Raw genomic sequence first — 72,089 nt, 5'->3', positions numbered from 1 at the left:
CGTTTTGAAAGAGAGGGGTGAACTGTGGACTGAACCGTGGGTTGCAATTCACTACACACATCCAACCACTAGATGCCACTAAAAATTTACACGGTGGACCTTTAAAGACATCAGACTCATTTGGCATACACACCAAATGCAACGATTTGCACGAGTAGATTACATACAAAGTCAATGCAAAGACACGATCAGACGCTTCCTCATGCAGGGCGATGCAAATGACACAAATTGGGCGGCGCAATTGCCGCGAAAACACGCGCTATTCACCTCAAACGCGCCTTCGAATTCGCGCAAGTTGAAAATATTCAACTCAAGTGAAAAATTCACATGACACAAAGTTAAATCCCGCGAGTAATCTAGAGCAAGCAACGCGATGCTACCCGTTTGGTGTGTACGTAGCATAAAGCATTTTTAATTGTATAAATTATATACATAAATTGTATTTATTTTATTAATGAAAATTGCTTACATGTGTTTCTTTGCTGAATATATTTGACCTCAATTGTTTCATTGTTTTCTTCAGCAGTAGCTTTTAATTTTTCTTATTTAATTAGTAAACATAAATTGAGAGTTTATTGCTGAATTTATGAAATCAAGTATGAACAACCAACAAGTGTAGCAGTTGTGTCATAACAGCCCAGCAGTAATAAATAATGGTGTTACCAATAGTATGGTAAAATTTCCAGTTAGGTGCTGTGTTGATTACACATTAAACTTCATTACCTACCTAAATCTTATTTTTAATCTCCTAGAATGGTTCGCCACAGTTTTGGGGTTAATTCTTTTGAGACATGTGTTAGATTAAAAGTTTTCAAAGAAAATATCCAGTTAAACAAAGCTTGTTTTTCATAGATTTTCGTTTTACAGTACATTAGCAGGATTAAGTTAGTAGGACTTAATTTCATTCAAAAACATCACATTAGACTTTTTTAACTAAAGGAAACCAAAAATTGTGCTTTTAGAAAACACACACAGAGGTTGCACTACTGTATGTAATCTGCAAAATAGTACAACTTCCAAGAGAGATGAATTTCAGACTCCTGACCAGACTAAGTAAACAAAGCTTTCATTGGGAACATTAGCTGAATATAATATTGAATACTGAGCTCTTGGCAAAGTGAAATGTGCTGGAGTGAGTCAAGAAGAGAGGCGGGCCGGGTCGAGGTGAACCCTGTATTTATGGGACGGAGCCAAAACGTTTCTACACAGAGGGATGTTATAAAGCACAGTGCTGTGTAGGAGAGAAAGAAATACTGATCATGTCATGCTTTTATCTCACCGAACAGAAATGCTGCACAGTTTGGACAAAATTTATTCAATTTATGGACAAAATGCTTCGCCAGTTTTGCATAGAAAACTCTTGAATACGGCTTGGTGATGTAGATAAATTATATTTCAATGTTTGTTCAGCCTTTTTCTGATATCAGTATACAGTATGTTGGTATTTGTTCTGAACTTGAAAATATAAGTATTTTATTAAAAAACAATCAAGGTGTTAAAGTTAGCAGAATATATACATGTAGGGGAGACCCTACGCTTTTTGGCTTTATCATTTAAAAAATATTTAAGTTAGATGATTCATTTTTCTACACAATCAGCACACACATCTCTGCTAGAAATAAACACTTAAAGTTTGTTTATGGGACCTACCGTTATGGTACAATTACAATACACCCAAAGTGACAGTAGTGCAAATGTGACAACTTACCCCATAGGTGAGGTTCATTGTAACAAACAGAGGGTTTGTTGTAACACCTGCTAGAAAATTTCTTTAAACACAAATAATTCAATAAAATTCTGTCTATATACTAAAGGTGGATATTGTTAATATATCTGCCTATAACAGATAGATATCCACACATTCATCCATCTATGATCTTTCATCTAACCATCCTTGTATTATGCATCAATGCATATAAATAGAGCTGCACAATTAAGACAAAAAAATATAGTTGTGAGTTATATCCCCTGATATTCTGTTAACAGTTATCATTTTGATGAATAGTATTTACATTGTTTTCATTTTATTATCCTTTTATACTTGAGGCTTAATTGCAACACTGTGTGACAACTAACCCTGCTGTGTAAAAATGTTTTCAATCCCAGCTATCAGTTACTAGAAGCTGCTGACATGTTTCAAAATGCTATAAGGTCAGACAGTGATTAAAATAATAAAAGGTTGGATTTGGTGACTTGCACACCCTTCTCAGAAATTAATAAAAAACATAAGATGAAGAAATTTACTCCCATGCCTTCAAAACACTCTGGGCTCTATTTTAACGATCTGAAACGCAAGTGCGAAGCGCAATGCGCAAGTGACTTTGTGGGTGGATCTTGGGCGCTGTTGCTATTTTCCCGGCGGGAGAAATAACTCTTGCGCCAGGCGCAAATCAATAAGAGGTTGGTCTGAAGTAGGTTCATTATTCATAGGTGTGGTTTGGGCGTAACGTCAAATAAACCAATCAGAACGCTATCCAACATTCCCTTTAAACGCAAGTGCGCAAGTTCCATGGCGGGTTGCTATTATTATGACGGATTTACCAGGCGCACGCCAGGAGCTGTTCACAGCCGAGGAGACCGACGTTCTTGTAAGAGCAGTCAAAGACAGAGAAGTTGTTTTGTATGGGGATAGGAGAAACCCACCCAAATCAGCGTAGGTTAAACAGGCGTGAGAGGAAAGAGCCACAATTGTCTCATCAGCTGGCATCCCCAGGACGTTGCGCCGCAAGCGCTACAATGATGTCAGGAGACGGGGGAATCCCAAGCTTGCCAGCATAAATCGGCCACGCGATGTAACGGGAGGTGGATTTGCCTCTATACAGGACCTGACCGCTGAAAGCCAAGAAATGCAAGTAGTCCAACCACAAAGTACTCTTACAAACAAGTTCATATGTATTAAGGTTTCTTATGAAAACATTTTAATTATTATTTACATAAAATAAACGTAATACAGTCACACAACAAACTTATGAAAATATTTTAATCGTTATTTGCATGATTATTTTTTAAAGCAGCCACACACAATAAATAAAAACTATCACCACAATGCTCACCACTATGATTCCCCTTATCATGTGTTAATATTTTTTATTGTAACAATTTATGATTTGCAAAAATAACTGTTGCATCTGTGTAGATTAGATAATCAAAGTGTGTGCGCGTTGTGCACGCTATACATTATGGTCAATCATGAGCCCTTAAAATAGCATAATGAACAACGCACAGTACCCCACTGACTTTAGACTAGTTTTTTCTGGTCAGTGGCGCAATTGTTTTTTGAAACTGCAAAATAGCATCAGGGATGGTTTGCGCCGGAACACGCCTCCTTTTTTGCGCTGAACCGCCCAGGGAGCGCAAGTTCATTCCCTAGTTTGCCGACGTGCGTCTGTGGAGGGAAAAACCCGCAGTGCGCCGATGCAAAATACGAATGATACATGCGTCACTGACAAAGTCAATTGCGCTGGGTGCAAGATAGGGCCCTCTTTGTTCAATATCTTAACCAAAACAAATCAAAACTTTAACAAATTGACATGAGATCTTCTGACAGTAAGAGAAAAAGACACAAAGCACAGATTACTCGGCCCTGTATAAATATGTAAAGTAGCTGTGTTACAAATAACCCTGTGTTAGTTTGTTTCCTGCTCACCCATACTGTATGAACCAATATACTGTAAGTCATTGTGTAATGACATAAATAAAAACTACATTTCACGTAGTATTTTAATTGACAAGGTCATAAAAACATCTTGAATATGAATTATAAAACAATAAGCAACTTGTTTGTAGAAAGTTTAACTTTTTCCACTCTTCAGATGTCAAATCTGTACATCATATGCTAAATCTGTGTTCCTCGTTTGCAGTTCCTCCTCCATCTTCCAGTTTCTTTTAGCATTTTCAATCCATCTATTCTTTTCTGCGGTTCATTATGTCACCGCTGTTCCCCCCCATCGTTTGTCCCACCACATTTCCCGCTCTGTTGTGTTCGGTTACCATCAGACACTTCATTCCTCACACTGTGATCCCCAGTGAGTGATTCCTGCTCTTTCTTTTCCTCCAGCATCACTTTTTCTTTCTTTTCTCCCTTATTCTTTTTATCTTAATCTCTCAGTTTTTGTTAACAAGTCATTGTCAGCAGTGTATTCATCTTCACTCGTCTGACGTTTTGGCCTTTTCTGATAGAGGACATATCGTAAGAATCTGACTTTTTCCAAGTTTAAGTGCTATAATTGGGTCGCCAGTGCTTGTATCAACCTAGAAAATATGAAAAACATCAACCCAGTAACTTAGTTTTGGTAAATCATTCTTTGCAAGCATGTGAAAAATAGGTCATTGAAATTTGGCTCCCCTTGTGATGTCAGAAGGGGATCTTATTATAATAATACTGCCCCATAATCTGCACTATTCAACCTTGGCACTGCAATTTAGTGCAGAGAGAAAAAGAAAAAAATAATTGACTGCACAATTCAGATTCAATTTCAACAAACCACCGTGATGGCGATCAAATTTGCTCAAACCTACAATGTGGCAATTTTAACATGCTATAATAAATTATCTGTGGGGTATTTTGAGAAAAAAAACTTCCATTCAATGCCATACCATACCCGTTATGACAATTACAGATATCGCTATTTTCCTTTACAATCAAATAGATTAAATTGAAGCAAAACATAAACAAATAATATCATATTAAACATGAATTTAAAACAAAAATACATCATACAAAAATAAAGTCCCAATAGAATACAATAGAACAATAGAATAAATATTATGACGTTTATTTCAATAACTTGACGACATATAGTTAAGTATAGTTGGTATAGGGCTTTTATGTCGAAATATACTTCACTTTTGTTATGATGCGCACACAGATATAAGAATTATATATATTGACTTTTATAAAGGATGTTTCACTCTTTCCCCACCATTGACGAATTATCTTGACAATGACGATTTTTTACTGTCATCTATTATTCCGCTACTATTCCTAGGTGGCACTCCTACCCAATTTATAAAAAAATGAAAAAATGCTGTCAGGCACCTTTTAAAAAAACTCATTACCGGATAAATGAAGACTCTCTCACCCACTCCTACCGTCTGTAGGAAGAATACCCCACTTGCAAGTTCGCTGTATCCGACCCGGTGTCCTTCAGTCTCGCAAAGTCTCAGATATCGCGAGAAGCAGGATCACTTTACGGCAAACAACACAGAGGCAGGCGAGCTAAACACGGCTAGCGATTGTTGCAAATGGCATCGAAAACCCTTGACGGAAGGGAAACATATCTGGATTGGAAATAAGCTGATAAACTTGGTTCCGAGGAGGGAGGGACAACAGTTCGCTTTTACGACAGTGTGTTTGAAAGCATTTACTTTCAGACACTAGGGGGAGCTCGTAGAGAAATATTACGCAGACTTGCCTGGTTTCCCTTTAATGCAAATTTTAAAGTTTATTAAATCTGACTGTAAATCTTTGCACAGTACTGTATATACCTATAAAATAACTATGTTGATCTTCTCAATGTATTTAGTTACTTTTTGTTATAGTTTAATATCTGCTTTTTCAAAACTGTATACCACCACCTCGGTTTGCTGTTTAAAATCTCTTGAATCAGTTTCTGTCTGCTTCTCTTTCATCTCTTGCAGTGCCTGGGGCAGTGTACGGCGGAGCGTCATCTCTTAACACCCGTTTATCAGGAGCCGGCCTTTGGTTCTGCCTATCCATTTCTGTTCTGATGAAGGTCTAAAACTGTCCTGCCTTTGGAAGGAGTCTTTAAAAACGAACCCATCACTGTGAACAAAAAGAAATTATGCATTGATCCAGGAGCCATCGCTACAGTACATCTCTCCCGTCATTCCTTCCTCTTTCCACCCCGCCGCATATCACCGCTTCATTCCCGTTTCCGGCGACGGTCACCTTTTAATGTCCAAACCCGATATGTGATGCAAGTTATGAAAAGTTCAACGGTTCGGTGTCTCTTGACGTGCGTGCTGGACATGCTGTTTGTACTCCGTGGGTTGTGAATCTGTGAAGGTAACGGTGCTGACAATAATATGGTTACGTTGCTAAAGATCAGGTGACCCACTAGAAGTGTTTGTGGTGGATCACCAGCGACCGGTGACTCTCAGATCCGAGCGCAGAGGTCTGAGCCGATTGGCGGGGCGTTCTTACACGCGTAGCTACTATGAATGATGTCAAAGCCCATCTTTTCTTTCTAGCGAGGTGCGTACGTTTCATCTCGAGCCCTTTAGAGGTCTCGACCCAAGGCGAACATCAGCACCTTCACTTCAGTTTATCCGAGAGTCCATCGAACGGTCCGTCACCCTCGGTGTAAATATATATGCAGTAGATGCACCCCATTTCCCATCGGGCTCTCTGTTTCAGCATTTAAGCTTGGAGGATATCGCTGCCTTCAAGTCACGTTGGAACGATCATATTTATGACACACACCTCAATGTCGTTGGCTGATCGTAACAAGTTGTGAATGTTGACTGTACAGTATGTTTTCTCGCAATTCATGTACTGTTGATGATGATGATCAGGCTTGCCGGAAATACTAAACATTTTGTCGATTTAAGAGGCGACCAATCTACGTATGTGGCTGCTCATCCGTTTTCTCTATAAACGCTTCCGGTGACCGTCATAATTTTGATTTCGGACCTCATGAGTGTGATCTTCCCATAAAGACTTGAAGGCAGCTGAAGTTTCTGGCGTCTCTTAAGCAGTTCATCGACTTCCTTGTTGCTTGTGGATAGCATGTACCGGTTAGAAATGTCCCTCTTGTGACCTCACTTCCTGCACCGACCCCCGTTTTAACCCCTGCACTGTGTACATTTTAATCTGCAAGGTTAACTGCTATTACTTTTCGGTGTTAATAATGATGACAATAATGATGATGATGATGATGTTAATAAGTATTTGAATAAATATGATAGTAATTCCATGTGAGAAAAAAAAATGACAGAGCTGATCGCAAGCCATGTGTGTGAAAATATTTTGTACTAAAAATCCCATTCACTGAACGGCCAAAAAAAAAATCGTTTTGTGCTCTGTTTTAACATGATAAACCTTTTTGAAATGGAAATAATTTGACAACGTCCATAAAGAAAGCAATCACGGAAATGTAAGGGCACTTACACGCTAGAGAAAGACGGACACGTTTGATGGATAGGAATCCAGAAGATTTTTTGAGGTCATCCAACAGAAATTGATCTCAAGTTCATCGTAATATTCACAAATGCTGCGTTTATCCTCTGGATTCGTCCACATTAGGGGTGGGCCATAAATCGTTAGCTATGATAACCAGTAGAAATTTGTCACCCTGTAGCGATTTCGAGGTTACGCACCCACATCATGTTACTAGGCGCATGGTCACGAAAACGTACAGTTTGTAGACGGATTTAAGCACCAGAGTTGTAAGATAACTGATGTTAAGCCATTGAAACACAAACAACAGAGCTAAATGCGCGCACTGTTTTTGTGTGAGAGGAGCGCGCAAGCTGTGCATCTGTTGCTCATTAACTCTTTCCCCACCATTGACGAGTTAACTCATCAATTCCCTGCCAATGACTAGTATTTCCAGCTTTCCACAATACCGCTATTATCCACCAGATGACCTCTTTTACAACTTATACAACACAGAAGTATCGCCCTAGGGCAAACAGCTGTATGTCCGTGTAAGTTTTGAGGATCATTCTGCATCTGATCTCTATCAAAAGTCCTTCACAAAAAATTAAATGAAACTTTTGTGAAAATCATGAAAAATGGTGGCACTGGCTGGTAACAAAAAAAAAAAAACTGGCAGGAAAAGAGTAAAGCTTGTGAGCATTTTTGCTGCTTGTTTGGCCTTACATAAACATATGCGTCAAAATTCCCATCTTTGCAAGTATCCTGATAAACACGACAATATACTGTAGGTCTTAAGAAAACGTAAAAAGCTGGACTTTGGTCTTAAAGGGGAAGTTACCTAATTTTTCTCCTGTTTGTCACTTATGTTACTCATCACTTAGGGGGCGTGCACACCAAGGCGTTTATGCCGGTGTATGTTTTTTATTGCTTTCCAAAAATGCCAGCAGCTAAGCGCCTAGAGTTGAAAATTGTTTAACTTCGGGTGAAAAAAAGCTTACCTGGACAATGTCACTTTTCACTCAACTGTCCAATCACAACGTAGGAGGGGCGGGACAAATATCAAAATACTGTAACAAACTGGCACATTGTTTAACTCATTTCGCGCCTTCCTTTTTTAAAATGTTACCCGTCGGCATTTTTTGTGATTTTTGAAAATTTTCTTCTAAAAATATATAAACATACAAATATATCAAATGAAAGAACAGACCTTCTGCTTACAAACAAACAATAAACAAAAAAAATGGGGAAAAAGTTTCATCCATTTTTTCTCTGCTTATAAACTTTTTCTTCAAAATTATTTGCTAAATATTTTTCTAGCAAAAAGCTGAAATAATTGCATTTTTTTGTGAAGGAATTTTGTTAGAAATCAGATTCAGAATGATTATCAAAACATACACAAATTGTAAAATTTATAAAAAAAAAATTGCTTCATCTAGTGGATAATCACGGTATTACAGATAACCATAAAAAACTCATCAGGAACACGTTTTTTTTTTCATGCAAATGTTTTCTCTTAATTGACAACATAACTCATCAATGGCAGGGAAAGAGTTACTGACTGATGGCAACCTGAGAAAAAGCCAGCAAGAGCATTCTTTTGGTGTCCGCCTGGCTTTTTTTAACCGCATTTTAACGCTTTGGTGTACACGCCCCCCTTACTGCTCTTTACTAAATCACTTTTCTACCTTTAAAAACTTTAAATATAACTTTGTCGAACTGAGCTTTTCACATAATGTCATATTTCACTCGACCATCCAATCATAATGGTGGAAGGGTGGGACAAATATCAAAATAACAAATATCAAATATCAAAATTGTTTTTCTTGTATAAGTTTTTTGTGAGAATGATGAAAATTCGATGGCATTAAAGATTTTAGTAACAAAAAACCTCATTAAAAGAAAAATAAACTCTACCGTGATACATATGGTTATCATGATATAAAATGAATACTATCGTGGTTATATCGCCCACCCCCAGTCCGCATTATCTAGTATGTAGGTGCCCAAATATCATTTCAAATGTGTATGTGTACTGAATCCATGCTGTTGATGACTGTAATGTATGATAATAATCTGTTCTGCTGTAATAATGTAACATTCTGGCTCAATGACATAACCAAAACTACGTTGTCCTGCAGTTTCATGCAACATGTTGATGTTACAGATGCGCAATATTTCTTAAAGATGATGACATATGGAGAAACAAAATGGTGACCGATAGGCCCTCCAGGTGTCAACAAACCGTTTTCAAATTGGAGATGTGATTTCAAGAGGCTGCGTTAGATTCTGTCATTCGCCTTTAGACTTTTTCTTTCAAAAGAGAATCAGATTAGCGGAGATAAAGATGTAATTAGCCATCGACTGTGAGTCGCTAAGCAAGCGGACTGTCATCTTCTCGCTGTCCGCCATCTGGTGAGAGGCAGGACTCATAAATCAAACTCAGTCCAGGCTCTGACAGAATCCTCTTCAAGGACAGCTGTGTCTTTGACTCGCCGAGCCTAAGCCCGATGTGAAGTCCGATCTCCTACAGTCTAATTACTCGCCACTTAAGAGCACACGGCGAAGAGACTTTGACGTAACGCAGCAGTGAGCATCGTGACACGCGGCGGATGCAGTGATACTTTATGTTATAACTGTTCGGTGACCCGGCACAACGGTGTTTCTGACCGTTCCGTTCGCAATCCTGTATATATACACACTATAATATAATAATGTTGCGTCTACCCCGCTAAGTGTCCCTTTATTTCATTTCAGCCAGCAATAACTTGGAAATAAAATTAAGCCCAATTTACACCGTCTGATGGGTACCATGCCTTTATTATTAGGCTAACAAATTTCATGCCCAGATGGAAGGAGATATTGCATAAATAAAAAAAATCCGAACATATCCTTTTAGATTGTAAATGAGAAAACTCATTCACTGCACCTGTGCAATTGTACAAAATTCGCATACTGGGCTTTTCGGTTTTATTTTTGGAGGTGTGCGTCCTGCGGTGTTTAGCTTCGGTTCTTTCAGATACACCTGAACCAGCTCATCAAGATCTTCACGATTACTTGAAAATTACAAGCAGGTGTTGAGCTCAAATCTGTGGGATGTGACCCTTCAAAAACCAAACTGAATGGCTCTGACTATATATAGCATGTTCAGGATATATTGGCCCAAAGAAAATGTACTGTATTAGTGTCTGTACATTACATATAATATCTAACCAAGTGGCATTTATTGTCAAGATAAATATAAATATTAGTGCTGTCAAACGATTAATCGTGATTAATCGTATACAAAATACAAGTTTGTGTTTGCATAATATATGTCTGTGTCCTGTGTGTAACTATTATGTATATATAAAACCACAAACATGCATGTATAAATTTAAGAAAAATGTTTTTATACATCATTTTTTTATTAGATAGATAGATAGATAGATAGATAGATAGATAGATAGATAGATAGATAGATAGATAGATAGATAGATAGATAGATAGATAGATAGATAGATAGATAGATAGTAGGGCTGAACGATGTGAGGAAAAGTTGCGATGTGCGATGACATTGTTTAATGTTGCGATGACGATGTGAGTTGCGATAAATATATATAGTTTTTTTTCATGTTTTAGGGGCCATTCACATGTCGCGCCTAAAACACGTGGAAAACACTAGACACGTAGGTTATTGTCACATGAACTGCACGCTGCGCTTGTGTCATTCTGAAAAGTTAAAATGTTTTTGAAATACCTGGAAAAACGAGCGTGTCGCGACCGCGGCGCTCCAAGAGCACACATACATTTGAAATAATGAACTTGAGCGCGCAATAAACGCAATATGAGAATCACCGCTTCCACAGTACCTGTGTTTGCGGCGTCATCTCTCCTAAATCCAAAATAATTCCATGATATAGCTGAAGTGCTGTTCATTTTCACCACAAGGTCTTCGTCTGACAACACATTTTCCTCACTCTTCTCTCCTTCCTCTGCCATAGTTTTTGCTAACAGGCACAGCGTCGCAACTGACACCTCACAAATCAATCTGAGCGTAGCTGACTTGGGGGTTCCCCTGATTGGCCTCATAGCATGAACGCGCAAACCATCGCTGCGTCCGAAACCGCCTACTTCCATAATATATAGTAGGCAAAGTAGTGCTTTTTGCATACTATATAGTATGGTAGTAGGCGATTTCGGACGCAGCACATGTCTTCAGGACTAAACGTGATAGGTCAAACGTTTATTACATGCGCTTACTGTTTTCCCTTCATTCATCGCGTCAAGGCTGTCTGTTGCGATGTGTTCATCGCGTGAGTTCATATCGCGATGACGATGAAAATTCGATGTATCGTTCAGCCCTAATAGATAGATAGATAGATAGATAGATAGATAGATAGATAGATAGATAGATAGATAGATAGATAGATAGATAGATAGATAGATAGATAGATAGATAGATAGATAGATAGATAGATAGATAGATAGATAGATAGATGTAAATGTTTCTTTAAAACATACATGACTATGTGTGTATTTATATATACAAAATAATTACACACAGGACACAGGCATATATTATGCAAACATAAACTTTTATTTTGTATGCGATTAATCGCGATTAATCGGTTGACAGCCCTGATAAATGTGAATTAAAATAATATATAATGATATAATAGATAGTATGATAAATAATGTCTTGACACTTTCACATTATCCATGGATAGTAAAAGCATAAAAAATTATCTAGACATTTGTTTGCAGATGCTTCTTGGTTGGATATTTTATTTAATGTAACAGCTTAAGTATATTCAAAGTATCCAAATACTTTTTGGGGCAACATAGGTTTCAATTTGAAGCACAAAGGCAGGGCATGGGGGCAGCAGTAATATTTTTTTGTTTTTTGTTTGCTTCTGTCATATTCATGTTGGCATCTCAAGGTCAACCAAATCAAATTGTGTACATGTGATCTCAAATATACGTAAAACAGAAAATGAGAGTGTACGATAAATTGTTGCAATTCTCAATGTGGGTATAAAGCATGTAAATGTTTGTTTCGGGTGAAGTTTGTTAGTTTTTTTGGTTTGGTGTGAATATTGTGATGGAGCGCTGCTGATGTATATTTCGGGATGGCATTTTAGTATTGGGCTGAGCTCGAGGTCCGGTGCGGAGGATGGACGGGTGTCTGGGATATTTGGACATACGTGGGTTGCAAAGGTCTGACGTAATGATCACAGAGAGACCTCAGCTCAGGGGAGATGGGATGAATGTCATTGGCCCTTCGCTAAGCTCCGCCCCTTTTGTTTACTGATTTATTCAGGTTGTGTTACCTGAGAATTAATCCCAGGATTGTAGCATTGCTATATACATGCAGAACAAACATCATTGTAGTGGTAGATGTGTTTAACCTAGTATTGCAGTTAATCTACTTCAGTTACTGGGCCACTAGAGGGCAGTGCCAAATCATGCTTTCTTTATATGTACAGTATACATATCTAATAGTTTAGTCACAAAAGAAATGATGTACAGTATTTATTCACAGCCCTTAAGCCGTGATAGTATTATTTATTTATGTTTGCACACAAAACATGCTCAAATTTTATCCAGGAGTTTATTTTCCTCGTTGAAGAGGATTAGCTGGTTAGATTTCCCCCCAACCACCAAAACCAGTTTGACCGCCTGACCAACTTTTGAACTGGTTTAGTTGTTTAAAGCAGGGTTTAGTAATGTCTGATCAGCTGATTATTACGTGTGCATGCTATTAGATTTCACATAGTTTTACATAAATGACTGATATATGTACAAAGCAACTTTTCGAAACGTTGTGCTTATTGATACCGTGTATCTTGTGATAAATGCAATATAACCTAGAAATATAAAATAAATGTTAAATCAAGCAAGTGAAAATCAAATCCAGTTTATGAGCAGAATATGAATTATAATATGTAACAGATCATTGGTATCGGTACTGTGTATCAGTTTAATAATAAGGGGAGGGGCAGCACATTAAAATGCAGAAAACATTCAAGGGGCTTTTGGCTTAAGTAATATTTGACAGTATACAGACATACACGGCCAGCAGATTATAAGTACATGGTCTGTTTTTCTCTACTGTAAAAAACCTCAGCACTCAAGAGGGCGACAGAGTTCCTTTTACAGTTTTTCTCAGTCGCTTTCTAAGATCAGAAATTAATTTTGCTAAACACTTTGCTCAATTGTGCAAATTCTCATTGTTTTGGAAAAATTGAAAATACTTTGATACAGTTGCAGATTATTATGATTAAGATTGCATTTTCAGTTTCAGTTTCATCAAAATACATTATACTGGTTTCTGTTGAATGGAATTACACCTCAAAACATTTAGGAGTTAGTTCATCGTACAAGGCATGTCATGCAAAATGTTGACCTTTGTGTCATAATCTCTTTTTTTTCTTTGAACTCATAAATTGCCTTGAAGTGAATCTTAAAATTTTGAGTTACAGAAAATTTGGCATTTCTTACAATGTGCAGTACTGAGCCCCTAAGGTGACATTGGAGTAAAAAAAAATCTAAAGTTTAGTTTCATGTGCTCACGTGAAACTTTTGCGTGCTCACGTGAAACTTTTGCGTGCTCATGTGAAAATTTTGTGTGCTCGCGTGAAACATTCATGTGCTCGCGTGAAACCTTCGATTTGGAGATTTAAAAAAAAAAAGTTTAGTTTCGCGTGCACGCTAGAAACTATCACGCGCACGTGAAACTTTCGTGTGCGCATTTGAAACTTTTGCGTGCGCACATGAATCTTTCGCTTTCACGTGCGCATACGAAACTAAATGCTTAAAAAAACTAAACTTTATTTAATTTTTCTCCATGTAACTACAACATTTAGGAGTTAGTTCATCGACCTTTGTGTCATAATCTCTTTATTTTGTCTTTTGTTAATGTGAACTGAACAGTGTGCAGTACCGAACCGCTAAAGTGATATTGGAGTAAAAAAATCTAAAGTTTAGTTTCATGTGCTCACATGAAACTTTTGCATGCTCACGTGAAACTTTTGCGTGCTCACATGAAACATTCATGTGCTCACGCGAAACCTTAGATGTGCAGAATTTTTTAAAAAGTTTAGTTTCTTGTGCGCATGTGAAACTTTCGCGTGCGCACATGAAACTTCCGCTTTCATGTGCGCACACGAAATTAAATGCTTAAAAAAAACTAAACTTTATTTAATTTTTACTCCATGTCCCCTTAGGGGATCTGTAGTACTGTACCTTTCTAATTTTTTTATTTTTTTATTTGTACTGCAAAATATGTGTGTGATTTGTTTACAGAAACAAATTAGAAAATGTGCATCTGTCCACAGTTTACATCAGAAAAAATGACACACATAATTGTGTACACATTTTTGCAACATGGCTAAACATTTTGACTGTCTTGATCATGATCAATAACACAAGGACTTGTCATTTTCAAGGACTTGAAGCATTGACATCTTCATTGACTTAAAAAAATACTTTTGAGAGATGAACCAAGGATTTTGAACAAGTTACACGCTTTTGCAGGACATCCATGATGCTGTGCAGTTTTTACGAATTGTTCTGACAAATTAAAGCCGTAGATGTATGATCATTCAGAGAGTAGACTGCTACTTGTAAGCATAAACTCTTATGACACAAAAGTTTTTAGTTATGCAAGATTAATATCAGGCCACAATTCATAATGCAATGCAAGTTACACGTTACACTATCAGTACTGCAGCAAGCATTGGTGGTAACTGTGGTCTCAGGGAAACAGCGTCCAACTCACTAAAGGATCAAACTATGGTAATACAATACTCAGTGGCCGTGGGCGGGGCTTTAGCAGTGTGACATCACATTGCTAAGAGAATCAAAACGGCATGTCTAATGAGACTCCTCAATTTAGGGTGGTTACGTTCACTCACTGCCAACACACATTTATGTCCAAACACCCTGTAAAAGTGGATTTTGTATAATAGGTGCCCTTTAAGTACTTTTGTGCTATTGCAAAAGCTAGACCCCTCTGTGCTTCTTGTTTAGACCCTAAGTAAAGTGTTTAACCAGTGCAAAAGTGTTTAACCAGGTCATGCACCTGCAATGTGTTGACCATGCATTACCTACATCAAGTGTGTTTGTACTTTTCAGACAAAGCAACCAAATGCAGAATTTTGGACTGGAGGTAAATTTGATGATGCATGGCCTCGTATTGCATGGATTTAATAAAAGATAGATAGATAGATAGATAGATAGATAGATAGATAGATAGATAGATAGATAGATAGATAGATAGATAGATAGATAGATAGATAGATAGATAGATAGATAGATAGATAGATAGGTATGCCCATCTCCTCTCAGCTGCCTCCGTTGTCCCTTCCCTATACGACCCCGTCGCTTCCCCTTTCCGGCCAATCAGACGGCTTTATTTCTGCATCCCTTGACCCGAGCGCCCCATCACCGCTGTATGTACCTCCACTTGGCTATCTCTGTATTATAGACGTGTATGTTTGTGTGTGAGCGTGTCTGTGTTCATTCTCTGGCCTTCTTACGGCAGGCATGATGGCTCATAATTCTGTTTCAGACCGATTGGATTTTATCCCCTTTATTGTCGACTGTCTTCAACAAGTCAACGACGCAGCTACAGAACAACAGGAACGGACAGAACGCTGTCTTCCACATTCTGTGCTGTGATGTAATGTTTCTTTGTTTTACGGTTTTCTGTCATTTATTTTTAGGTGTGTGTGTGTACATTTTTTTTAAATCCGAAAACAGAAAAAAGTCAAGAAATTAAATGGGAGGAGAAAAATAAACTGAATTTTGTTTTTAACATAACACAGCTGTAAGAGTTGTTTTTGTGTATAATGCTCACACACAGAAAGGCTATCAAATGTCATATCTATCAAAGATCTCAGTGCGTACAAAAGATTGTGGCTAGCTATATCTACAAGAACAACAATGCTTCTCTTCCTGCAAAAAATACCTAAGGGTTTTGATAATCTGAATTGGTCATTTTTTCAAAGATTGTCAGTTTCCGTCACGTTTGATTGCTTTGAAACATGTTTTTACAGTATTTGCAATGATTTCATTTTCAGTATTTTGATTGATGACTGTATGTGAATTAATAAAAGGCAGTCATAGCACTGTAACCTTGAGCTGGGTTTCAGTCGCAAACCAAGCATTTACGAGTTGCATTTCTCAAATCTGGAAATATTTGCTTATTAAAGAAAAAATGACACTTTGCTTGTCGTGGCATTCGTGGATGCTTGGGGTAAAACGCTTTATGAAAGAGCATTCACTGTTCAAACATCTGAATGTATAACTTGCAAAGCATTACACATCATATTCAAAATCTGACATGTTGTGTTTGCCGTCTTACAAAAAAATGTCTGACAGATTGACAGTCTGTGCTCACATCTGCCAAAGTACCAAAGTCTTTAATCCAAAATGAGAGATTCAATATGAACATTTTTCATCTCAGCCATGCTATCCAAAATGAAATGTAGTATTGTATAATACTTTACAGCCATGCACACAACACCTCTTGGATGTTTTATGACAAAATTCAACATGATCTCGTGACGTGTGTGTTTTACATAAAGTGTAAAGTTACTTCCATTCTCAAACACACTGACATGTATAACAGCGACGTGTTTACAGGACTAATACATTACAGTTTTTTTACAATCACTTTGCTACTATTTTCAGAACGTTGATGTCATTTTTCATAACTCTAGATATAAAACTCAAAAAGGGTATCACTTGTAACACAGGCTGTTTTATGTTTAAAACATTGTGCATTCGCATCTTTCAAGAAATCTTGCACAATCATTGGTTCAAAACACACATTTACTGTGAAATACCAATGAAACGTAAATGTAGATCATCCAAACACAAGCAACTGATAGTTTCAAAACACTACAGTACAATCACAACATTAACAAATAATTAGCTTTGAAATACAAAAGAAAAGACAGTATTGTAAAACATCGTATGCAGTGTTGCTTAACTTGCTTGCTTGTAGGGGGAGCGATGCACTACCTAACGCTTTTTGGTTTTGGCCCAATCATTCAAAAAACTTTTGAGTTTGATTAATTATATTTTTACACAAGCAACACACACATCTCTGCTACAAATGAACATGAAGTTTGTTTCTAGTACTTACCATTCTTGGACAATTACACCAAACGTGACAGAAGTGCAAATTTTACAACTCACCCTTAATTTATTAGTTGTAACACTTGCTAAAAATTAAGTTTGCAGGCAAATATTTCAACACAATTTTATCTATATACCTGAAGTGGATATTGTGTATATATCTATCTATAATAAATAGGTATCCATTCTGTATTTATTCATCCAGCCCTTTTCTATAGCAATTATAAATGGATACAAATGTCTAAATATGTGAGAAACAGCAGCACAGTTATGACAAAAAAAATTTTGTATATGTGACCCAGTCTGTAAAAACCATATAACAGTTTCAAAAATCAAATCAAAAGAGACAATGAGCATCAAAGTCTAATTTTAGCCATTCATTTCATTATGATTTCAATCTTTGACGTGCTGCAATTAACATCTTTAAAAGTCATACGGTTGCGGGGAACAGATCCAAATTCAGCCCTTTATCCTTCATCTTTATTCCATTTCTCAGCCGTGACTGCAAACGTCAAATATTGTGTTTGTCATCAATTTTAATTCAATTATTGCACCTCAAGAAGCTTTACGACACATTGCTTTATGGCATTGATATCAAACGCTAATTCGCTCCTGTGTGATATCACAGATTTGCGACATTTCCATTTTTCAGTCGATGCACTTTTAAAAATTTGAAGTGCGCTCCTTGACAGAGAGAAGCCGGATTAACGTTCTCGTGGGCTTAAGCACGTAGGCATTTTAACTACTTTTGGTATTGTTTTTGAAAATTCGCAGTAAATAAGTTATTGTGATTACACTTGTCTGTCTGTTATGCTTGTTATTTCTAATAGTACATGATTTTGGGTAGGACTGTATTAGCGGCTCAAAGTATCTTTTAAATGCTATATTGTTACAAAAAAATTCTACAGATTTCTGTCTATTACATTAAATAATATAACATATTATTATTATTATTATTATTATTATTATTTGGTATAAAAAGGGTTTGGGTATAGGGTAAAGTTTGGAGTAGGGTTTGGGTGGTAACAATATTGCTAAAATGGTTAAAAGGAAATTATACAGCAATCTTTATGATATGAAAGTTTGTAAAAGTTTTATGTTTTGAAGCTGTAAAAACGTATTAATGCAATGATTAAAGGATTAGTCCATTTTCTTAAAAGAAAAATCCAGATAATTTACTCACCACCATGTCATCCAAAATGTTGATGTCTTTCTTTGTTCAGTCCAGAAGAAATTATGTTTTTTGAGGAAAACATTGCAGGATTTTTCTAATTTTAATGGACTTTAATAGAGCCCAACATTTACACTTAACAGTTTTTTCAACGGAGTTTCAAAGGACTATAAACGATCCCAAACGAGGCATAAGGGTCTTATCTATCAAAACGATTGTCATTTTTGACAATAAAAATAACAAATATACACTTTTAAACCACAACTTCTCGTCATGTAGATCCGGTCGTGATGCGCCAGCTGACCCCACGCAATACGTCATGATGTCAAGAGGTCACAGAGGACGAACGCGAAACTCCGCCCCAGTGTTTACAAGCGCCTTGAAAGAGGACCGTTCAGACGTTGTATGTCAACTGATACTAATTAATGTCTTTGTGTCAGTTTATTGTTTACAATGGTCCGCAAATGTGCGTTTTATATATATAACACGTGACCTCCCTACGTCACTACGCATTTACGTAAGGGCGCGCTGGACCGGACCTACACGAAAAGTTGTGGTTTAAAAGTACATATTTTTTATTTTTCTTGTCAAAAATGACAATCGTTTTGCTAGATAAGACCCTTATGCCTCGTTTGGGATCGTTTATAGTCCTTTGAAACTCCGTTGAAAAAAACTGTTACGTGTTGAGTTAAGTATTAAATGTTGGGCTCTATTAAAGTCCATTAAAATGAGAAAAATCCTGCAATGTTTTCCTCAAAAAACATAATTTCTTTTGGACTGAAGAAAGAAAGACATCAACTTTTTGGATGACATGGTGGTGAGTAAATATCTGGATTTTTCTTATTTTTTATTTTTATTTTTTTCTTATTTTTCTTTAGCATCTACATAAATGTACCAAAAATGCGTTTTGTGTTATTGAAAGTTATATATTAATACTACCAACCGTGAGACCAGGTTGAAAAGATTGACGTATAAAAATACATAAAGTTTTTAATGTGTCGACACATCATGTAAACAGAAATAATGTACAACAGGAGTCAATATCAAAAATAGAAAATTTACAAAATTTGCTGTTAGTTCTTTATTTTGACTTTATAAACCAGATGAAAAACCCCAAAAGAATCCAGTTTGACCCAACAGGGGAACCGAAACTCTCACTTCAAATATTGGCCTGAATCTTCCTGAATGACCGCTACAGATTGCTAAATTTTTTGCCGATGCAGCAAACCACACGAACGCTTGAGAGAAATTTACTGTCAGCTCAATGATGCAAGCGTACAACATGTGCATTTAAAACATTAAAATGTCATTTCCTGATGTCCTCAATAGTGTCTTCACTTTTATCTGAAATTTATCTAAATTGAGAAACACATTTTTGTGGTTGAATCGAGGTAGCAAAAGGCATTCGGGATTTGAGTTTGAATTGAAGTTTAATAAGGAAGTCAGATTTGAATTGATCTGCTGTGAGCAGTATTGTAATTAATCTTTATGAAATACACTTATCGGAAAAAAAACATGTGGTGTACCACATTAGCTGAACTTTATAGATGTCTGTCACATTAATAAAAGGTGTTAGTATTTAGGTACTTGTAATAAATAATAAATTAATTTCATTTTATAGACAAACGGGGAATAACACTTCGTTTCTGAGAATCATATCATATAATCATAGATTCAGTAATTGATTTTAGCCTTATTCGGTTATCATTCTGAGTAATAACATGACCTCTATGACTCATACAGTATGTTTGCATCAGTTTCTCCGTGTCCATGATAATACACTCTGTTTTCTCATACAAGTTTCTAACAATCCAAACACTGATACCTGACGTCTCTGAAAAGACTCTTTCACATGGCTTTGATAGTGATCAAGATAATCCCAGATACACAGAGTTTAGAATAAAATATCACTGACACACACACAGTCCCAGCGAGCAATTTTGCATATAAAAGACGTCCAAAACCAAGGAGCAACCTTTCGATCTCTCTGACGAAGCCAATACTGTCAGGATCGAGTCAGGATCTTGTTTAGTATCTAGTTCAGTATGGCAGGGTACTGAAAGTACAATGTTTTGTGTGGTAAGACGTTGTCTCCTTGTTGTTTGTACTGGACCGCGTGTTTCCCGTGTCTTGTCACTTTTACCCCGCTCCCTTGTCTTTATTGTTGTCACCTGTTCCCCTCATAATTTGCCCCTATTTAAAGTCCTTGTGCTTTTTGTTCAGTCTGGTATCTTTTTGTGTCGTTCCTGTTTCAGTCATGATCTCCTGTCCAAGTAAAATCAGTCTATTGTTAAATGTTCAGTTTCTAGTCTAGTTTATTGTTAGTATTCTTCTTAGTAGTGATGGGGAAACGAAGCATCGAATGAAGCACCGATACTTCCCTTATTGTGTCGAACCAAGATTCGAAGCCTCAACGAGGGTGTCGAAAACAGCGCCATCTTTTGGTTAATAAAACATATAGCAGTCGCTTCTGGAAGAAGCTTTGTCACTGAAGCAACAAGCTGATGAAATTCAGATTAATTTTAATAAAATGTGTACAAATAAAGCTTAGACTACATGTGTGTGAATGGTCAATCCAATAAATGTATTTACTCATTGAAGTGTGGCAAAAATTTCAGTATTAATAAATAAGAGTTGATATTCATACGATTTAATACTGTATTTTATTGAATAATGTTTACGCGCACAAGTATATGTACATGCAATACTATCTGTAAAGTATAATGTGGGACTAAAATGCAAATAACTGTTAAAAAAACCTCTGGGGTTCAAACTGACACGCAAAGCGAAGCGCGCACTTGATTGAGCAGAAAGTGAAGCTTTGTTTGTCATGGTCACGTGATTTCTATGTTAACAACACAAGCTTCGAATCGATGCTTCATCTGGCACGCCCACTTTTGCTCAACACAAGCTCTGAAGCCTCGCTTCAAATGTAACATTAGTGTTTGTAATTCTCATTAATGTTGATTATGTTTTTGTTAAATAAAATCTGTTAGTGTTTCATACCTCTGTCTGTGCTTGGGTTCGTTCGAGTCAAATCCCTGACAAATACAGAAGTGACTTAAACTGCAATTCATCGACTGGCCACTAGAAACTCATAGACCCTCAAGTTAAAATGCCCTTACTTAATAGCATAAATAATGTTTACAGCCTGGAAAAAAAAGTGATTTTGGTCTAATTTTGCCCTTCATGTCAACTGTAAGAGGCGAATATTTTTGTAACTCATCCATTTAAATTATATTAAAGGATTAGTCATGGGCGTCGGAAGCAAATGAAAAGTGGGTGGGTCCCCACATAACCCCCCCCCACCCCCAAAAAAATACATTTACTGCAATAGATGACATTTTCATGTTTTCTTTTAATTAGCCTGAACATTTGCGTTTATTAAATTAAAGACAGTAGCCTATTACGGTCGAAATTCTGGTAATAGCCCTTTAAATATTTTGCAAATAATGACAGATGTCATGTTTCATTTATCTTTCTCTGTGTCCTTTTTTTTCTCTACTCTGCTGACAGTAGGCTACAATGTTTATTTTTTATTTTGAGGAAATAAAAGGTAAAAAAACGAATGAAGGTAAACTGATACAACTTTTGTATACCTTTTTTATTTGTTATACCCAATTTCTCTTTCTCTCTCTTAGAGAAATATAAATATGAGATTCTGGAAATGAGATCACTTTATTTTATGGTATCCGTCGGGAAACAATGCTGTCATAAGAGTTTGAGCATGTGTACTTCTAAAACACAATCGATTAAACAGAGGTATAACTTTATGAATTATCTGCAAATGTACCTCGCAAATAATAACAATACGTGAGGACGTTCATGTCGCAAATGAAAAGTAATTGGCTTCTGTAAAAAAAAAACTTGAAAATTATCCAGCGATCGTGCCATAATCAAAATAAACTATTTTACAGCAGTAATAATATTTTAACGATTAGCCCACACTTTTAACGTTTGAAAGGAACCACATTTAGTGCTGTGTTAATTATCATTAAAAGCAAAACGGGAGTGTCTGTGCCTCCGCGACAGACGCAATTCTTCTGGCATCTCTCCTCATCATCTCCTCCTATTTTTCTTCTGTGTCTTGAACTTGGGGCTCGAGTCCGACCTAAGGTTCGAGCTGCCTTTAAGAACACCAAGCTAAGTTCGTTTACCGTTAATTATTAAGACTAAATGGGCAGGCAAACTCGTGAAACAATGAAAGTAAAATAATCCGCTATAATATGGGTTTACACGTCTATAGAAAATATACTATAAATAAAGCAGTTATTAATTTTCCTAATGCATGGTTGTTTGACATTTACTTCTGTTTAAAACATTTGGCAAAGGAGGTTTTTCAGCACTTTGTTCGAACAGCAACTCAGCGTCCACTCACCCCCGCGAATTATGTTTAAAAGCTGAAACGGGTCCGCGGTGTAAAAAAAGCAAAGGTTAGGGATCCCTGCTCTAGTGGAATGGATTTGGACTAACAGCGCTTTGATAAGTGAACAGACAAATGCGCTAAATTAGAGAAAAAGTGGGTGGGTCCATTATCATTGGTCTTAAAAAGTGGGTGGGTCCTGTCCCACCCACGTATAATGGTTCCGACGCCCATGGGATTAGTCCATTTTCTTAAATAAAAAACAAATCCAGATAATTTACTCACCACCATGTCATCCAAAATGTTGATGTCCTTCTTTGTTCAGTCGAGAAGAAATTATGTTTTTGGAGGAAAACATTCCAGGATTTGTCTCATTTTAATGGACTTTAACGGACCCCAACACTAAAATTGCAGTTTAAAAGGACTCCTAACATAAGGGTCTTATCTAGCAAAACGATTGTCATTTTTGACAATAAAAATATGCACTTTTAAACCACAACTTCTCATCTTCTTCCAGTCGTGTGACACGCCAGCGTGACTTCACGCAATACGTCATCACGTCAAGAGGTCACGGATGATGTATGCGAAACTACGCCCCCAGTGTGGAGAAAGAGGACCGTTCCGACGTTGTTGTATGTGAAATGATACTAATTAATGTCTTTGTGTCAGTTTATTGTTTAAAATGGTCCACAAGTGTGCTTTTCACATATGTAACACGTGACCTTTCCATGTCATTACGCAATTACGTGAGGTCGCGCTGGCGCATCACAGGACCGGAGGAAGACGAGAAGTTGTGGTTTAAAAGTGCATTTTTTTTTCTTGCCAAAAATGACAATTGTTTCGCTAGATAAGACCCTTATGCCTCATTTGGAATCGTTTAGAGTCCTTTGAAATTGCAATTTTAAATTGCATTAAAACGGTTAAGTATTGGGGTCCATTAAAGTTCATTAAAATGAAAAAATTCTGGAATGTTTTCCTCAAAAATATAATTTCTTCTTGACTGAACAAAGAAAGACATCAACATTTTGACATGGTGGTGAGTAAATTATCTGCATTATTTTTTTTTTTTAAAGAAAATTTACTAATCCTTTAAACCTTTAAGTTTCAGCAACCAGTCACCTTAGCTTCACCCATGTCCCGCCTCTTTACCTATTTTTGGTTATCCGCGAGTGATACGCTGCCAAGATGAAGACGGCAGGCTCTGCAAACAATTGGCTTCAAAAAAACTCTTCACAAACCTATGGGTGACGTCATGGACACTATTTTTTACAGTCTATGGTCTAAACAAAGCCCAGAGGGCTAAAACAAGGCAAAATTTGGACTGTCAGTCCAAGTTTAATAGACCATACCCAAAACATAGATGAAATCAAATAAATAAAAGCAAACAGCTTGTAATCACTGTTGACTTTGCTTACATGATGGAATATAAGACATCAAGTTATTTGGCAAAAACGAGTTTCAAGTTTATTTTGGTTTGAAGCAAGTTACTTATACTGCAAAAAAATATTTTCAAGAAAAAAAACTTAGTATTTTTGTCTTGTTTTCAGTAAAAATATCAAAAAAAATCTTAAATTAAGATGCTTTTTCTTGATGAGCAAAATGACCAAAGAAAATAAGTCTAGTTTTGAAACCAAAAAGATCAAATTTAAGTGATTTTGTGCATAAAACAAGCAAAAAATGGTGTAAGCTAATTTTTCTTGATTTTTTTCTTGAATTTAGTGTTTAAGAAAAATGTTCAAGATTTTTTTGCTTGTTTTATGCACAAAATCACTTAAATTTGATATTTTTGGTCTAAAAACTAGACTTATTTTCTTGGGTCATGTTGTTCATCAAGAAAAACATCTTGATATAAGAATTTTTAGATGTTTTTACTGAAAACAAGACAAAAATTCTAAGATTTTTTTTTCTTGAAAATAATTTTTTGCAGTATAGACTATAGTATATACTTTTTTTAGTCACTATGCTGTATCTGGTCTATAGTTAACATAGACGGTGAAATTCTGGCTATAGCTTGCTGGTGTGCATAAGTCAGTCAGTGAAAGACTTTCAGATTCAGATGGATTTCCATCCCTTCCTCATTTAGCTGAGTTTCTCCAAACCCAATAAGCTCTTTGAATAATTGAATCTTCTCAAAACTGGAGCCATTTCCAGACTGACTGTATTTATTACTGCAGCTGAGCAGTAAGTACATGGTAATGGTAATATTTAAAACTGGTTAGCATTTTAATCCTGTTGAATGTGGAGATCTTAAGAGTTTTTACATATCAACCTATCTGTCTTGTTACAGCATGTCTACACCGATGTTGAAATAGGGGGAAATAAAGGAAATGGTAAGTAAGGGATAATGTATACACTGTAAAAAATACTTTGCTGCCTTAAAATTTTTTGTTGAATCAACTCGGATTTACAAGTCATTTCAACTTACTATTATTTATCTTGACTAGAGATGAGTTGTTATAACTACTGGTGAGTTGTTATAACTTATAAAATTAAGTTGACTTTTCTCAACTATATTTTTTAAGTTGTGACAACTCATCTCTGTTGACATGACTTGTAAATTTGAGTTGATTTGACAAAAAAATTTAAGGCAGCAAAGTATTTTTTACAGTGTAGGCAGCAGGTTGTTATTGCAGAAATAATCTCCAATGGTATAATCAGGGTTTTGAATCATACTGTACAAAAGAGGCTTATTTCACGATAACAACCTGCTGCCTATACATTATGCAGCTTATTACACAGCTATTTGCCTCATAAGTAAGGTAAGAAACATTAAATATTGATTGATTTGAAAAATTTGCTCCTTTTTAACGAACACAGACCTTCTGTGAAGAAACGTGTTTACTTTCGTTTTTTTAGATGAAACAAGACGTACAAAAGTCATGAACACACTATTTGTAAATATAATGTAATATGTGTTATTAAAGACTAACTATGGTCCGTTTCATGATTTTACATTTTCTTTTATGTGTAATTGTGTATTAGTACATGTTAATAATATGCAAAAGGTACAAACCCCAAAGGAAACAATGGCGCGAGTTATCGTCTTCAATGTAAATCTGTTTTCTTGGACTACAACAAACACACGGATTGTAGGCAACAGTTTACTTCCTGGTCCTGTTGACGTGGACAAGACCGACATTATCATAATTCCTCCCGCTTATGACTAGAAGTTAACTCCTGTTAGCAAGCAGATCTTTTAAACATGGTAAGGAGCGTCACATTTCCTGCTGACGTCAGAGGTTTTCAGGCCAATCACAACGTACAGATTAGCTGGCCAATCAGGGACACAGAGCTTTTCAAATCAATGTTTTTTTTTTACATTTAATTAGTTTGAAGTAAGCAGTATATCTGGAGCTACAAAAAACTACAGTATGTGGAAAATAATGTGTTTTTTAAACAATAAAACATTGTAATAAGTTTCAATAAATCACACAAATGCACTGAGAATGTGATTCATCTTTGAAATGAGTAATTTATTGTGAGCAATAATCCCAAAAGTTTTCAGCGTTGGGTCAAAAAGGGTTCATTCATTTTTGGCGTTAACACTTAAAATAATCTCTGATCTTTCGTGACACCACCCAGTTCTCTTTTCTGATTCAATATGTAAAACATTCACATGTTGCAAATCTTCAATATCCAGTGATTTGATTTGATCTGAAGTGATATGAATGAGTGACCCTGTTGAACCTTTAGACCTTTCTTTACTAATACTGTTGTGCGTGATAAATAACGCAGCTTCAGTGTCAGAGAGAGAGGTTGCGATATAAATGACACAACTGGTTTTAGGCAAAAATAACTTCCGTCTATGTGACAAGTCACACGTTCATTCACGTTAGTGTTCTTGGTAACAGGAAACAGCTTTAAACCGCTGTTAATATCTGAATGTTCAATCTGGAACAAATCCAAGAAATCCAATCTACATGATGTGTCTTTACTTTCAGTACATTCATTTCCACCTTAGCAGTCAGAGACAATAACCCTTTGTAAATATTTGTCAGGTTTATTACAGAGACAAGAGATTAGCGCTTCAATGTTATTATGAACAGTAAGGAAATTATAAACAAAGTTTTATTGTATAACCCAGGATGAAGAGAGAGGACAAACATAACAAACCCACAGTATGATGTTCTGAACCTTTATTACATAACAGCACCATATAAAGTTTAAAGAACATCTCTGGCATGTTCAATGATTAAGGACATACTGGTATAAATTATGCAATTTATGTAAAAATGAAGCATCACCGAATCATAAACATAATGACAGGAGGTTTTTTTATTGTTATTGGTTTAAGTTCAATTTAAATTTAATTATTTGTGACCCTGTCTGTGAAATCCAGATTCAAGTCTCATAATCATATGATGGGATTTGGAGCATCAAAGTTTGATTTCACAATCGTTGACATGATCTTATCAGACATTATTAAAGATATCAAGGTTATATTTTCACAGAATATTCTTTACATTATATAGGATGCTTTTTATGTAAAAAATACACATTTATTTTTTTAATATTTATATTATATTTATTTTAACTGGCATGGGGTCCGTTCTTCCTATGTGGATTATTCAGTTGGATTCGATTGTTGATGATTTGTTGATCTTGGATTATTTGGTTCTTCGAAGCTCATGCTAGAATTGCTGTCATAGTCAGGTTTACTTTATGTTGACAAGATTAGATCGAATCTTTTAAAGCGGAGGTGATACGGAAACACTGACGCAGTCATATTCTCCATTATATAAGCGCAGTCCCGTAAAATGCATGACTGATATAAACAGCTTTTTGAATTCTTCTTCTTCTTCCTTTATTTCTTAATGCCAGATTTCAATAAAGTATCAGTAATGGCTGAAATTAACATTAACAAAGATCAATAAATGCTGTATAAGTGCATTATTAGTTGATGTTAACGAATGTATTTAACTATAATGAACCTTATTGTAAAGTGTTACCTAGAAAATATATTTTTTGTGCTTGTGCAACTTGTTTTTGTGGAGCAGGTATTTTGATTATCACAAGGCAAACATGCTTATGACCACATTCATTTTAATTTTCCTTTATAAAAACCAGCAATTCTAGATGTGATCTACAATAAAAATATAACTCAGTGTGAAATAGTTTTCCCTTGAATCAACTCCTCTCCTATTTTAGTTTTGTCTTTAGATTGTCAAGTTAAGTGTCATGCATGAAATGTTTGCTTGGTAATTTATCTATTTTATCTTTAAAACTCTGTCTACAAAGATGTTACCCTGTCCCTTTCCTGTAAATAACCAGAGAAGTTTTTTGCACATATGCCACATATTGCCACATATCTTTATCTTGTTTACTACCCTTTTCTGTGCAGATTCAGCAGATGCAGGACTTCATGTGGACTCCTGCTAGAGGCCTAATATTGCTGCAGTCGGACAGAATAATGCAAAGTAAACTTATTTAGGTACATGCATACTTCATTTATTCTTGGGAACTGCTGAAAGTGTTGGTGTATTATCTACAACTGCACAAAAGAGAGGGAAACACCATCTTATAATAAACTACAATTCAATACAAAGAGAAGTCATTTCATTTCAAGTTCATGTATCAGCAATGAAAGTGTTGCATTGGCTGTGGGTTTAAGAAAGAGAAACTGCCTCCAGAGATGATCTGTACTATCAATCATTTTAGAGACAGCTTTTCTGTTTTCTGACATCATATGAAGAGGCAGGAACACAACCTGTTTTTTATTCTGCTTTTTGAGTTGCTGTTATTAAGAGACAAAACATTTAACTGTTTTTAAAAGAGACTTAAAGTACTTTAGGTGTATCAAAGTTTGATTACAATCATTGATGTCAATCTTTCACATTAATGTATAAGAATGTATAAAATATCAAGATTATATTTTCACATAGTATTTTACATTATGTAGGGTGATTTTATGTACAAAAATAGCTTTAGCTGGGTTTACAAATAAAGTTCACTATAAACTTACATCAATAGCTCGCGCACTGCAGGGGTTAAATATGGGCGTGTTCTTTGGCCGTTGTAACAACCGGCCAATCACAACGTTGCTGATCAATGTTTCTACTATCGATATGTTTTGCCTTTTCATGCAGTGCATGAACGCAATGGTCTCAGATAATTCAATCCTGCAATACTAATCATCAACAGCAGGGATTTTCAAAGAACCGAATAAGGGAGATCATAATTAGCGAGATCCCATTAGATTTGATCTCAGGTGTATTAAGCGACATAAGAAAAACAGACCAATGGTCACATATTTACAATATTGCAATGTTTCAAGCAACTTTACATGAAAAGGTAAAACACATAAAACTGGAAAATGAATACATAAATAAATAGAATAAAATACACATTTGTCAAACATAACATAAATGTGCACTTTTAGTACAATCAATACTGGTTGTAATCTTAAAGGGGCCATATCATGAAAAGCTGACTTTAAGGTCTATAATTGGGTCCTCAGTGCTTTTATCAACCAAGAAAATGTGAAAAAGATCAACCCAGTAACTTAGTTTTGGTAAACCATTCTCTGCAAGCATAGGAAAGAATAGGTCATTGAAATTTAGCTCCCCTTGTGATGTCAGAAGGGGATAATACCGCTCCTTAATCTGCACTATCCAACCACAGCACTGCCATTTAGTACAGAGATCTGCTCATTTGCATTTTAAAAGACATACCCAAGACATACCCAAAATCATATATATATATATATATATGATATTTAAGCTAGAACTTCACATATGTACTCTGGGGACACCAAAGATTTATTTAACATCTTAAAACAGTCTTGTGAAATATCCTCTTTAAACTCGAAACAAACTGTGAACTTGTTTCTGAAATCTGGTTGATTGAAATGTTGTCCCAGGGTCAACGAAATGTTGCTATGTACACCGTCTCCCAGACGTGACCGTTATGTGGCGATAGACTGAGGTGGACAAAGTACACAACTTCCTTACTTGAGTAAAAGTACAGATAATAAGGGTCAAATATTACCCCACTACAAATGAAAGTGGTAAACACAGATTCTTACTTAATTAAAGAAGTACATGCTTTCAAAAGTACTTAAGTAAAAATAAAAAGTAAATTTCCTTTAAGTGTTTTACTGATGCATACAGTACCTTATGCCTCTGAAGCAACCTACTTGTACTGTATTGAATTTTGGTTACTGTGGTTTTACTAAAAATAGCTCAATTGGAGTATGGTTACTATAGAGAGAAAAGTGTACATTTGTAATCCATGTGGTTTTACTGTAAATACCACCCCTGCTGAAAAAAACAATACATTTGTGAATTAGAATTAGACTTTTGCATTAAAACTATCCGCTTGTTAAGTCATAACGTAAGGAATACTGTTTCCTGTACCAAGCCTCCACTCATTTCAATAGAGGATCTTAAATACATTTACATGAACATTTTATAAACTGACAATGTACACCAAGCTCACAAAATCACCAATAGCAATATATAAATCCATGTTGGGGGTAACGCATTACAATAACGTGCATTATGTTATAATATTACTTTTCTGAAGTAACGAGTAAAGTAACGCTTTACTTTATAAATGTACACATTAATATTTTTGTTACTTTTTTCTTTTTTAAACAAGTCATACAAGCTTTAGTTTAAATAATTTGATGTAAAAAAATAATGTACTGCATTAAACTGAACGTGTTATGGTTAATGCACTATATGCGTGCACGCCTGAGCTTGACATTTTTGCAATGGAAATATGCAATTTCTGAATACAGAACTTCTCAGTCATAAAAGCCACCTGCAAGGCCTGAAAAAGATCAAGCCTCAACCAAGAAAGAAAGAATACATAACGCAAAAGTATGTAAGCATTACTTTCCATGAAAAGTAACTAACGCTTTTTTGGGGAGTAACTTAATATTGTAATGCATTACTTTTAAAAGTAACTTTCCCCAACACTGTCCATGAATCCATGGTCTGGTCATCTTGGATTTCGTTATGGAGATAAAGACTAGGATCAGGTGTTTTTGGTAGTTTGGCATTATGATACGAATGCATATTCATGTGATTTTTCTGTTATTTGCATTTGAGATCATTTGGACCCGGAAGCTGTGTATGACTTCAGAGTTAGAAAAACTTAAACACTTGGCAACAGTGAAAGGTCCTGGCAGATCGTAAGCCAGAAAAATGTGCACAATGGGAAAAATCCAGCTAAACCAGCCCACCAGCTTGGCCGGCTTGTATAAGCTGGTTGGCTGGTGCTAGCTGGTTTTAGAAACTGGTTTAAACTGGTCCTCTCAGGCTGGGAAAGCTGGTTAAGCTGGTGGGTCAGCTGGGACCAGCTTGGGCCTCATTTATAAAGAATGCATACGCACAGATTTGATTGTAAAATGCAAAAAATCCACGGCAAAGTCCATATTTATAAAAAGTGCTTAGTGCCACGTCAGGGTCTGAGCAGACATATGCACTTTTGCTTGTCTGAGGTTTTTGAAAATATGAGCCATTCTTGCTGCTCAAAAAGGATTTAAAGTTTTATTTGTCAATGAGATTAATTAGGCATCGTTTAAATTCAGAGATTCAAAACTCTTTAGCTGCACACAATTTCAAGATCATTTGCAATTTATAGATTTCACATCTACACCCACGTTTTCTGACTGCATGTTCGTTTTATGAATCTCATAAGCCCTTTAGAAATGATCATAAGATCAAATTTAGGACGTTTTATATGCAGGCTCATTGACCAGTGGCCAAAACTCCTATAAAACCAGCTTGCTTTAGCAGCTAAATCCTGGCTGGGAGACCAGCTAAAACCAACCAACCATCTTATGCTGGTTTTAGCTGGTCTTTACAGTAGGCTAGAAATTACTTTCTACTTTGGGGACTTTTTATAAATGTAGTGGAGTAAAAAGTATGATATTTGTCTTTCAAATGTAGTTAAGCTAAAGTCACAAGTAGTCAGAAAAAATAAAGTACAGATTCTTCAAATAGTGTACAAAACAACAAAATACGGACCGTGGGTATGAAGTCATAACCGCCATTGTTTACAAACCCAACACTGTTTAGCGGTAACTTCTGCTTCCTCACCAAGTTCACTGGTATTTAATAGTAAAAAGACAAGGCATCATTGCGTGTGTATGAACAGCACATATTTGTATTTAGTGGTAAAGTCATTCTGGTAAATTCACATTAATTTACAGAAATTACTCTGTGAAAGAGGCTAATGTGCACGTAAGTGTGAAGTGACTGAACTCAGTGCTGGCATTCACTTCACACAGTTAATGATAAGTATTTGATACATGATAAAACCACACATATCCGACCTACAGCCTATAAGCACAGGCACTACAGTACACTTCTGAACAGTGGTAACCACAAAACTGAAAATAGCAAACTATTCTCAATCTCCAACATAAATAAATGTTTAACACTATTGAGTCTTCCTCTTTACTGAAAACCTCATAAAATATCAATTCATTTTAAAAAATGCTCAAATAATGCAGACTCATGCAAAGCATACTGGGAACTGGAAATCCTCCTCAACCAATCTTAAACTGAAGTAATTTTGCAGTGTCAGAATCTTTCCTGGCTTACCCGGCAGATTGAATGCCATAAACCTCATCACAACCACCGAAAGTTTGTAGTGTAAAGTAAAGTAATGCATTACTTTTTAAATGTAAACATTAATATTTGAGTTACTTTTTTAAAAAGTCAAAGAAGAAGAAGCTTGGCAAGTTAACCCACAAACGAAGAACAAACAGCAACTTATTGTGTATAATTTGACAAGACCAGCAATGATGGAAGTAAATAAACAACGACTGTTGATGCAGTTTGAGTTAAATCACTCCTCTACTTGGCTCATCCTTCTTTTCACCGTCACAAATGGAAATACCTATGATGCAGGTTTTTTTTACTTGACGGGAGGGGTTCTGGTGGACCAATCACAGCGCTTGCGGTCCGCGTAGATCTGACACGCTGTTAAAGTTTTACTACGGCGTAGAACCTACGCATGACTATAAATCGGGCATTACTTTTCTATGGAGCCCCTAATGGGACATGGAGCAAAAAATGTATATAGTTTAGTTTTGAGTGCCCGCGTCCGCACGCGAAACTACCGCGTTTAGTTTTATGTGCTCACATGAAACTATAGTCTCGATAGTATCACATGCGCACACGAAAGTTTTACGTGAGCATGCGCAACTAAACTTTAGATTTTTTTTACTCCAATATCACCTTAGAGGCTCGGTACGTTTCAGTTTAATTAATATGATTTTTAAAAAGTATGTACTGAATTACACTGAACGTAGTCAAATTAAGTTTAGTTTTGCGTGCTCACGTGAAACTATTGCGTGCGAACGTGAAACTTTCGCTTTCACGTGCGCATGCGATAGTTTCACGTGTGCGCTCGATAGTTTTATGTGCGCGCGAAAGTTTCATGTGAGCAAGGGAAACAAAACTTTTTAAAAAATTCTGCACATGAAGGTTTTGCGTAAGCACATAAAACTTTTGCGTGCTCACATGAAACTATAGTCTCGATAGTATCTTGTCGCGCACGAAAGTTTTACGTGAGCACGCGCAACTAAACTTTTGATTTTTTTACTCCAATATCATCTTAGAGGCTTGGTACTTTTCAATTTAATTAATTGGATTTAAAAAAGTATGTACTTAATTACACTGAATGTTGAACGGGAACAGTTTGAGTCAGAAACAGAGACGGCAGGTCAGAGCTTGAGGCCTCAGCCAAGTACAAAAAAGTAATGCAAAAGTAACTTAAAAGTAACGTAGGTATTACTTTCCATGAAAAGTAAATAAGTAACGCAATTAGTTAAGTTTTTGGTAAGTAACTTAATATTGTAATGCATTACTTTTAAAAGTAACTTTGCAGTGTTTGTTAAAATGAGGCTTTGGTATTGAAATGACTCAGTTTGTAAGTTATAAATAAAATTATTGCGTTAGCTAAGCTCTTTGACTTTATTTGAGTTTGTGGAACTCAAAGCAGTGAAATCGTTGAACACGGGGCGGAGCCAGACATTGTAGACATTGGGGGCTTAGCCCAAATCTAGAGGTTTCAAAGCATGGTGCCCTGCTAATATTTTTTCTTCATTTACGGCACCTTTGTAAAGTAAAATGTTTTAATCCTTCTTATCCTATTTTTGGATAAGAGAAGTTAAAGTGTCATTGTCAAAATTAGTTATGTACAGTTTCAAAATGACAATACAGAGAACACAGCAAGGTTCTTTGTATTATCATTTTGAAACTGTAACATAAAATTTTTTGACAATGATACTTTAACTTCTCTTATACAAAAATAGGCAAAATATGTTTGCTGTAGGCTAATCCAGTAACTATACAGCTACATAAGAAAGAATAACAACTTTGACTTCACTGACAGAACAATTTCTCGCCTGCTTATGGACCTTATCACACATAAGGATATTTTAATGTAAGAGATTGAGGATTCACAATTTATAACTGTCTACCAATGTATTTCTGAAATGAAACATTGCGAATTTCAGAGAAATGCAACAAAACATAAGCTGCCTAACTGTACATTCACACGGGGTGTAAGCGTTGACGCTTCCCATTCACTTTTAATGGGTGACATCATGTGTTGCCAAACAGAATTGTGGATCCGTCAGTGCCGCGTCACTGCCGTTGCTCGAGGCATAAGTTAAACATTTCTCAACTTTTCAACTTTTCAGGCAATGCGTGCGTCAGCCAATCAGATCGCCTTATGCAAATAACCTAGGCAGGGCCAGCTAATTACATTTATGGAAGACCAGAGCATTGTGTACCGGCCACCAGGGCCGGAGTGGGACTCATTTTCAGCCCTGGAGTTTCATGCCTTAGACCGGCCCACTTTAGTTCACGACTTACTATTAAAATAATATCATTGAACCCTCAGTAGTATAAGTCTGCAGTAGTGCACTGTTCTCTGCAGCCTTGCAATTCATTGTATTTTTCAAATATATAATTTCCTATTCAGTGCAAATGCAGTAGCCTATAATTTTTGCCATAATCGTGCAGCCCTACCATAAGACATTTTAATATTACTCAAGTAAACTTATTCAAAAAGAAAAAGAAAAAAAAAGTTTGTGTTTTCCCCTATATTTCTTTTTCTAAAAAATGGTGGGTCTTGAGATTACCTGTTGGGTTGATAAAGTTTGGAAACCCCTGATATACAATACACAAGTAAGATTTATCAAGTAGCCTATGAAATGAATTTTTTTTTAATGATTTTTTTAGTACTTAGATCATGTCTATTGCTAAATAATCAGACACATTTATTCAGCAGATGCTTTTAACCAAAGTGACATGTAATGCATTAAAGAAACGCATTATCAGTATACGTCCTCAAATCGACATCACTGTCAGACCCCAGTCATTAAAATCCTCAGATGTGAACAGCTTTGAAATATTAATGTGACACTTTTAAATGATGCTGCTGCTCGTAGTATTGGTGAATGTGGCTCCTTCATCTGTAAGCTGTACAAACTGTCGCTCAATAATCAATGTCTTCATTCTCCTTTCTGTTTGTATTGAGGTAAGTGAGTAATGGCTACAAGTTTGTTATTTAGTCTCTGTCTGCAATGAGCTCCGACTGTGGTTTTATTTCTCGCTGTATAAACACTCGGCACAAAACCTAATAAAGGGAAGTTTATGCCCTGTTTGCAGACACACAATTCAGTCTCTTTATGTACACACGAGTTTCGCCGCAGTGTTTTTCTTCTCCTAAGATAATACTCTCCACGTGAAGCAGTTCCTGCTCGCAAGTCTTTCCAGGAAGTATAAAAATGTTTATTGGTGATAAAATGCAAAAATACAAACAGTCGGTTGTCATATGGCGTTGACCTCCTGAGGTCTCGGCAGGCCGCTTTTTTCAGTTTCGATAGGTTTCTTCTTAGAACCCCAGTGGACGTGCGGACACCAGCATCTCTTCCAGACGCTTCCCAGCGCTTTCCGCACAGCCGCAGACGTGAAGTAAAAGATAAGCGGGTCCAAACAGGCGTTAAACGTGCTGAACAGCAGAGCTTTGTCTCTCCAGGTCGGGCTCGAATTTGTTACAAAGCCGATGACGTGAGAGACATTGTAGGGTCCGAAACAGAGAGCGAACACCAACAGCGTACCCAACGCCAAACCGATGGCCCGCAACTTTCTACGCCGCCCGATGTTAGGCAGCCGTGAGAGGATGCGAATGAAGTTTACATAGCAGAAGCTGCAGATGATGAAGGGGATGCAAAAGAGAACCACACACAACTCCAGGCGTACGGGCAGGAGGATCTGCAGCTGAGCGTCCGTGAATCCCTCGTAACAGATGTTCCTGGGAGCCGACTCCGTCCCGGGCGGGTTGTAGTAGGGCATGATGTAGACGATGCTTAGGTGGAGCACTGAAAACAACCATATGAAGATACTGGCAAACACGGCGTAGAGGGGTCGTCTTCTCATCGAGTGCTGGAGGGGGAAAGCCACGCCGAGGTAACGCTCAACGCTCACCGCGGTCAAGAAGAAGGTGCTGTTATAGATGGTCATGTAGAAGATAAAGCCCGACATCGGACATAGAAAGTAAGGCATGTTCCAGATCATGTTATCCACCACCTGCTGCATCCTAAAGGGCAAGACGATGAGGAAGAGCAAGTCTGAGATCGTGAGGTTGAGGAGGAGGATGTCGATGGGGGTCGGCTTCCTCCACACCTTACGGCCGAACGTATAGAAGGCCAAAATGTTGGCTGGGAAACCAGTGATGAAGGTGATGATGTAGATGGATAGACACAGATAAAAATCACACTCTTGCTTGCTTGTTTGCATGTTTCACACAGGGAGAGAGAGAATGGACGTCCTTTAATCACGCGAGATCTGCAAATCACAATAACAAAGTGATTTGATATATATAATGTTGATACTCAGTTCATGTCACTGATGCAATGAAAGAAATCATCCAACCTCTGCAACTAAATATCCTCCTTATTTTTTTTATTAATTCATGAATTGTAAATGTGTAGCATGAGTCAGCATCAATCCTGAAAATCCAAAACAAGTCAGCAAATACTGTGCATGCCTGATGGTGACATACAGTACAGTAATGTTACTTTTAATACTGGAAGTAAAAGTAAAAACTTCTGTCAAACAGGAATTCTCCACATTCACAAAACCAAAAAATGTTACGCAAGCATCAAAATGCGAGACTCGTGCAATAAGGGAAATTACCAGCGAGTACTTTCAACAGTTAGCTGAGTTTAAAATGCTGATAAAGAGGAAAACTCACCATGACCCAAGGCAGGTCTTCAGCTGAGCTTCTGTATCGATCCTCTGTTTTCAAAAGTTATTATAAAGTCTGTCTGCCACTTCCGCACCGAATGTTTGCTTTCCATTATTAATTCTGAGCAGTGATAAGATGAAGTGAATGGATGAGGTGTAGATCCGACCCTCTGGTCTCCAAATCAAACACCTGACAGTGATGTTAAGATGCTGTGTGTGCATGTGAGCAGGAGAAATATTGTTTGGAAATATATAGTCTGGACTTTGAACTCCGGCAGGATCTGTGGGAGATGTGTTTAGAGATGATGGGTGTGTGCTTATGAAAAAATAGAGACAGGAAGTGCAATGAATCAGTTTAGTCTCTACTCCATATTTAGACTCAGGATTAAAGCTAAAGTCATTTAAATCAGACTGCATTTACAATCTCAGATGGAAAACCCAGTCTTTGAATGTGGAATTCCCAAATAAGGAAGTTCAGGATTTCAGGTGTTTCACAATCGCATGAACTTTATTACATCACGCATAGCAATGTGGTGTTTCACCCTGTAAAGTTTGATAGTCAAGCTAGGTTTGTATCTCACTTCGTCGCTCATTCATCCTGAGTATTTGGAGCAGAATTAAAAGTGACTTGAGTAAATCTGGACTGGAGCTGTCACATAAATAAAACTGTAATTATTTTCTAAATTAAACTTTTAGTTACATGAAAGTTAAATGAATACTGTTTATTTTTATGGTCACAAATCAATGTGAACATTATAAAAGATCAGACAGTGTTGCTTCCACATAGGTTAACAAGATCATTTGAGTTTGAACAAAATTCTTTACCAAATAACAGAAATTTTTTAAACTCACATTTTTGTTATTAACGTTTCACTCAAATGGTTTAGCTTATCATTTGTAATGAGAAAGGCATTTATCTTACAGTAACATTCAGACTGACCTCACAAGAATTTGTATGTAATTTACGAGTTAGCTAATTTGTACAAGTGAATCATATAAAAACATACAATCATAAAACATTAACGAAACCACACCCCTAACTTTGCCCCAACCCAACATGATCTCACAGAAAGTCATGTTATGGTCACCAAAATTTGTATTAATTTATTTGTGTCCATGGTACAAAATTCAGTTTTTTTCTGCCTTTAGCACGAATGTCTTTTTCGTGTCATGCGCATACATTTCTATACGTTTTTCATGTCCGTGGCACGACTTTCTTTTTCATGTCATTTTATGTATTGTTTTGTCATTTTTTCCCCTATTTTTAAATCATTGTCGCCAGGGGCGTCATGCACCCATTATTTTAAGGGGGCACAGTGTGCACAGCTCACAGAAATTTCAAACAAAATATATTATAGAGCTTTCAGTCTTTTCCATTGCACCTACATTTCTAACAATCTTCATGCAAAAACCTCCAAAATAAAAGTGTTGACTAAAGTTTATATCAAATATTATTCAATCGGAATAATGACATATATTGGCATCATATTTACATCTGAAATGGCATGTTTTGTTTATTTACATTTTGTTTAATGACTTGTTTAATTGTGTCATTAATGATTGTCGCTTGGGGTTGGGGTTAGATTTGGGGTTTGGGTTAGGATGTACTTTTATGTATTGGTTTCTACATGTTTTCTACTTCCGTTTTTAAAATTATTCTGGCCTGAAGTTGGGGTTAGAGTTGGGGTTTGGGTTAGGATGTCTAAAAATGTAACAGAAAGTGATCCTAACCCCAACCCCAAGCGACAATGGTAAGAAAATAGGAAAAAACAATACATAAAATGACACGAAAAAGAAAGTTGTGCAACAGACACAAAAAACTATTTATATAAATTAATAACACAAAAAAGACATTCGTGCTCAATGCACAAAAAAGCTGAATTTCGTGCCATGGACATTAATAAATTTATCAAATTTTGCATTGACTATAACACCACTTTCTGTGAGATCAGTCTGCCCTAACCCTAATGTCAAAGGGACAAAAGGAAATAGTACAAAAATGTATAAATGTGGTCGTACGTATTAATACAAATTAGCCAACTAATAAATTACATATGAATTCTCATGAGATCAGGCTGAATATAAAATACATATGAGATACCATTGTTACATCTCATGTACTTTTTCATTTTCACTTATTTCCTTTATACGCATTTCAAATTATTTCAATTTAATTTGCCACTCAAAATAGGATTTTTGTAATGAATAAATTCTTTAGGTATCTATATTGTTCAATATCTTTTACTCTGTATAATATTGGTTCACTATGCTCCAATACATTGTTTTTAGTAAAAGCATGACTTACGTACTAAGGTGAAATAATGATTATTTATTTGTGTAAACTAAACAGCAGCAGCAGCAGCATGTCTCAATAAAATTTGGTTGAGGGCCATATTTACTAGCATTTCCTCAGTTTAACCATTTGACTTTGTATGTTATGTTTTAAATAAAAAATATGGATTTATGAGATTTGTAAATTGCATTCAGATTTGATTTACATTTTTCACAGTGCCCCAACTTTTCTGAAAAATGGGGTTTGTACATTTGTGCACTTTATGGTTTATTATACTGTGTGAGCAGTACATAGGGAATGTGAATGGAAATATGTGAAGAATTACAATTTCAGAAAACATATTGGAGTTTTTTTTAAAGCACACATTAATTGATCACTTTTCTTTTGAACATGTCAATTTAGATTATCTAAGTTGAAGAGAACTGATGACAACGACTGCAATCATTGAGATTTTAATATCAAACGTTTACTGTACATAAATGCTGTTATAATGAATATGAAAATAAAATGTATATATTTACATGTAAAACAAACACAATTAATTATAATGACTGTTAATTTCTTTAAAAATATATACATTTAAATGTTAAATCCCAAGTAAAAATGATAGATTTGCAATTATTGAAGACACATAAAAGGAAAAAAACATAAAAATATTTAAAACATTTAGTGCAAAATATTTAAATCATGGCAGAAATACTTCACATTCAATGTGAAAAGGACATACTGTAGTTTATGAGGAAAAAAGATTGGAAGTACACGGCCTGCGTGTTTTACCATTTACTCGACGAACCACATTCACCAAAAATATCATGTGACAAAAACATAAGCAAAAACAATGCCTTACAAAATAATAATAATAATAGAAAATGTAATACTATAATGAATACTTGAAGTTTATACCTTAGATAAATCAGTAAATTATTGTAAAGCCTTACAGATAAAACAAACAAATTAAAGCTTAAACCACCTGCTTCTTTGCTGATAACCACAGATCACTACCAAACACTTCACAGAAAATATGTTTGGAAAAGTAAACTGAGTTATAAATATTAATGTATCATTTAAAAAAATAATAACAAACATTCAGAAACACTCCAGAACGGAAGTGGCACGGATCCGGCCCCGAGTCATCTGCTGGCTGGGATTGTCTCAGAGAACTAATATGAGTACCTTTTGAATCAAGTATCAATATATCGGACATCGTATGATGTCTGCTTTATACAGGACAAACACTTTACCAGAAAGGTCATAGTCCTATATAGCTATAGTCCACTTGCTAAATCAGATCTGAATTATAAAACCACAGTGATTTAAGAAGACAAAAACGGCTGACATTTTGTGTTATATTATATAAAAATTTTAAACATAGAATTTGCAGACCCATTTATTCACTATAATAATAATAATACAGGCTTAATATCATCCAAATTAGCTGTGGTCGTGAATTGCATTCAGCATCAGCATCCAAAAGAAATCCTTTGAAGCATTTAACAGTGTATTAACCCTCCTCTTCACATTCAGGCCAGTTAATGCAAACATTACGCAAAAATCCCAAAATGTATTTGACTTGTGATGTTATGGAGAGCTGTCAGTAGAGCTCTGAGTTCTCTCATCTGTATTCACACAGTTCAGTATGGGGCAGTAGAGAGGCGAATGGCAGCAGGGTAACAGTCGCCTCATCAGCTCTCGCAAAATTTTCTTAAACGTCCCTCTGAGTGCCGAAGAAGAGAAGTAGAATATGAACGGGTCGAGACACGCGTTAAACGTGCTGGTGAGCAAAGCTTGCACTCGCCACTCTGGGCTGTAACCGCCCACAAACCCCACCACATGAGATACATTGTAAGGCAGGAAACAGATAATGAAGACCACCAGCGTTCCCAAAGCCATCCCGATGGCTCTCATCCTCTTCTTGGCATTGATGTTGGGTAGATTGGAGAGGATGTGGATGAACTTGATGTAGCAGAAGCTGCAGATGAGAAACGGCGCGCAGAAGAGCACGATGAAAAGCTCCAGACGAACCGGCAGGAGGATTTTCAGCTGTTCCTTGCTGAATTCCTCGTAGCACGTGTTCCTCTTGGATGGGTCGGTGATGTTCGGGTTTGAATGATGGTGGTACTGCATGATGTAGACGATACTGCAGTGCGCAAAGGAAAACATCCAGAAAAAAACAACGGCTATCACTGCATTTCTGGGATGGCGTTTTAACTTGTATTTTATGGGGAAGGCCACACCAAGGTAGCGCTCGACGCTGATGGCCGTCAGATGAAAGGTGCTGTTGTAGATGGTGGAGTAGAAGACGAAACCCGTCAACGGACAGAGAAAGTACGGCAGCGTCCACTTCATGTTTGCTGCTTCGACCATGCGAAACGGCAGAAAGAAGAGGAAGATCAGGTCTGAAATAGTTAAACTGAGCAGGAAGATATCCATAGGGGTGGACCTCTGGCGAATCTTTTGGAAGAAGGTGTAAAAAGCCAGGAGGTTGGCAGGAAGACCTGTGATGAGGGTGAATCCATAAACTCCTAACACCAGGTTACTGAGAGTCACTGTCCACGCCATTTCTACCACCCTGGAATAGAAACAACAATGAATGCATAAATAATTAAGGAAATAATTACAAGTCAAGCCAGTGTATGGTAACCCACTCCAAAAATATATAAAAACACAAAATACTCATATCAACACTTACAAACTCTTCAAATTCATCAATAGGCTACAAAATTAAACTAAATGTGTTTGCTTACAGCTGCTGAGATGAGAGCCACTACACAATTGTGAGTCGGTTTCTGATGGCCCTTCAGTAAGACAAACACATGCTTTTCAACTTTTCAATGAGTATGAATCAAGAGTCCTGTTGGGATTCGTGTGAGTGTAAAACGACTCTCCATTAATCTCTCTTGTTATATTATCACATTTCATCATCAGATGTGTGCATATCTATCTCTGGGGTTATCAGTTTTAGACAGTGAGAGATTCCTCCTGATGATCAGGGAGTCGGACATTTAAATTTTTTTCAATCGCAAAATCCTTCCAGTTCACTGGAACATTCGTTCCCTAAAAATTCCCACAATGCAGCGCAAAAACCAGTGAGCATTGATGGTCCCCATGTTCCTTAAAGCAGTGGTTCTCAAACTTTTTCAGCGTGCGGCCTCCTTTGTGTACGGTGCATTCCTTCGGGGCCCCCGAAAGAAAAATTATGACAAAAAAAAAACAGTTCTAACATTTAACAGTTTAATTAAACAAAACATATTATATTATACAAAGAAATGTTGTTGGTTAGTAGCCTTATTTTTATAGGTTTAATTACACAGAATTCATGATAAATTAATGTGTTTTGTAAAATGTCATAAAACTGGTGGCCCCCAGGCACCATCTCACGGCCCCCAGTTTGAGAACCACTGCCTTAAAGGATTAGTCAATTTTCTTAAAAAAAAATCCAGATAATTTACTCACCACCATGTCATCCAAAATGTTGATGTCTTTCTTTGTTCAGTTGAGAAGAAATTATGTTTTTTTGAGGAAAACATTCCAGGATTTTTCTCATTTTAATGGACTTTAATGGACCCCAACACTTAACACTTAACTCAACACTTAACAGTTTTTTTTCAATGGAGTTTCAAAGTACTCTAAACGATACCAAACAAGGCACAAGAGTCTTATCTAGTGAACTATTGACATTTTTGGCAAGAAAATCAAAAATATGCACTTTTAAACCACAACTTCTTATCTATCACATAATACGTCATCATGTCAAGAGGTCACGGTTGACGTATGCGAAACTACGCCCCAGTGTTTACAAGTGTGGAAAAAGAGGAGCGTTCTGATGTTGTTGTATGTGGAATGATACTAATTTATGTCTTTGTGTCAGTTTATTGTTTAAAATGGTCCGCAAATGTGCGTTTCATATGTGAATTATGCAATTACGTGAGGTCGCGCTGGCGTATCAAAGGACCGGAGATAGACAAGAAGTTGAGGTTTAAAACTGCATATTTTTATTTTTTCTTGTCAAAAATGACAATCGTTTCGCTAGATAAGACCCTTATGCCTCGTTTGGGATAATTTAGAGTCCTTTAAACTCTGTTGAAAGGAACTGTTAAGTGTTGGGGTCCATTAAAGTCCATTAAAATTAGAAAAATCATGGAATGTTTTCCTAAAAAAACATAATTTCTTCTCGACTGAACAAAGGAAGACATCAACATTTTGGATGACATTCCGGTGATTAAATTATCTGGATTTTTATTTTATTTTTTTAAGAGAATTGACTAATCCTTTAAAGGAAATCACATGACCTTTTCTGAAGCTCTCTGACTAAAAATCGCACAACCCAAATCAATAAACTTCATGAAATGTGAAAGAACTCTTATTAAGTTTTATAGAGCACCTATTTCATTGCTTAAAAACGTTATTTTGTGTATTTGGTATAATACAATGTGTTTGCATGGTTTATGGTTAAAAAACACACATTATTTTCCACATAACGTACATTTTTGTGGCTCCAGATTTTCCTGTTAATCTGTGATTGGCCTGAATACCGCTGCCGTCAGCCGGAAATGTGACGCTCCTTATCATGTTTGAAAGATTCGGATGCTAACAGAAGTCACCAATCCCAGGAAGTTAAATGTTGCCTACAATCCATGTGTTTGTTGTAGTCCAAGAAAATAGATTTACGTTGGAGACGATAACTCGCATCGTTTACTTTTTGTATCTTCTGCATATCGTTAACATGAACTAATACACACTTACACATCAAAGTAAATTTAAAAACGTGAATCGGACAATAGGTGCTCTTTAATAAACACACACATCGCTAGACAGGAAGGGTCCACAATTAAATTAATATTTAAATGTAATATTCCTCCAGATTTATGCACAGATATGTACAAGAATAATTAAAGTGTTTTTCACAATATACTAAGTGTTTTAAATTTTAAAAAAGTCAGAGATATGTTGGTTTTATCGGTTGTTGATGAATAACAGCTGTGGATTATCACATCACATGAAAATAAATGAACGGTGTCCCAGTGTGAAGTGAGCTACCAGTAGCTGAACCTGCATACGCGATAAACTGATTCACGAGCTAGTGAGCGGACTGAAACACAACCTCGATCTCTTTTGACAACCAAAGGTCGACTGCAGTATTTTCACTTCCTGACACATAGCGCAAGCAATGATTAAAATAGAGTGACATATACAGTACAAAAAGCAAGGATTTGCAAGAGAACAGGATTGAATACGTTTTTAAATGAAAAAGATTTTTATTTTCAGTAAATATTTAAAAAAAATATTTTTTGTTTTGTTTTGTGGCACCTTAGTATTTTCCACTTTTCAAACCTCCCTAACATAAACATTTTCATAATTCAGATTAGATGCAAATTGGTCCCTGCTTATTCCCTCAATAATAAAACACTGGCAATAACATTCAATAAATTATTGTTTTAAAGGAACAAGTCATGCTTTAATTGCCTTTAAACAATCACAACTACTGCAAACAAGCGTTATGGCAATATAAATCTATTTTGGGGAAGTAGATTATTAATTAATAACAATAACATGACAGTTCAACACACAAGACTTATTAAAGCAAACAACCGTAGTAACATACAATATAAAGCTAGTATGTTTTACACATGTGCAGTGTGTGTAGATGAAAGGTCGAATTATAAATAAAACAGCAAAGAAAATACATGATGGACACTATCGAGATAAGCAACAGTGTTGTTAAGAAATAAGTCAAATAAGCTTTATTGTATTCACATAACATAAAACTTATTTATCATATTTATTCAAACATACAATGGTCCATACAATTTATTAAAATGTACAATGGACTGGGGCTGTGCCTGTATCCTTTCTAAAAGTTTACCTTTGAACCTAAAGAGTTCACATAAGTACCTCATAGGTATATATTGGTACCGAATGTATACATATCTGTACCTAAATGTCAGCTATAGGGACCTTTCAGTATACTTTGTCATTTTCAATAACCAATGATAACCTTTATAAATGCTAAACAATATAAATTGAATTTTACAGTTACAAAGTGAACTTCAAGAAATTAAAGAAGTTGAACTTTTCCTACCTTAGTAATTCAGTGTCACAGATCACTCTCGCTCTCAAACGTTGCTTGTGCTTCTTATAAAGGGTCTCATTGTGACATACCTACAGTGACATAACAGGAAAGAAGCAACATTTGCTTCCTGTTTTTTTTCCAAATAATACAATACAATATTATATTAAAACATACATTGCATAATTATGGTATAAAAACAAAATTCCATCTAGTAAAATGAGATAATTTCGGGTTGTTTATAACATTTGGAGCATAATATCTTTTAATGCAATGACCTTTGAGACAAAGTAATATCAGTCCAGAGTTCAGATCTCCTCCACTGTACATATAAACTAATCTGAACATACAGTAGCTCTAAAAGACAACATGATTTAAATAAAATAGCATTTTATTTAAACAGTGGTGGATTAAAAAAAATGAAGTGATCCATTAGTCATCACATTCCTTTAACGTAAGCATTTTTTTTACTAAAAAAAATGTATAATTTACAGGAACTCATGATTTAAAAATAAACTCGTTGAATGACCTGTACAGCCAATATGACTCAATATAAATTATTTATAGTGTGTGTTTCAAATTTATCTATATAATAGATCAGATCAAAGACAGAATCTCTAAAGTTGTGCAGTTTGACTACGCACTTTGTGCAACAGTCACTGATGACATCACAGAGGGTTCTGCTAAGTGATTGGACACTCAACACTCAGTCTTGCACACTTCTTCTAATGCAAGTTTAAGATTATGCAATATTGTACACTACACTCCAATGCAACGTTTCACATTTACATATTGTCTTAAAATAAAAAGAAATAAAAAGATTTCCTATAAAAAACAATTTACCTTTAAATAACTTGAATATCATGCAAGACACAATTTCCTTTTCATTTTGAGGTAAATTATTGTGTTCACAGATGTCTTATTTGTATGTCTGTTAACAGAAGCAGCTCATGTCAGACCCCTGATGAGGGTGAAGGTGCGATGATGTTAAAGGTGACATGTCATGATGACACAATGAAACCTTTCCTGCTATTTAATCAGAGTCAGTGCCAATCAGCTCCGCCCCCACTGACATTTTAGCTGATAAAATCTCTCCCGCATCCTGAAAGATGAATCAATGTGATAATTACAGTGCTCTGTTCTGTATCTCAACCTGTTATTACCCAGAAATCAGCTGTGCCAATGAGAGCTCTGAATGAATGGGGAAATGTTTATTAAAGCAGATCTGACTGGCGTTTGCTTGCATGCACGCTGCTAAGACTATTGATTCTTTCAAAGATTTTGCATCAGCAATCCTTAAATCCAAAATAGCATTGCACAAAATCAGTCGTGCATTGAAAAAGGCTCTAACGCCAACAATCGTAGCATCATATACCGTAGGTAAAGCATTGCATGTCGGCCATATCTTGTCTATAGGATATAAAAACCATGGAGGGGGGACATGGAGGTTGCTAAGCAACCATTCACTGGCACTGTAGCAACATCCACCACCCACAGCATCCTACAAATTACTTTACATTGCTGTTAAATAACTTGGTGAGGTGTTCAGTGATATAAATGTATGGCTTAAATGCACTGTAATTCACTATAGATAAAAGTGTCTGCCAAATGCATGAATGTAATCTGTTTTTATTTGTGCTGATGCTGTAAACAATTTCTGCAAGTATGGACAACTCGAAGGTCTCGTGAACTTTCACATTATTCTGGCTCCATCTTGTGGCCTTGCATATCTGTTTCATGCAGACTGGATATGAGAAATATACATCGTTTTAGAAATATGCAATCGAGACTCTGGTTGAAAATCTGTTTGTGTATGGTGTGCTGTGTTTGGTTAACGGATTTGATCAAAACAGTTCTTTATCCTCATATTTGTGGTGGATCACATTTTGAGAATCTTAAAAAATCTTTTGGTGTGTACCCAGCATAAAGTTTAAATCCAAAAAGTTAAATTTACTTAAAAAATTGGAGGAAAGTTGTTGCCCAAGTAAATGTCTAGTAATTCCAATATAATTGTTTAAACTTATAATTATAATTTGTAATTTGCATATCAGTTAGTTGGCCCAACATCTCCACTTAGTTATCTGGGTTCAAAGGTTTTATATTTTTAATTAATTTATAATTACATTACTCTTAGTGTTATAAATTGTATTATAACAGAAAATTCAAAGCTTTCTTGACATGCATTGTCATTACTGTGGAGCAAACTACCATAAACAACATAAATACAACAAATTTACAACAAAACAACATAAAAATAATAGCTTAAACCTTTATGGCATTTCATTAACAAATATTTATGTAGTTAAAGTTCTTATCAGTTCTTATTTTGTGACTTAAGGATTTTCAGGATCCTTTTTGCCTGAATATTTTGATAATATTTTTAATAATTTAATTATTAAAAATATTATCAAAATATTCAGGCAAAAAGGATTATGGGTATTCAATGAATTTGATATGCTTTAAAGTTAAATGAAGTGAGATTTTTAAGTATGTCCAAAACTCAAAAAATTAAGTGATGTTTACGTAAGGAATAATTCGCAGGCTGTTGAATTATCAGAAAATAATGCACACCCAAGTGGTAATGTGGCATGACGCCAAGCACTTAATGCACTGCGGGTGTGCATTATTTTCGAGTCAATTATTCCGCTTATACCACGGTCACCACAAACTTTGCTCTTGTGTTTATTTTTAAGACATTTTAAAGGTTAGGCGTGCGGTTTACAGAATAATCATCAACATCTATGGAACATTTCTCAGCCAATCAGAATGAAACATTCAACAGTCCAGTGGTTTAAGAAAAGATGATATCTGGGTTAACAGTAGAGCTTGTTCAGTAGTTTCTATTGTATTTTAAATTAACATGTTTAGCTGATGAAACATCTTTTACAACTATACCTCACAAACTTGTTTTCATTCCCATAAATTTCAACATGATTAAAGTCTGTACAGTAGGTACTTAATATACAACCCATGACTGTCTGATCAGTGCATGATGCTATGCAGTTCATTAAAGCTACAGTATATATCTTAATAAGTATGTGTGTTTCTATGGTGTTTGTGTTGCTAACACAGCACTTTACCAATTGACCAGGAACACTGCATGATACAGCAACTTATCATTCTTTGAAATTGTGAGATGTTGACAGCAAAATACAGGATATGCTTTCTATAAAAAGCATTGCAGCACAGGATGTAAGGCATGGGTGAGATGTCAAGAATAACTAGGGTTGCAAAGGAGTGAAAATGATGCCTTGGCTGATTTATTTGTAAGTAGAACTTTAATTGATTCTTTCACTGAGTAACAAACAAACATAATAAACATTATAATAGTTATTATAATAGTGCTAGCTTATATTAAGATATTATCATGAATGCATGCAAAGATGGTCATTTTGACATTATTTTGTGTGCAGGATTTAAGAAATGATCTGTGCATGTTATGGATGAATGCAAGTACATGCAGGGGGTGTGGCTTCAATGGTCCTTCAATAAGTGACTGAGGAACGTGCAAGGTAGAAATTCAACTGAAATTGCATTCAAACTTGTTGTTTTAAACAAAACTACATTCCCTGTTATATTCCTATTAATTTCCATTTCCAGCCTTAAAAATTCCCTGATTTTTGCAACGATAAGAATAAGACCTGGCTAGAAATTACTTATAACATCTCATACAAGCATTGTCTGCCTGCAGACTTTCATACACAGAGAGATTTATTTGAATATCACTCTTAACATTTACAATACATACCATGTTTTTATCTGTTATACAAATCTAAAGCTGACTCCATTGACTGACATAACTTCATATAGGCATATATTTCAATGCATATTTAGAAATGATAGTCTTCCGAATAATAACAAGGAAATAATGAATAATACATCCAGTCACAAGTGTGAAACAAATGAAACATCTGTTAAAAAGATAGAGATAGCAAGTGTCACAATACTGAGAATAGATTATGAATCATTAGTTTAGTTTCAGTACACAGCCTGACAAGTTTCTTCTTGTTGTGGATGAGACTCATTTAATAAACAAAAACCTTTCTGACAATAAAAATAATGTATTTGAACAGGACTGACAACTTTTGAGTTCAGCTTGAGATTTACAAGGGAGATAAGGTGCAGTTATAATAATAATAATAATTATTATTATTATTATTATTTACGAGGTTATTTTTAAAGACTAAAATGACCATACAAGAAATAACTAAAGTAACCATTTGCCATCAACAACTTGATAATAATGTGGATTTTTTTTGTGCTATTTCTGTGCTGAATTGTTAGAAAAGTTTGGGGAAAAATGGTTTACAATGCAAATCCAATTAGATTTTAGAAATTAAATTGAAATAAAGCTTTTACTGAGTTTATATTCCTGAGCTCTAAGTTTCTGCTATTTTTTATACCATTTTATAATAATTTTCCAGTGCTCCAAAAGTTCGTAAAATCTAATAAATATCGATCTCTGTATATGTATATATAATGTATATACATATGCAAATTACAGCAGATTTGAAGAGGAGAAAGAGGAGAAGCATAATGGGATGATTTTTGATTGATTGGTGATATAAAGGGACTGTCACACTCAAAACACACCAAACTAAATGAGCACTTTATATTAAACTGAAGCAACAGATAATGTGCCGTATAATTATATTTTGTATATAAATATATGATTGTTTATATATATCAAATAGTTTTTTACTCTTTTATTAATAACTGTCACAGCAAACATCACACAGGCTTGTACTGCTCCCAAACATGCATACGCGGGGTATGAATACTTACTTACTACTTATCTGCAGGAATGGAGTTTTCTGTGGGTATCTGCGTGCAAGAAATCCGGGCAGGTCTGCTCTTCATCCAGACCTTGATGTTTTGTATGATCGACTTTATATGGTATGACATGAGTACAATGGTAAAGGCGGACCCAGAGCCCTGTAGTTTGACCAGCCCACTTTAGTTCATGACTGACTATATGCAAATATTATCATTAAATCATCAGTAACCTATATAAGTCTGTAATAGTGCACTGTTCTCTGCAACTTTGCAATTCATTGTATTTTTCAAATATATCATTTCCAATTCAGAGCAAATACAGTAGGCTAAACAAGTATGATTTTTGCCATAATCTTGCAGCCCTACATTAAGGAATTTTAATATTAATCATTTAAACTTATTTAAAAACTACTGAAAGAGAACAAATGTGTTTGTGTTTTACCCTATATTTCTTTTTTTTTAAGTGGTTGGTCTTGAGATTACCTGTCTGTTTGAAAAAGTTTGGAAACCCCTGATAAACAATACACATGCAAGATTTATCAAGTATACAAGGGAAACAGATGAAAAAATTAGCTCGTCGAAAATAAGATTTTTTTGTTTCATAAAGACTACGGGAGAGCTATTAGTAGGAGGTTTGGCAGCCGATCTGTAGTTAACATATACATCAATAGTACACATTTTACACAGTAGCTTTAGCTCAGTGTTTTTGATATGCTTTAAATAAGGTCATCTATTGTATTTTGCTTGTTATCAGAAATAAACTATGATTCTTTGCCGAAGTTTGGGTACAAAAATATAATCAATAATGCTTCAAGCTGAACAAAATCCTATAAAAGTTTACAGTATAATAAATGTCACCCATGCACCAAATATTTTTAAGGGGGCATAATGTGCACATGCTACCCTTTATACTGTAATCATAATTATTAATGTCAATTAAACATCAAAACCTTTAATATGCCATATTCCTATAGACGGTTTCTGCAGTAACAACATAAACAAGCGGCTTTCGTGGTCATCACGTAACTTCCCGTAAACTCCACTAAGAATAAATAACAACAAAGCAGGGCCGGCGCCACGAGGGGGCGTGAGGGGGCGTCGCCCCCTCACTGGCACTATCCCGCCCCCTCAGATCACCATTAATGTTGAATGGGATTTTAATGATAAAATGCGCTATTTAAAAATCACGTTTGCCTTGTGTATTGTCTTCCTAAAGGGAATTTTAAAGTCTAATTATTTAACAAAACAAAAAAAAACAAGTGTGCATGTATTCTACCGTGACACACGCCCACTCATGTATAGCCTATAGGCTTGTTCGAATTCATCAGGCGAAGACGTCAAAATGCCGCGAGAGCGAGACGAAACGACACTTAGTATGATTTCTCGAATCGTTCTCGCGGTACTTTGACGTCATGTGGTTGTTGGTTCTTGCAGCCGCGCCTGAAGTTGAACAAGTTTGTGTTGACGGCTTGAGGCACGCCGACAATGAGCCCGCGTTCTGAGTCTCAGAGGGAAATCAAGATGTCGAAGTGGGAAATTATATAAAAATTTACAGACAGGAGTGTGAGAGTGACCTGGGCCTGCCCTGTAGCAATGGATATATGGAAAATAGCATTGGAAGTTCTACAAACCGGACTCCGGATTGTCACACATCAATTAATGCCGTGGCGTGGATGAATTATCGGAGCATTTCAGGTGCAAAGATCCAAATGTTCGGCTGTCATTAAGTCAATTCGGGCACCATGAACTTCAGCCAGACTGTACATCAGTGGCGAACCGTGGGTACTTCACCTGGGCCTTTAAAATATGCAATGAAGTGCAAATGCCTCTCCATCCATAATACTAGGCTATTCGTATTTTCGTTAAATCATACAGTGAGCGTGTAAAAATTCTGAGAAAAAAGTTTAAAATTACTTGAATCTAACTGATAAACACAAATACAGACTCTGCTGCTCTGTAATGACAGGGGCTCTGTAAATTTGCATTTAACAAGCTTTAATTATGTTCTTTAATTTATATTTTATTTTTTGGAAATATATATTTAGCTGTCGGATACCTTGTTAATCTTTTTCATAAGGGGAAATATAGCACCCTGCGTTCTGAATGCACCTCCTTGTGGCTTATAACTGTTGTTATAAGATATCCAGGGAATATCCCGAGGGCTACCAAAATGTATCTCCGCCCTGCCCATCGGGTATAGCGAGGTAAAAAATATTTCAATGTTTTCGCATTCTCTCAGATTTAGTTAGGAAATTATATTGTATGTAATTCGGCGTCGTCTGTCAGTCATTACTATCCTCACGTAACAAGTGAAACTGTCAGGAAGTAAAAGTATAATTAAACCCATTATTTTTTTTGTGTTCGCGTCATCCTCTGCACGCGCTTCTCCCAGCTGTGCTCTTCACGAGTACGCGCTTACCGTAAGTACTTTCGTTTTTACCTCAGCCCTATCAAGCTAGCCACAACGTCAATCACGTTTTCCGCCATTTACCTCAACCACTCTCACCGCAAAGATTCGGGCCATTAGACTGTATTCATATTAACGGTCTATGATCTTCGTCTTTGGTGTTTTACGGCAGCTCGCATCCAGTTTGTTGCATGATTAGGACTTCATGAAGGCTTACAATGTTTTGTTTTTTGCCCGCCCACTTGAAATCAAAACGTGATTGGTCGATTTGCCCGTCACTCTCCACACCAAAACACATAGCTTGGCGTTCCCTGGGATTCATGAAGTCCTAACCAATGAATGAGCCAGCTAACCGGGCCTTAATAGAGACAGACGATTCTGATTGGATTAGATGTTTTCATGACATGAACCTGACAGTAAGCTTAACGTCAGAACATAGATGAGAGAAAATATATTACATGTATTGTATTAAATTGAGTTAAATAGAAATAAAAAATGTAAAAACATATTTTTATTGAATATTATTTATTTGTATTATTATAATAAAAAATCTTTTTATTAAATTTTTTAGGCCTTCTCTGAAGGCGTAGAAGGCCCTGAAGGTTCCCCACTGCTGTACATAGTTTTGAAAAGTTCAGATGTTCATGTTCTTCAGCATCCTTGCAAGTCAACGTACAACCAACAGCCTATTATTGTTCTGCATTTAACGTTAAAGGTAAGCCTGTACGATCTCTCACACACCTGTTTATCAGGAGTAAATAGATAAAAAAACAGACATTGTTACATTTATAATTAACGAATTTGAATTAGCCTATCCTACAGCATAGCTGTATATGTAAACGAGTTATTGCCATTTTGCTATTGTAGTTCTCTAGCTGCTTAATCGCTAGCTTGGTGCATTACTTGTGGCAGTTAAAATAACTACGTTATATGATCAAATTGAACCAAAATGTTGATAAAATGTTGCGTTTGGACCGTTTTTGGGCTGAAAACCATCAACTCTATTTGCCAACACTGCCCCCCACCATTACGTAAAATGTATTTCTACCTCTGGGTCTGCACTTCTAAAGGGGAAGTCCAATCTAGACATTTTAGCCTGTTTATCACGGGTAATTTATGTCCACTTTGCATTATACATGAGGAAAAATAAATAAATTTGCACGATTTCGATTATTAGATTGATAGTGTGTTGAAGCGGAATTTTCGTAACGGTCTTTAATGGACACAATTAACCAGAATGCACTGCGCGAAACTGATTCATTAGCTCCACCCACTAACCACTGTTCGATGCAGTCGTCAGGTTTGTTTGACTTCATGCGGCGCCGCAGGAACCGACAGCTGGATGACGTCAAGGTTCCGCGAAAGGGATTTAAAAGCAAACTCCTCCGTATGATTTCGCGAATCGCTCTCGCGGTACTTTGACGTCATCCCGCTGTCGATTCTTGCAACGCCACATGAAGTTGAACAAGCCTAATAACTTCTTTTACCGCTCAACTAGCTCTCAAATCAACTCAAGTCAACTTGAAGTTAGCCGGCAGACGAACCCATCCAAAGAGTAACTCCGCTTTAACCGTCTCTGAGGGGGAAATCACCAAAGCCCTCGATAAAAGATGACTAGAACCTGTGCAGTATGTGGATGTAAGGACAACAAATTCAGGCCACCGGGAGTTTTTATTGTTGACATCAACGCGACCCTCAGCTGACCCACCACTACACTACTTTGAATATGCAGCCAGCACTTTCGTCAGGAAGATTTTGAGTACTGTTTTCAGCCCAGTTTTTCCGCGGACTCAGGTAATGTAAAATTGTTAAAATATCTAAAACATCATTTGGCTTAGTTGTTGCTTGTTTTGTGTAACTACGGTAAACATACTACGTAGAAAGTTATTATCATGTTGTTGTTATTATAAACACGAGCAAAGCAAGCTAACGTTAGCTCCTGTGCAGCTGTCAATCAAAAACGTTATCATCTACTGTCAATCATCTCGCCTCAAGACCCGCCTCCATTTAGAACATTCAGAATTAATGTAGTCGTGCATTTTTCTTCCGGTGATTTGATGACGCGTCAAATCACCGTTACTGTAGCAGTTAAAAGCTTTAATTTTTTATATGGAGTTAGTACATTTGATGGCAGCACAATCAACTACATATATGGCATGAAATATAGTGTTGGAGCATAATGTAGTTTTAGGGTGGACTTCCGCTTAATGAGTAGTGTTGTGCTAATATGTGACGTTAGGTATGCGTTTTTTTGTTGTTGTTGTTGTATTGTTCAGAGCTCTGTACGTTGCTCACTATAGCTGTAGTTTTTTTGGTTGTATTACAGAGATGTTTGTTTATAACACTTTAAAACTTAATGTACCAAACCTATGTATTTTCTAGCTGGGGGAATTATATGCATTCATGTGATCGCCCCCTCTGGTATTTTAGACGCCCCCTCATCAGCGCTCGGCTGGCGCCGGCACTGCAACAAAGTACTTTTAACTTAGTTTATTTATATAACAAGCAAAATAAACAACATGTAGATTACCTAGGAAACAAAAACATTTGTTATTTTCAACAAGGTATTTGTTCAAGAGTTCAGGATAGCAACTAGTCAGACCATTAAACAAACAGAAACCAGAAATAAAGTTTGGACCAGATGCATATCGCATCACCGCACACTTATTTTTTGTATACATTTATGTTTTGCACAAAATACTCACTTTGTTATAAAATTGCTCTTCATCTAAAGAAATTTTCATGTAGGCCTATTTCTGTGCTCCTCCAAAGTCACCAAAGCAAATCTCCTGCAAACATTAATGGATTTAAGAAATGTATTTTTTTTTTACTTAAACAGCATGTAAAGCAAAAAAAAAATCCCCAAAACATTATGAGTATGAATTGCTCCATCTGAGGCTAAGACCTAAACTCAACTGCCGCATTCATATAATGACAATAACGCATGACTCTTAATGTTAAACTTGATATTAACAGCAATATAAAACATAACACCTCACAACTCTAAAATGTTATGGATCAAAACAAATGTTATTGAACATTTATTACCATTTAAAGTGAAAGAGATGATCTTCTTCTTGCATCATCCAAAAACATGGTTCAGTGTGTGTTGTAAAAAGGTGGAGGTCTTCTCTATTTAACACCTTAGGAGTTAACAAACACCACTAACAAATCACTGTAGGAGTTCATTTTTTTAAGTGTTTTGACACCAACTCTTTATTTTCATTGAGTAAAATAAAAATGCATTAACTCAACCAAATCCAAAAATTAACTCTGAACTCTTTATATTTTACATTAACACCGTCATTTTAAATAAATTTGCTGTGTTTTTCACACAACGCCTCCACAGGAAATAAAAAAGGTCACTTCTAGCATGCCAGGTGAAATCTGTAAAGTGGATGTAGGTCAGTAAAACACAATGTGACATTTAAAGATGACAACTCTGCACAAGCACAACTAATACAAAAATAACAAATGTAATGTCCACTTTGGCATGTTAACTCTTGGTTTATGACCAAAACACAGATACTGTATCGCTCAGAAATTAAATGTCTGATTTAATTTAAATGTCTTGTTGATCATTATTTAAACTGTATAAAAACTGTTGTATAATGGTAGTCAGTCACAGTTCCCACTGCCATTGGATCATCTTTTCATTGATGTTATGATAGGACATTATTTGGCCGAGATAGAACTATTTCAAAATCTGGAAAAAATCAAAATATTGAGAAAATCACCTTTATTAAAAAATGAATCCATATATATCCATGCAAACCTTGTCTGCATGCTATAGTCTGTTTTACATTCATTCATCTGAATGAATGAATGCTAAAATAAACACAACAGATTGAAACAGACAGTCCAGATTCCTGGATGGGTTCTGGCTTGTGTCGGGCATTATCAAAGGCTTCGAGGGGTGTGATGTTGGTCTGGGTCTTGTGTGACTGGTTTAGGATGGTAAAATAAAAAAATACTGGATCATTGGCAGTACAATGGTTTTCCTTTATTAAAGGGACTGTAGGTAGGGTTTTAAATGTTTTATTAATCAAAATCAATGTCTTTATTCATAAGTATGTTCTTGTTGGTGTCAAATGACCTCTGCCAGTGATCTGACTTTTCTTTGTAAGCTTAGAATTTCTCCTCTTTACTTACATTGAACGGGTAAGTCCAAGGAGGCTTCCATGTCGTTCCGCCGTATTGATAAACTATAATAGCAGAGAGGGACAAAAAGCACTAGCCTACCAGCACGTTTCCACAATGCATTTTCGTTTAGAACACGTGAAACTGAAATGGATCAATGAGTACATAACGGCTACCGTAGTTGCAACACGCATTTGGAAAAGCGAGGCGCTAAAGAGCACTTTTTGTTTGAATGCAAAATACAATTTCACCACTAGATGGGGTAAATCCTACTTATTGTCCCTTTAATAAAAATAATAATAAACATCAATGCATTCATAGCATATAATGTAGATAATGTCTAAAAATATCTGTTAGATAATGCACCATTGTATCTTAAAGGACAGAGATGCAGTTAAATGTAAAATGCAGTCACAAACAGGGCAATTTCAAATACATGCACTTAAAAATACAAATGAAAAAAAAGTTAAAAATGAATTTCAATAAATTAAAGTACATGCAGGTTTTCATTCACCTTTGTGTATATTTAAAAATGCGAAAAAGTCATGCATTTCTTGTGATTTACTGTTGTCTTTACATAAAATTATTTTAAAATAATGTAATGTAAAGAACATTGTGAAAATATTATCTTTAATATTGAGTAAGGCTATGTTAAAGATTGAAATCAAACTGTGATGTTCATGACCTCATAATTAGACCATGAGACTTTAGTCTAAATTTCACTGACATGGTCACTCATGTCCAAAAGTTTTGCAGTCAAAATCTGCTTTAATATCTCTGTGGTCTGTCTACTAAGACTGTAACTTCAGTCACATCGGCGCTGCAGAATTTCATTAACTTGGCTTTGCAGTGGCGACTCGTGACTTTTCCGAGAAGGGACGAATGCGACTCCTGAAAACATTGTCATATGTGTGGCTCGTCATGCCAAAATATGTGCTCCGTGCATCATGTGGACCCATCAGCATTGTGCGTCATGTCAAAATACGTGCCTGCTAAAAATGCTTTGTAAGGGTTTATGATTAAAGAGACGATTGAGTTTGCTAGATACTCGATTAATCTCATGTGTAATCAGAGTTTAGTGTTAAGTCTCATGCGCGACGTGAGCGTCTCTTTTATCATGAACCCTTTCGATGCATGTGCAGCAGGCACGTATATGTGCAGAACGGCACGGTGCTGTGCGGCACTGAGGTGCGTGTCAGGTGTTCGACCCCCTTGACACACCAACACATATTTTGACATGACGAGACATATTCCGTTCAGTGCTGTCCCTGCTAACACTAAATGTGATATGCCGAAGGGCATGAAACAGATAATAAACACCAGCAGTGTTACCAAAGCCATCCCGATGGCTCTTTTTCTTATCTTAGAGGAGCACGATGAAAACTATCTGAGGAAACGTCTCAGTTATCCTCACTTTTTCGACGGTGAATTCCTCTTGGCAGGTGTTCCTGTCAGACGGGTCGATGAAGTCCGGCTTTGGAGGATAGCGGTAGTATGTGATATAGACAATACTGCAGGTTACAAAGGAAATCAACCAGAAAAAAACTACGGCTATCGCTGCATGTCTGGGATGGCGTTTTAACTTATATTTTATGGGGAAGGCCACACCCAGGTAGCGTTCGACGCTGATGGCCGTCAGATGAAGGACGCTGTTGTATGGTGGAGAAGTAGACAAAAACTGTCAACAGACAGATGGAGTACGACAGCGTCCACTCCATGTTTGCTGCTTCGACCATGCGAAACGGCAGAAATAAGAGGAAGATCAGGTCTGAAATAGTAAGGCTGAGTAAGAGAATCAAAAAAAGCGTAAACCGCCAAGATGTTGGCAGGAAGACCTGTCATGAGAGTGAATCCATAAACTCCTAACACCAGGTTACTGAGAGTCACTGTCAACGTCATTTCTACCACCCTGTAATAGAGAAAACAATAATGAACGCATGAATCATTGAAGTATTCTGAATAATTTTCACATCTGCTGAAAACACCTTCTGCATGTATGAGACTCTTTCTCTGAAATCCAGGCCCACATAAACTTAAGTCTGATAATCGAATGATGAGATTTTAACCATCCAAGACTCCAAGTTTGGTTTCACATTGATTTTTTTATTGATCTTACTCAGTCAATATTAAAGTTATATTTACACAGAATGTTCTTTATGTAGAATGATTTTCTACAGATGTGTCCTCCGTCTGTGTCCGTGTTTAAGTGCACTCAAAAGTGCATACACGGAGAGGCGCGTTTCAAAAAGCAAGCGAACAATCTTTCTGTTCTTGACATGACACATACAAACAAAATGATCTCAAAATACCACAGTAATATTTTTCTAATAAAAACATTTGTTTAAGTTGTTTGCCAATAAACGACATGGCGAAAATTGTCCTTGTCTTAATTCATGTCTTACTGTGCATTCACACCAGCCGCGGAAGAGGCGGCAAGCGCGGATGATTTACATGTTAAGTCAATGCAAACACGCGATTAGGCATCCTGCGGTGCGGTACACGCGGTAGCCGCTGCGCGGATGTCGCGGAACGAGCGGAAGGCGCGGGGCATTCCGCGCGTTCCGCACGAATTGAGCGTTGCCGCGGGAAACGCGCGAGTTCAAAAATCTGAACTTTGCCGGAATTCCGCGCCGCGTTAACCAATCAGGAGCTTGCTGTAGTAGTGACGTGATTACAGGAAGCGAGCGGAGTGGTGTAGTCTCCGCGGAGTCGCAGAAGCCCCTCCCATGACGCAGATTTCCGCGTGAATTTCTCGAATGACTAGAATTTCACCCGCGGATTTCACGCGAGAATGAAGCGAGTGAACTCAAATGTTCAAGCGTCCAACTACGCGCGAATAGCGCGTTTTTGCCGCCTCTTCCGCGGCTGGTGTGAACCCACAGTTATGCTAAAACAAATGTATGGATGCCAGTATTACAGTTATGCTGCTTACATAATGTAGCCTTTTTTAATGTTTGATGACAAGATAGAGACTTGAGGAAATTATGTACACGAAAAATTTAAGTTTAATGTCCTAATAATCAGCCTACTTATTTGTATGTCCCGTAGCTGACATGGAACGTTATCAACCGTTTCGTTAATGTTTAAACACTGTTTATGTTCGGATACGAACCAATTGGTAAAAAAATGTGGTTCAAAGCCCTGGTCCCAACATAGAAAATCATCCTGGTTTGATGGGTACTCTAAAGGGAACACGTAAAAATATGCAAAAACATAAATATGCAAAATACTTACAAACTCTTGAAATTCATTGATAGGCTATAAAACTAAACTAAATTTGTTTGCTTACAGCTGCTCATGAGATGAGAGCCACTATGCAAGTCGATTTCTGATGGCCATTCAGGAAGACAAACACATGCTGTTGTGGATCAACTTTTCAATGAGTATGAATCAAAGTCCTGTTGGGATTCTGGTGAGTGTAAAATGACTCTCCATTAATCTCTCTTGTTATATTATCACATCAGATGTGTGTATATCTCTGGTGATATGAGCTTCCTGAAACAGTCAACTGTTACGTGTCAAAAACCAGTGGCAGGGTTGAACTTGTAACCTTTTCTTTTCTAACCACCTCAAAACGACATCACTTTTAGTTTCAGCCTCAATTTGACGCCAAAATATCACCTGCAGTGTATTCACTTCATATCTGATTTATATACAAGTGGAAATTATTTGGACCCTCATGAATCAGATCTTAGACTCCCAATTCGATTCAAAATCAATTGTTGACGTACTAGTTAGCATACAGTATTTGCACTTAAGGTTAGACTAGTTAGGACTTTTGTTTCTTATCTCTAAACTGTCATGTAATGTATTTTAATGCAACTGTGTGCTTAAAAAAGCCATTCTCATTTCTGACAAATTTTTGACGTTCTACTTGTTAACTTCCACGAACTGTCACTTCATCTGATCATTATCATTATACACCTACGTTCAGGAGCAGGGGTTTTGGCAGTATTCATGTATTTGTCTTATACAGCGCACTCAGCGCCTCCATCTGGATTACAAACTAAGTGCATATTTTTACAGAAGTATGTTCATGTTCTTATGTCTAAACAATCACTTACAGGTTTTGGGAAATGTTCATTTATTGACAAATCAGATTCTGTATGGTGAAACAAAAGAGCTGTTTCTCCCTGTTCGGTGAGCGAATAGAGAAAAGTCAGAGGAAGACCTTCCCAAAATGTATTTTTTTGATCTTGCTGTTTTTCTTGTTATTTTTCCATTTGTACTGCTCAGTGAAGCTCTACTGTGGGTGCATCCCAATTCCCAATTCAAAGCCTGGATCCTTTAAAGGACCCAGACTTTGAAGGCAGGGATTCTGCCTTTGAAGTATTCAGCCTCAAAGTCCGCAAGGCGAACTGAAATGATCCGGTCTAGCCTACGAAGGAAGTTGTGTCACCTGCTATTCCCGCCCAACACGCCTGTCAGCTGGACTCAACAGCAGGGATGTTTCAGACTTGAGCCAGATATGTTTTATTTTATAAAATATGATTTTTCATTTGTGAATCGATTTAGAATCACCCATGTCCGCATCTCAATGTAGGCTACCTGTAGAATCGATATTTCCCTTGTTGAAAAAACACCATAGACCAGAATAATTCCCATGCTGGTGGTGTTGGTTTAGCTGGTGGTCACCAGCAAACCAGCATCAAAACACAACATATGCTGGTATGCTGCTTTTCCAGCAGGGTCCCCCACCCCTATGTAAATTAATGATTTACTAAGTACCAGGATTTTTATGGATTGAGCTTAACTTGCCAAGTTCAAGGCCCTGCTGAAAAAAACAGCATACCAGGATATGTTGTGTTTCGGTGCTGGTTTGCTAGTGAACACCAGCTTAACCACCACCAAACCAGCATCAGCACCAGCTAAACCACCACCAAACCAGCATCAGCACCAGCTAAACCACCACCAAACCAGCATCAGCACCAGCTAAACCACCACCAAACCAGCACTAGCACCAGCATCCCATGCTGGTCATACCAGCAAGATCAGCATATGATGTGTTTTGATGCTGGTATGCGGGTGGCCACCAGCTAAACCAGCATCAACCCGGCATAGACCAGCATATTTCCCATGCTGGTCCATGCTGGTTTGATGCTGTTTTCTTCAGCATGAAATAATTGAAAGATATTTACACTCCAAAAATGGCTGGGTTATTTTTGACCCATAATGGGTAAATATTGGACAGAACACATGCTGGGTTAAAAATTAACCCAATGCTGGGTTATTTTAACCCAACTACTGGGTTGTTATACCCCATGGTTGCATAACAACAACCCAACATTGGGTAATTTTTAGCCCAGCGCTGGGTAATTTTTAACCCAGCACGTGTTCTGTCCAATATTTATCCATTACGGGTCAAAAATAACCTAGCCTAACCTAGTCAATTACATTCAGTATTGAATGTCAATATATCATGTTTTGTAGGTATAAAAATATATTTATCAATTTAATGACATGAACATAAAAACGTAAATAATCCCCTTTTTAAAAAAAAAAGAAACATTGTTATCATATAAGTTAGATCCACATTATCATGAAGATCAAATTTGCAAATGATAATTGTTTCATATACAGTACACCTTCTTATAAAATCCTAAATCGAATCTTGAATATTTTTTTTTTTAAATATTTAATCAATGTCGTCTCACATTGTCCAGAAAAAAAGAAATAGCCCGAATGCAAGGAATACAGGATAGCAACAAATACCCTACCATTAGATTACTGCAGAACACAATGTAAATAAATAAATGTTTTTTTGATATTACATATATCATCAAATGTTAAAGTGTAAAAGATTGCATCTGCAAGATGTATTTTTTGGTTGTTTGCTCATTTGCAGTAAAAGATTTAATGTAAACATACTGTAAGATGTCTTTGATTTAGAATGAATGTAAAAAAGCCCCTTTTAAGACCTTTATCAGATATTTTTACACATCATATGTATTACAGGTCTTTAGCAGACACCTTACAGACCTCAGTACCTGTGCCATCTGCATTCAAATGCAACGTTGTACAACATTGAAAGGCTTTATTATTATTTGTTCGCAAACAACCGACAAACTTAACGTAGGTTAAAAGTAGCAAGCTAACTGTTAACTGTGTGGCTGCTACTCGGTATAATAATGTTCAAGAACATTATGTAAATTAGGTCAATTATAGGATATAGACGAACACCAAAACTTAAAGGAACAGTATGTAAGAATTTATATCAATTAATCATAAAATGTCCTGATATGTCACTAGACATTAAGACATCATTTTTATTTCAAATACTTATATCACTCACAACATTGGTCTGGCCAGGATATTTTCATTTAAAAAGTGGAGTTGCAGCCCTCAACTGATGTTTATGTTTTCATGTTGTGTATTGGCCACCAGTTGTGAGATTGCAGTACCACAATCTGACATACTGTTCCTTTAACATGAACCTATAAAGAAATCATAGCAATTTATGTAAAAAAAAAAAAATGGTAGAAAGCGTGCACATTTCTTACCTTTACCACCTTCTTACAGTATACATACAGTAAGGATGTTTGTTCTAATACCCCACAAATCAAGACAAACTACTGAACAGGCACCAATCAGAGGTCACATTTTTATGATGTCATCATGACTTCTTACAAAGTGTTTTACAGTATTTTAAAACTACACAACATTAAAATACACAAATCTATTTTAATACAAAATATGAACCATTTTCATCAACACTATTGAATACAAAACCATATTTTATAATTGAAATACATGGATCATATAAATACTGCCCATCACTGGTTTTCATAATTGATTAACAAGATTAAATAAAGAAACATGTGAAGCAAATGAAACTTTTGTAGCAGATGGAGATGGCAGGTGTCTCAGTACTGAGTATGAATTATCAGTCATTAAAGATCTTTAATGTTGAGGTATCTTCCTTATATTGAGATATGCCGTTTCCTCCTGATGTGAATGAGACAAAAAAACTCATTCTGACAATAACAATAATGTACTTGAAACATGTTGCTATATTTGGACAATTTAGGCAGATATTATATCAAAATATTTATTGTGCAAATGTTAGGAAACATTCAGGGTCCTTATTATCCTTCAGATGTTTTAATGCTCTGCTCTTACAGATTCTAATGTGTAGTTTAAGAGCCATAACTGCCTGGTACAAGAAAAGGTTTTCATCACAGAATAAATCAAATCAAAAGCAACACTTGGTAATATATCATATTTGGCCCAGTGATTTTAATTCAATTCCGCAAACTGTTTCAGCAGTTTTCCTCTTCAGCCTCTGTCATGTTAATAATTTTGCATGTTGTTGAGCCAATGCAGCTGATGATAATATATAAACATCATCTTTGAATGTAATGACTTTTTGTTACCCCGTTGGTCGTCATTTCATGGCAAAATGAGGCAAAAATACCACTGGCTTTACAGAAATATAAATTATTTTCACACAATGCCTCCACAGGAAAAAAAATGTCTCTTCTAGACTCTGTTACGCAAGCAATGTGAAATCTTTAAAGTGGAAATAGGTCATTAAAACATAACGTCACATTTAAAGTTGACAACGCTGCACAGGCACAAGTAATACCGAAATAGCAAATATGTAATGTCCGCTCTGGCCTGTCATATACGTGGTAAACTGGGTATTACCAAAACACACAGGACACGTATCGCTCAAAAATGAAGTTCTGAATGTAAGTTCCGGTCTAATTTAAATGTCTTGTTGATCATTATTCAAAACCGTATAACAGCAGTTGTCTAATGGGAATGACCGTTTCCACTGCCAGTGGATAATCTTTTCATTGATGCATGGTTTGTTAGGATAGGACAATATTTGTCCAAAACACAATTATTTAAAAATCTGGAATCTGAAGTTGCAAAAAATTGAGAAAATTGCCTTTAAAGAAATGAAGTCCCCAGCAGCAACTGCACTAGGAAATTTAGAAAAAGATTTTCATGCAACATGATCTTTACTTAATATCCTGGCTATTGCTACAAATATACCCGTGCGACTTAAGGTTTTGTGGTCTTGGGTCACAGATGTGAATCAATTACACACAACATTTCTGCTGATCTGGTGTCTGGATCTCTGTTTTGGTCTCAGTACTCAAAATTTCTGCTTTAAATCTTAGTTGCATGCTGAAGTCTATTTGGCAGTATCTGTATGAATGAATGAATGGTAAAATAAACACAACACATTGAAACAGACAGTCCAGATTCCTGGACAGGTTCTGGCTTGTATGTTACTAAAACTGGGTGTGATGTTAGTCTGGGTCTTGTGTGACAAAAATGAACGTAACATTGGGGGTTATAGATGATATAAAAAGTCTACATACCCCTGTAAAACTTGCAGAAACCAAGATATATCCTGTTGGACCCTGTTCCACCTTTACTGCGAAATTGCAGAATTTTAAATACATAAAAAGTTAAATAACCTGATTGCATTAGTATGCACACCCTTTTATAATAGTGATTGTGGTTCTGTTCAGAATCAACCAATCACATTCAGACCCAAGTTAAATATGTAGTAGTACATACCTGCCATCAGTTAAAAGGACTAGTTAACCCCTAACAAAGTGCAACTGATCCTAAAGGCCATAAATAAATCAGCCATAAATAAAAAATGCATGCAGGTTAAAATATGTGACCCTGTCTGTGAAAATAGTCATTTTTGTTGTGATTAACAAAAATGTAAGTAACTGTTCTGTTGTCTATACATACACTCTAAAAAATATTTAACCCAGGGCTGGGTAACTATAGGACAGAACACATTTCTGGGTTAAAATGACCCAGATAATGGGTTGTTTTAACCCAACTGCTGGCTTGTTGTAGTGTTGTAGTCAAGACCACCTAAACCGAGACCAAGTCATGACCAAGACCAAGACAGGCCGAGACCGACACAAGACCAAGACAGGCCGAGACCAAGTCAAGACCAAGACCAGTGCAAGTCACTGAATTAAAACACATAAAATGTGGAATATGCATATGATTAGAAACTTCTTGTCTGTATGCATGTGTGTGTGTGTGTGTGTGTGTGTGTGTGCGTGCGTGCGTGCGTGCGTGCGTGCGTGCGTGCGTGTCATCAGAGAAGTTGATACAATAATCAAAGGCATTGCAGATATGTGGGAATTTATCTTTGTCTATAAGCAAATAAAAGTCAACAAACACTAAAGAGCTGAAATCAACCTAACTGTTTATTCTGAACTGTCTTTCAATGGCTTGCCATCCACTTAAAGGTGCTCTAAGCGAATTGAAGCGTTTTAGACCATAAAACATTTTTTGTTACATACCGGAAACATCTGCTTGCTGCCTGTCTGCTGATCAAACTGTAAAAAAACGCGATCTCTGTAGACAGCCCAGGCTTCACAAACGGCAATATCAACAAATGGCCAAACCTAGCATCACAAAACAAAACAAAGTATTCCAGCCAATAAACGACAAGAAGGATTTGGGGGTGGGGGTTGGGCGCGTTCATGAAAGCACGGAAGGGAGGGGGAGGAGTTAGCTACGCTCTGTCTGTTTGAAAACAGTTCAAACATCAACAGGAAGTGACGTCGCACATTATTCGCTTAGAGCGCCATTAACACAATGCAGTTGTTTTTAGTAATACAATTAGAAAAATTGTCATTGGGAGAAACTTAAATAATGCTTAAACAATGCCAACATCATATGCCAAACCTGAATAAACTGCATAAAATTAATGATAAAAAAAATAAAATCGTGATGTGCCATCAGTTGTGGTCTTGAAATACAATTTTGAATCCTCTTTGTCTGAGACCGGTCTCAAGAACTACAACACTAGGTAATTGTTAATCAACCATGTTGAAACAACCCAGCAGTTGGGTTAAAACAACCCATTATTCGGGTCACTTTAACCCAGAAATGTGTTCTGTCCTATAGTTACCCAGCCCTGGGTTAAAAACAACCCAATTTTAGAGTGTAAAATCATCCTACATAATGTAAAGAACATTGTGAAAATATAATCTTCATATATTTAATATTGGGCGAGTAAGGCTATGTAAAAGATTGAAATCAAACTTTGATGTTCATGACCTCATAATTAGATTGAGACTTTAGCCTAAATTTCACAGACAGGGTCACCTATGTCCAAAAATTTTGCAGTCAACATCTGCTTAAAGGGATAGTTCGGCCAAAAATGATATTAAACCCATGATTTACTCACCCCCAAGCTGTCCGAGTTGCGTATGTCCATCGTTTTTCAGACACATTTTCGGATATTTTAGAAAATGTTTTAGATCTTTCAGTTAATTAAATGTAAAGTTACGGGGTCCACGACCTTCAAGTCCAAAAAAAGTGCGTCCATCCTTCACCAAATAATCAAAACGGCTCCAGGATGATAAACAAAGGTCTTCTGGGGGTAATCCACGCAGTGTTGTTGTAGAAATATCCATATTTAAAACTTTATAAACTAAAATAACTACCTTCCGATCGCGTCCGCATTCAGGATGAGAGCTTACGCAGCCTACGGAGGCTACTCCCCGAATTTGTCATACGTCACTAAGAAAAGTGCGTACACTACGCTAATACTCTCTCCTGAATACAGAGGAGTCTAAGATGGCGGCGCTACTGGAAGGTAGTTATTTTAGTTAATAAAGTTTTAAATATGGATATTTCTACAACAACACCGTTCGGATTACCCTCAGAAGACCTTTGTTTATCATCCTGGAGCCGTTTGGATTTATTTTGTGAAGGATGGATGCTTTTTTTTGGACTTGAAGGTCGTGGACCCCGTAACTTCACATTTAATTAACTGAAAGATCTAAAACATTTTCTAAAATATCCGAAAATGTGTTTGTCTGAAAAACGATGGACATATGCAACTCGGACAGCTTGGGGGTGAGTAAATCATGGGTTTAATATCATTTTTGGCCGAACTATCCCTTTAAGCATCTCTTTGGTCCATCTACTAAGAATGTAACTTCAGTCACATCGGCGCTGCAGAGTTTTTTAAAATTGGCTTTGATTTACATCTATTGATGACGGTAAACTATCAAATGAACATAAGAAACATATACACCACCACCACAAATGTAATATTATTATGTCACTGGGATGTGATCTCCCTGTTCTCTCCTCTGTTGTCCCACCTTAAAACAACAGACAGAAGAAGCTGAGTGGCAGGAAAGCATGGCCATGCGGCTGGTCAGTTCTCGCAAGGTGCTCTTGAAAGTTTCTCTGAATGCTGAAGAACAAAGGTAGAATATAAAAGGATCAAGACACACGTTTAGTGTACAGAGGACCAGAGTACACAGCCTCCATTCTGTGCTGTCGCTGCCATCATATCCATCAACAAGAAATATGTTGAAGGGTATAAAGCAGATAATAAAAAACAACAGTGTTACCACAGCCATCCCGATGGCTCTCTTTCTTATATTGGCATTCATATCTGGTTGATTGGAGAGGATGTGGATAAACTTGATGTAGCAGAAGCAGCAGATGAGAAACGGTGCACAGAGAAGCACAACAAAAATCTCCAGACGATACGGCACAGAAATCTTCAGCTGTATGTCGCTGAATTCCTCTTGGCAGCTGTTCCTATCAGATGGGTTGGTGAAGTTCTGGTTTGGAGTATAGCTGTAGTATGTGATATAGATAATACTGCACTGCACAAAGGAAATCAACCAGAATAAAATGACGGCTACCACTGCAATTCTGGGATTGCTTTTTAACTTGTATTTTATGGGGAAGGCCACACCCAGGTAGCGCTCGACGCTGATGGCCGTCAGATGAAGGGTGCTGTTGTAGATGGTGGAGTAGTAGATAAAACCCGTCAACGGACAGAGGAAGTACGGCAGCGTCCACTTCATGTTTGCCGCCTCTACCATGAGAAATGGCAGAAAGCAAAGGAAGATCAAGTCTGAAATAGTTAAACTGAGGAGGATAACTGTAGGGGTGGATCCGTGGCGAATCTTCTGGCAGAAGGCGTAAAAAGCCAAGATGTTGCCAGGAAGACCTGTGATGAGAGTGATTCCATAGACTCCTAACACCAGGTTACTGAGAGTCGCTGTCCACACCATTTCTACCACCCTGTAAGAGACAACAATAATGAACGCATAATTGAGGAATTTTATATAATGAAATTTCTTTGCAAATCCTTCATTCGATTGTCCCATTTGATCTATCACCATTATTACACTGACTCGGTTGATTACGTAAACCAGGGGTCACCAATCCTGGTCCTAGAGGGCCAGTGTCTTTGCAGAGTTTAGCTCCAACCCTAATCAAACACAGTTACCTTAATTAGCTACTTGATTAGGGTTGGAGCTAAACTCTGCAGAGACACCGGCCCTCCAGCACCAGGATTGGTGACCCCTGAAGTAAACAATGTTTGATAGTAACAGGTTTTCTCTGCCCGAGTCATGCAATAATTTAACAGATCATATACTGTATACATCATTATACAACAGTTCTTTCTGGTTCTCGAATCTGATTGGCCAAGAGCTATGCGATATTGTCCTGATAACAGCACTGTAACCACTTCACCTTTCGTATCATTCCGCCACCTAGTGAATGGAGGTCCTAAACAGGCTCATCTCTGAATGGAAAAACACAGACGCGCAGTTTTTAAACACTCTCCGTGTGTCTCATTAGTTCACTCGCTCATAAATCAGTCTGTGAATCCCCAATCGGAAGTTATTATTCCGTCAAAGATCAGCGCTCTTGGATGTTATTTTAAACTTAATGGGATTAATGTCTTGTCACATCATGTGGACGATTAACACTTGGAAAGAGGAATGTAAACTCTCGGTTTTTCTTCTGGAGCTATATCTCTTATCAGAACGCGAAAACACCGTGGAACTGCAGGTAAGCATCGCAGCTTTTAAATGTGGACATTGATCATTTATTTAATCGTGACGTGACTATTAAAACATGCTATGAGAATATCACCACTGGTATATTTATAAGCAGCATGCAAAAACATCTCTCTGACACTTATAAAAAACAGTTTTATATAGTACTGACAAGAATAAAGTTGAATAAGAATCGAGTGCTCGTATCGCGTTAAGAGTAAATGGGAAACCAATAGTAACATTATATAAGTCAGTTTTATTAACTTTTACCTCGCGCCAAAACAATAACCACACAAAAGACACTAAATATGAATAAGAAAATAAGTAATAGTTTTATCATGACACCAAATACTGCTGATTTGATCTCATTTTGACCATCAAAAACAAACAAGGCGAATATCAGAGCCAGGGAATCCCTGTCAGAGATGTAGCCCAGAGAGGGCGGTGGTCAGCGGGGCGAGTGAACACTAACGTCCGCTCATGCTTTGGTTCTCATTCGTACCGAATCTCACTAAGCAAACGTTCAAACAGTCGCTATCTTTACTAATCGAATGTAGATTTAAATATAATAAATATATATTCTCGACTGAACTAATCTTAAAACTACACTTTGTGACCAAGAAACGGTAATATAAAGAAATGCCTATCCCTCCATTGAGTTATTATGAGATTCAAAGCAGCCGAAAGTGTTACCTGTCATTCTGGCAGCCCTCAAATCCGTGGCGGAAGAAGTAGTTCTCAAACAAAGAGGCTTTTAAAATAACACCGTTGTTGTTTTCTAGTGTGCCGTCGAACTGTTGTATAAAAGCAATATCGCTCTCGGAGTCGTGTGATATAGCTCTATATCATCACGGCTGTGATTGCCTCTGGCCTACTCGAGCGATATTGCTTAAGTGTACTGCATGTCTTTGTAAACATTTTATATTTTGAATGCAAAACATTGTCTTTATTCACTATTATTTACCATGATACCATTTTATTCCACATGTGAACCCTTTTTAAGCCCACCTGAGGAGAAAAAACTACAAGACTTGCAAAATTTCTAAATCCCTGGTAGCCCTTCGGGCAGGCACTCTTCAGTTTTAGGTAGCCCGAAATGAATGCAAGTAGCCCGAATAAAAAAATACAGTACTTTTAATGTAGAATATTGAGACAAAACATCTATCAAAACACAAATAGTACATATCAATTTTCAGTACATATCAATCATCAGTACAAATTTTTCTTCTAACCGAAGTGAAATATCTATAAACTTCAGATTCTGAAATATTAACTGAAGTCACAGATAAACAAATGCCACTTGACTTTGTGTGCGTAGCACAGGCTTATTCAATTAGTTTTACCACAGGCCAAATTTTGCCAATACAAAGCCAATAGGTCCTCTAACCACAATGTTTAATCTGCTATTCTTGATGTTGTTTTGATGCTGTTTTTTTTTTACAAACAAAAAACTGGATTTCCATGTAAACCAACTGTTCCTGCCCACACCAGATATACTCACCATTTAAAAGTGGTTCAGTGGGTCACAAAACTCACAGTTTGGATCATCCAGTTAGAGATTGGATAATTTTTCGATCAGAAAGAAGGGGCTACTGTCGCTTTAAGAGTCACTCTCTTCACTGCCCGTACAATCTATATCACTTTAAAGCTTGCTGCGAGAGATTTAATTTTCTTACGTGAGAATAGTAATGACTGACAGGACGAAGTTGGAGGATTTGCCCAACAAATCCATGACAAATCAGTACGGATTGCTTCCTGTACTGCGGCTTCGCGCAATCGCGAAAGTGAAAGTAAAACTCGAGCTCGCGCTCAAACGCAATTTAAATACCCAATGCCTGAATTTCATTCACCACAATTACCCATCCAAATCTGTGAGAGAATACATTAGCATTTAAATATATTTTTCCTCCCTATAAGTCAAGACAGCCCGACAGGCAGGGCGGATAAGCATTTTGATAGCCCGACTGCAAAGCACAATAGCCCCGGAATGTCGGACTAGCGATTTTTCGAGCCCTAATGTTGTACAACATTGAAACGCTTTATTGTTTTTTTCTTGCACAACGGGCAAACTTAACATAAGCTAAAAGTAGCAAGCTAATGTGCTGCTCCGCATATAGCTTTCAAGTATATTATGTAAATTATTTTGCCTGGGGTTTTAAACACTATTTAGCCAACACCAAAACTTAAATGAACACTTTAAAACATTATAGCAATTTATACAAACAAAAGAGAGAAAGCTGACAGCCATTCCTTACCTTGGCCACCGTCTTACTACATGAGGAATTTTCTCTTCTGATCTCAAATTCTCAACAAGTTTGGGCAAACTTCTTCTTCTTCTTCTCTTATTTAATGGCGGACTGCAAACAACGTTAAGGTGCATGTCGCCACCTATTGTACTGGAGTGTGTATATCATATCATTTTAGATCCCACTCCACAACCCTGAGTTTTTTAAAAAGGTAAATAGTGCCTTCCTAATAATTCTTATTCCTTCTCCTTCTGATCCCATATCCCTACCAGATTCCATTCCTGCCTACCTCCTGAACCTTATCTTTAAATATCTGTCTTTCCACGTCATTCAATGTACAATACAGAAATACA

The 72,089-nt window shown here is 36.5% G+C and overlaps 4 protein-coding genes and 1 pseudogene across 8 annotated transcripts in view; 1 reads left to right on the top strand and 4 right to left on the bottom strand.

The window, feature by feature from the left end:
- Positions 1-28,280, top strand: part of iglon5 (IgLON family member 5) — a 222,651-nt gene extending 194,371 nt beyond the window's left edge. The window contains exon 8 of one of the 2 annotated variants that reach the window (XM_065298943.2): positions 28,124-28,280. In XM_065298943.2, the coding sequence (XP_065155015.1) occupies positions 28,124-28,161 (38 nt within the window). In that variant the 3' untranslated portion in view covers positions 28,162-28,280. Of the gene's footprint in view, positions 1-5,640; positions 7,936-28,123 lie in introns of those variants that run through there. The other variant, XM_065298942.2, reaches the window with a different exon arrangement.
- A 6,846-nt stretch (positions 28,281-35,126) lies between these two features.
- LOC135717736 (free fatty acid receptor 2) lies at positions 35,127-36,577 on the bottom strand. The gene has a single exon (XM_065239915.2). It carries the CDS (start codon positions 36,546-36,548, stop codon positions 35,580-35,582), a length of 969 nt encoding a protein of 322 aa, XP_065095987.1. The 5' UTR covers positions 36,549-36,577; the 3' UTR covers positions 35,127-35,579.
- A 2,954-nt stretch (positions 36,578-39,531) lies between these two features.
- LOC135789219 (free fatty acid receptor 2) lies at positions 39,532-50,214 on the bottom strand. 3 transcript variants are annotated; one of them, XM_065298947.2, is made up of 3 exons: positions 50,148-50,214; positions 45,371-45,450; positions 39,532-41,860 (listed from the first exon to the last, which is right to left on the bottom strand). In XM_065298947.2, the coding sequence occupies exon 3, from the start codon at positions 41,848-41,850 to the stop codon at positions 40,870-40,872; it is 981 nt and encodes a 326-aa protein (XP_065155019.1). In that variant the 5' UTR covers positions 41,851-41,860; positions 45,371-45,450; positions 50,148-50,214; the 3' UTR covers positions 39,532-40,869. The 3 variants fall into 3 exon arrangements, with proteins under 3 accessions (XP_065155019.1, XP_065155017.1, XP_065155018.1); XM_065298945.2 differs by having other exon boundaries at positions 50,144-50,209; XM_065298946.2 differs by lacking the exon at positions 50,148-50,214 and having other exon boundaries at positions 45,371-45,504.
- Positions 50,215-57,749: 7,535 nt separating this feature from the next.
- LOC135717752 (free fatty acid receptor 2-like) lies at positions 57,750-58,586 on the bottom strand (annotated as a pseudogene).
- An 8,988-nt stretch (positions 58,587-67,574) lies between these two features.
- LOC135717737 (free fatty acid receptor 2-like) lies at positions 67,575-71,835 on the bottom strand. 2 transcript variants are annotated; one of them, XM_065239917.2, is made up of 2 exons: positions 71,746-71,835; positions 67,575-68,726 (listed from the first exon to the last, which is right to left on the bottom strand). In XM_065239917.2, the coding sequence occupies exon 2, from the start codon at positions 68,714-68,716 to the stop codon at positions 67,739-67,741; it is 978 nt and encodes a 325-aa protein (XP_065095989.1). In that variant the 5' UTR covers positions 68,717-68,726; positions 71,746-71,835; the 3' UTR covers positions 67,575-67,738. The 2 variants fall into 2 exon arrangements, with proteins under 2 accessions (XP_065095989.1, XP_065095990.1); XM_065239918.2 differs by lacking the exon at positions 71,746-71,835 and adding an exon at positions 70,992-71,186.
- Positions 71,836-72,089: the final 254 nt, after the last annotated feature.

Source organism: Paramisgurnus dabryanus, chromosome 13, assembly GCF_030506205.2.
Source record: "Paramisgurnus dabryanus chromosome 13, PD_genome_1.1, whole genome shotgun sequence".
In the NCBI taxonomy this organism is placed as follows: Eukaryota; Metazoa; Chordata; class Actinopteri; order Cypriniformes; family Cobitidae; genus Paramisgurnus; species Paramisgurnus dabryanus.
The sequence above is the reverse complement of the archived record's forward strand: the minus strand, read 5'-3'. Positions and strand labels throughout refer to the sequence as shown.

Coding starts and splice junctions, on each gene's coding strand:
- LOC135717736 (XM_065239915.2), bottom strand. CDS start 36,548: ATGCAAACAAGCAAGCAAGAGTGTGATTTTTATCTGTGTCTATCCATC.
- LOC135789219 (XM_065298947.2), bottom strand. CDS start 41,850: ATGGCGTGGACAGTGACTCTCAGTAACCTGGTGTTAGGAGTTTATGGA.
- LOC135717737 (XM_065239917.2), bottom strand. CDS start 68,716: ATGGTGTGGACAGCGACTCTCAGTAACCTGGTGTTAGGAGTCTATGGA.